The sequence below is a fragment of the Schistocerca gregaria genome, chromosome 5 (genome assembly GCF_023897955.1).
Source record: "Schistocerca gregaria isolate iqSchGreg1 chromosome 5, iqSchGreg1.2, whole genome shotgun sequence".
NCBI lineage: Eukaryota > Metazoa > Arthropoda > Insecta > Orthoptera > Acrididae > Schistocerca > Schistocerca gregaria.
The window spans coordinates 430,977,464-431,049,552 of NC_064924.1; the positions used below are offsets into that span (position 1 = coordinate 430,977,464).

Here is a 72,089-nt window from a genome sequence, read left to right on the forward strand (position 1 = left end):
GTATATTTGTTTCGAATGTTTATATGACAAGTACCGTCCATCTAGTTGTTTGAAGAAAAGTGAGGACACATAACAGTGACTGGAAGAGCCATCGTTAAGTGACCAGGAGTAGCATTTTAGTTGTTGACTATCCCAAGAGGTTTCAAATGGTTCAAATGGCTCTCAGCACTATGGGACTTAACTTCTGAGGTCACCAGTCCGCTAGAACTTAGAACTACTTAAACCTAACTAACCTAAGGACATCACACAGATCCATGCCGAAGGCAGGATTTGAACCAGCGCGGTTCCAGGCTGTAGCGCCTAGAACCGCTCGGCAAGCACTGCCGGCCCAAGAGGTTTGAGAAATTTATTTGCGTACCTTTTCGTCATTCTTTATTGATTTATTTACCTTATTAACCCTCCCAACCCTATTAACTGAGATGTGGAACAATACAAATGAGGAGAATAACATGCACTAGGTTTCTTCAAGTTCGAACCCTGGTCCTCCGCTTGCCAGCCAGTTACCTTTGACCATTGAGCTATCGGCGATCTTGGCTAAGAGCTTTTACCATGTGGGTACATAAGCGGCAGTATCTTAGAGTCATTCGTTCTAGTTCGTACACACTCGACCTGTCAAATTTGAGCCACAACGGTTGGCTGTGTCTGAGGCCTTCCCCTTGTGAGTCCTTTTCCCGTCTATTACCAGGTGTGGGAGTGGGGAAAGGGAAGTCGCCGGGAGAGGTGGAGGGCGGCAGTGAGGGGTGGGTTGGAATTACGTTAGTGGAGGTGGCCCACTTGACCTGTTTTCCCTCCAAAGTTTGAGCTTCCTGACATGATGTCAGTGCAAAATTACCTCATCTATGATCGTCATCCGTGATCCGCCATCTTGAATAAATCTGGCAACAATGCAGAATGGGATGACACTCTCTTTGCCCTGCTACTGTCGCGTTCTGTGGGATTCCATGAACCACTCTGCACCCACGCATTGCACTGCCAAAACACTTCTTTCCACACAAGCAGCAGTTTCCCAGATTGATGCATCACATTCTCTTATACCAACAACGCGTCTTCTTTGAAACTCACTGTTTGACTTTACAGTTCGCGCATATATCTGCGAAGCATCCTGCACGTCTGCTGAAGTCACATGGATCCATTACCTTCGGTTTATAGTGAGAGCCTCAGGCACATTTTACCGGCAGTTGTTGTTGCGCCGCGATATCCATGTTGAACTTGATCGCGTGGACCGACGTGGTCCAAATGCTAATTATTTCTGCGCATTTTACCGGCAGTTGTTGTTGCGCCGCGATATCCATGTTGAACTTGATCGCGCGGACCGACGTGGTCCAAATGCTAATTATTTCTGCAGAACATACCAATCTACATGTACTGTGAATACGAACTTCCTCTCTCTAGACGTTCAAGGTATTCTTTTTCTTTCTGAACATGAGGGTATATGTGGAGTCCTTATGTATATATGAATTCGAAGGTGCGCTGCTAGTAAAAGCTCGGTACAGCTCATACGAAACCATATCACATACCTTCAGGGGACTTAGAGGGTAACAGAGTAAAAGCGACATTGTACTTGCAATATTGTGTGAAAGAAACCTGGAGGCATTAAAATATGCCAGGCTCTTATGGCGACGATACAATATTGTCAACGAACTATCTTGATGTGCTGTTCTAAATGTCTGTTGCGAATGTTAGTGGTTCCATTCCTTGTGGGATATCTGATGCAGCTTTCTTTTCTGTTCAGATCTTGATGCCCATGAATTTATTGGACAAACCCAACACTTCTTTCCAATTCATGAAGGACATCTCGCTCAACATAGACTGCAATAAACTTTCGTTTCCGTTTCTCTTCGTGGGGCGATAGCAATAGCGTACGATAACAACCGAAAACGGTCAACTGCAGGGCTCACGACATTAGCAAGCTAACAGATGACGCAGCTTCACTGTTTCAGATATTCTCATTTCCAGCCGCTGCGCCACAACAATATCCCCTTTGGAAAAATTGACTGTATCAGTGGATTTCTGCATTTGCAGTCCGTATCTCTGCTATAATGATTGCCCATTCATCTCTCTTCCGCTTATATTCTTTCCTTACTGAGTCACATGCCTGCAGTTCCACCAGGAGGCATTCAACATCGCGGTGGGGAGTGGTCAAAATGTTTTGTCTCATCAGTGTGCTTCTACGCACAGTTTTCACAAGCCATCATATAGCACATAATGCAGGATACTTTATACTACTGCCAATCATGCCATTTCCTGTTCCGTTTACGAAAGAAGCAAGGGAGAAATGAATGACTGTATCCCTCCACATGAATCCTGATTTCTCTTATCTTGTCTTCATGATCCTAAGCGAGATATATGTTGGTATTAGCAGGATTGTTCTGCAGTCAGATACAAGTGCCAGTCCTCTAAACTTTGTCAATAGTGTTTTGCTAAATGGATGTCTTCTTCTCTACAAGAACTCCCATTTTGTTTTTTATAATACACACATGTTGACTGAAACTATCAGTAACAAATCTAGCAGCACGACTTTGAATTGCTTCAATATCTTACTTTAATCTGTCCTGCTGAGGAATCCAAACATCAAGCAGTACTCAAGAATGGGCTACACAGTTTTTCTGTATGCATTCTCCGCTGTAAATGAGCTACACTTTCCTAGAATTTTCCCAGTAAACTGAAGTTGACCATTTGTGTTTTCTACAGTTGACCTGATGGGCTCATTCAATTTCATGTTGCTTTGCAATGCTATGCCTAGATATTTAACCAACATTACTGACAAGCAGAACACCACTAACACAAATGACAGTAAGCTTCTGCCAGGCGCACACGGAACGGTACTTTTACTACAATTAGCAGTTAGGTGGGGTGTGGATCCGATATTCATAGAAGCTTCAACCTTCCTTCCCCCCCCCCCCCCCCCCCCCCACTGCCCACCCTCCACCCACTCCCTCCGGATGTTATCTTCCTCATATGGGGATGAATAAATGCATTCGATCATGAAATAATAGCCCATAATATTTTTAATAAGGGATAGTTCAAATTTTACAATTAGTTTTAGAGAACCGGCATTCGAGAAATAGAGGAAGCCTGTGCAGCAATTTTATTAGCACCATCATGTACCTGGAGCGAGGGGTCATGGGAACAATAAAACATAAATTAGGAATGCATACATATAGTTACTTTTTTATTGTTCAGTATTCGAATGGAACAGAAAATCGCCAACGCTGGTAATAATTACCCTCCGCTGCGCACTACAGAATAGTTTACCGTATATAGTATGGTTGTAGATGCTGATGAAACAAGTGACAGATGTCAGCAGCTTATGGGGTGGCATATAGTGAAGGTGACAAGTACTAAGCTCTACGTGTACATGTTTAATGCGCCCCAGAGAGGACTGCGTACATCACCCAGAGGCCAGAGTATAATGGGGCAGTCACGTGGTTTCCGTGCCCCCTCCCAGTCCCATGTCAGAATGGCCGGCGGTGGTGGGGTGGGGGAGCCACACAAATCACCTGTCACAAACAGCAGGCCCGGCGGCAAAGCTGATTAAACGCTTCATTAATTCCTCAGGCCGCTAATTGATTAGGCCCCATACCGGCTCCGGTAACGCACGCCCTAGAAGCGAGCCCATAACTGCTCATTTAATTGAAAAACGAATTGGCGGAAATGTGCCACGAGAGCACTACTTGTGACTACCTGCCGTGAAAGGGAGCCAATTTGGAAAACGGGTGAACCGTCTGCTGGCCTCTCAAAATACTAGGCCCCAGAGGCTGCGAAAACGCTTACGAAGCATTCGACCCCCGAACAAAACATGCGCTACGAATACACAAGCAACGCCACGTAGTAGACACTCTGTCTGCATCAAAACAAAACTCATGTGAACAAGATGTGCGCAGCCTCTGAGCAACAACGCTGTTTGTTTTATGAATTAAAATAACTATTAAAAGTCTTTTACAGCCGATTTTCACTTCCTTATTCTTTTCTGAAAATATTTGTCTGGGGTGTAGCATTACGTAGATCTGAAAGGTGGACAATACACAGTTCAGACAGGAAGATAAAGTTTTGAATTTTGGCGTCGCATGGGAATTTTGAAAGTCAGGTAGGTAGCTCGGGTAATGTATGAAGCGGTATTGAATGGTACTGGGGATAAAAGAATTTTTTGGTGCATCTTGGTTAGTTCGTACGACGTATGCCGAAGGAAATGCGGGTGTAAAAGTGGTAGAGGGAGACAAAGGCTTGAATGAAGCAAGCAGATTCAATTGAATGTAGATTTCAGAAGATGCGCAGAGTTAAAGAAAAATCCAGAGGATGCTCTTGCTTGGAGAGCTGCAGTAAATGACACCTCAGACCGAAAACTGTAGTTAAATTGGCGATTTGTCTGGTAATAAATATGCAACCAATCACGTTTTTACAATTTATTCTACCATGAATCTGTATTCGAGCACTGCACAGTCATCATCAGATGGATATTTTACAAGAACATTATGTTGTGGACCAAGTGTAGCTAGATGTAGTGTTGGTGGTCGTTGCGGAAATTTAGTAAGCGGTTACGAAACCTTTACGGACCCGAAAGTGTTTGATGTTTTAGGTTCTTACAGTGTACTGCCTTCTGGTATCTATATCAGATCTCTTCCCATAAAGTACGTTATTAAGCTATGTACACAAATATACACCGTATTTAGCTGTAATATATGTTTTGCATAAGATGGCAGACTTAAAAATACAGTATGATGTTGGTTGCAAAATTCTACAGAGGCGTGCGTACACTTAGTGACAATCTTATCAAGAAACAATAGAGTGGGATCACCCACAGAAAGCTTAACATATTTTTCTGAGTGCTGGAACTAAACTAGAAAAAGTTCACAAGTCATGTAACCTAGTTCACTCATTGGGCCGAGAGATCCTATTGGAGCATTGTTGAATAGCTCCGGTTTATTCTGCTTACGAGGAAAAACCAATGCAGGTGATATGAAATGTCCAGTGGCATAAAGACAGCATACGGCTTTCACTACTTGACCTCTCTCTGTTGATTTAATTTTCCTTACAGATTTCCGCCCATTTGTTGCCACAACTTTGGAAGACAATCTGTGAAGAAGGAAATGTACGTTTCAAGACATTCTGAAAGTACCATTCTACATGTTCCTTGTCGAACCATATAACTCTTCCTATAGGTGAGTCGGCGTAGGCGTGATAATTACAGTGGGTTGGACAAGATACTTTCGCGGCCTACCTCAACCAATAAAATAGACCGATTTTGCAAACGTCTGTATGGCAGTGCCTTATTGTTGTCGTAGTTCTGTCGACGGCTACTGTTTTCACCTGAGTCGTTGGCACTTCGCAGTTGAAAGCTGCAAGCTTTTAGGGTTCTTACTACGCCGTCTCGACTATAGCCTGCACAGCTCTGGCGTACGTTAAGAGCCAACACAAACATGAAGGAAACGGTACATCCAGCCATTTCCTGCAACTTTCAGTTCATTCTTAAAGCTGTGCTGTAACCCAGTCTGCTCAGCAATTCATATGCCACTTTCTTGAATGTCTTCTGGGTCATTCTGTAATATTTATCCTGGAGATCTTTAATATGTTTGACTAGCAGTGCTCAATGTCCTCTTTGAGCACTACAGTGCCTTCGCAGAAATAAGCTCTGGTGCCCTAAATAAACGATTAATTAATACCACTTAAAAGTAAAATTTTTATATTGGCTATTAAATGTAAATTTAAACAAATTTAACGGCCGGCCGGGGGTGGCCGTGTTGTTCTAGGCGATACAGTCTGGAACCGCGTGACCGCTACGGTCGTAGGTTCGAATCCTGCCTCATGCATGGGCGTGTGTGATGTCCTTAGGTTAGTTAGGTTTAAGTAGCTCTAAGTTCTAGGGGACTGATGACCTTAAAAGTTAAGTCCCATAGTGCTCAGAGCCATTTTGAACCAAAATTAACAGCCACAGCTAACTGAATTAATTGTCACCAATTTGAGTATCTTTATAAGTGTTGCTTCACTGCAAACAATTTCCTTCACAGCAGCCGTCTGCTAAATCATTAACAAGCTACCCCACTTCATCATACTGCCCTTGGATGAGACATGATTTGCCTGTTTTTCTTTTGTACTTTCCCATTTTATTTAAACTGAAAGTACCACGAAACAAGTCCTCTCACTTTTTTTCATAAGGGCCTGAGAGAAGGGTCGGAGGCAAAGAGGGCAGGGGTCGTCTGCCGAGGCCTGGCCTCAATGTCCCGCTCCCGCCCTCTCAGCGCCAAGGAATGGAAAGGGGTATGATTGGATCTAGATAACTTTATTGGATCAAATTCACTTATTTACGTGGAGTCCAAAATTTTAGGGACTGGTGCTGCCATCTGGAAAGTAGGAGTAGTAGATCTTTGCACCGCCAGGTGGCGAGAGCTGCATATCTGAAGAGTCAGTGTGCGGAGTGGCATTCAGCTGGCAGGACGTGTTGCGTGTCCACCGTGACTTTCGTAATACTCTGTGTTTGGTGTGTGGCGATTTTACAATAGAGCCTCGAACGGTGTAGATCGCATCTGATGATCCAAACTTGTTGTCACGGGTTATCACCGGTGGCGAGTGCTGGATTTACGGTTATGACCCAGAGACAAAGCAACAGTCGTCCCAGTGGAAGAGCCCAGGCTCTCCAAGACCCAAGAAAGCTAGACAGGTGAAGAGCAATGTGAAGAGCATGATCATCGTTCTCTCTGATACCAAAGGAACTGTGGACAAAGAATTCGTCCCACCCAACCAAACAGTGATTTCCGCGTATTACTGCGACGTTTTGCGACGGCCCCCTGAAAACGTGCCGCCGGCCGGTGTGGCCGACCGGTTCTAGGCGCTGCAGTCCGGAACCGCGCGACCGCTACGGCCTCGGGCACGGATGTGTGTGATGTCCTTAGGTTAGTTAGGTTTAAGTAGTTCTAAGTTCTAGGGGACTGATGACCTCAAAACATAAGTCCCATAGTGGTCAAAGCCATTTGAACCATTTGAAAACGTGCGGCGACGAAGGCTCGAAATTTGGCTTCAAGGTAACTGGCTGTTGCTTCACGACAACACGCCCTGTCACACGTCCTTGCTTACCAGTACCTTTTTGGCAAAAAACAACATGGCGGTGGTACCGCACCCACCGTACTCGCCAGATTTGGCACCTTGCGACTTCGCGCTATTCCAAAGACTGAAACTCAAGTTGAAAGGCCGTCGGTTCGTCACTCTAGTGAGGATTCAAGAAGTATCGCTGACGGTGATGAACACGCTCAAAGAACAGGTCTTCCAGAAAACGTTTGACCGGTGGCAGAAGCGCTGGGACAGGTGTGTACGTGCGTATCGAAACTATTTCGAGGGTGAAGGTGACCACTAGCCCAAAGGTAAGGTTTTCAACAGGATGGCAGCACAAGTCCCGAAAGTTTGGGATAGCACATAGATACATATTTCCCATGTATTTATTGGATCCTACTACCGCCACCAGAAGCTTCCGAGTCGTCTTCGCGTAATGAATGTAAGGGGGACTCCCTCTAAACCGTTTGCTCTGAGGATCAATTGTGTGCCGTGAATCATTTTTAAGTTGCCTTCTAGTGCTCGGATTGCCCCAATGGGCAGGAGGATCCTCGAATAATTTCCTTAAATAGTTCGGTAGTCGTGTGTCATAGCATGCATGGTAGCGGAACGCCTGATTCGTTGACAGGTGGACCCACAACTCCTGAGAGTTTTCGGAAGCGGCTTACAAAATATAATACACCACCATGCCCTTCAGCCAGTTGACGGCGTTCGTTCTTGTAGTGGGAAAGTAGGTGGTATCTGGGTTTAGGAGTTCGTCCGGTGTGACAGACTATGACTGTCGTCGCAACAGGAGCACCAGCAGACGTTGTACAAGATCCCAGCATCTGCCTGTCACAGCACATGTCAGGCGCTGTGCATCCGAATCGACGACGGCACAGTGCGAACACAAAGGGTCGTCGGTGAGATGGGTAGCATGGAGGCGCTGACGTGTGGCTAATCTGCTGTTAACCACCACATACCACAGGGAACGAGCGTTATGTAAACAGGCAGAAAACTGCACTGGTGTAGGCAAAGCCTGTATAAGACAACAAGTGTCTGGCGCAGTTGTCAGATCGGTTACTGCTGCTACAAAGGCTGGTTATCAATGTTTAAGTGAGTTTGAACGTGGCGTTACAGTAGGTGCACGAGCGATGGGACACAGCACCTCCGAGGCTGCGATGAAGTGGGGAATTTCCCGCACGACAATTTCACGAGTGTACCGTGAATATCATGAATCCGATAAAACATCAAATCGCCGACATCGCTGCGGCCGGAAAAAGATCATGCGAGGACGGGACCAACACAACTGAAGAGAGTCGTTCAACTTGACAGAAGTGCACACCTTCCGCAAATTGATGCAGATTTCAGTGTTGGGCCATCAAAAAGTGTCTGCGTGCGAACCATTCAGCGAAACATAATCGATATGGGCTCTCGGAGCCGGAGGTCCACTCGCGTATCCTTGACGACAGCACGGCACAAAGCTTTACACCTCGCCTGGACCAGTCACACAGACATTGGATTGTTGATGACTGGAGAAATGTTGTCTGGCAGGACGGGTGTCGCTTCAGATTGTATCGAGCGGATTGACATGTACTGGTATGCAAACAATCTCATGAATCCATGGACCCTGCATGTCGGCAGGGGACTGTTCCAGTTGGTGGAGGCTCTGTAATGATATGGGGCGTGTGAAGTTGGAGTGAAATGAGAACCCTGACACGTCTAGATACAAATGTGTCAGCTGATGTAAGCATCCTGTCTGATCACATGCATCCATTCATGTTCATTGTGCATTCCGACGGACTTGGCAATTCCAGCAGGACACTGCGACACCCTACACGTCCAGAATTGCTACAGAGTCGCTCCAGGAACACTCTTCTGAGGTTAAATACTTCCACTGGCCGCCAAACTCTCTAGACACTAATATTATTAAGCATAACTGGGATGCCTTGTAAAAGAGCTGTTCAGATGACATCTCCACACCCTCGTACTTTAACGGATTTATGGATAGCCCTGCAGGATTCATGCTGTCTATTCCCTCAAGCACTACTTCAGACATTAATGGAGTGCATGCCACATGGTGTTGCGGCACTTCTGCGTGTTCGCTGGTTCCCTATGCGATATTGGGCAAGTGTGCCAGTTTCTTTGGCTCTTCAGTGTATATGTGGTGTCTGTCCTTTTAGACTAGTCCAAAAGATCAGACACCCCACACATAATTAAGGCAAGGACAGCCGATGAGCCATTAAGTGCGGATGAAAACCAAGCTCGAACTCTTAAAGGAATGGCTAGCAGCAAATAAAACTGACTCTCAAAAGTCCCTACAAAAGAATGGCCCTGACTAACAATAACCTATACCTTTCATGAATCACTTATCTCACAAAAATCTTCGTTACTCGAACTACTGCAACACAGTGAGCGCCACTACTGCCAGCTAAATAAAAGATTCTAACTATTGAAGGGAGTAACTACTGACAGGCATAGTTAGCAAATGACATATTTTGATAAAGAACAAACAATGTATTTACCTTAATAGTGTTCAAACGTCATTATATATATATATATATATATATATATATATATATATATATATATATATATATATATATCAGTTCATGACATCCAGTCTTACAAATTTACTGTCTCTGATGGACACATGTCCAGATCATCCGCTCTCAAAACTCTGCCGTCTCTCTCCCCACATCCACCACTGCTGACAGCTCACCTCCAACTGCGCAACGCTACGCGCTGTTAACAGCCAACAGCCCAACACTACAATAGCAAATTCCAACAGTCAAACCAGCCACAGACTGCACACAGCACAGTCAGTGATTTTCATATAGAGCGCTATATGGCGTTACCAACATAAAACCTAAACAGGCTACTTACAGCTCTAAATGTCTCCGAGAAGTTTCTGTGTTACAGGATAACCTCAGATACAAATATTAGATACTAATCTCAATCCAAAACTGAATGTAAATGGAGCAGGAAGAGACGAGCAAATGTTTTGTGAAAACGAGAGAGGGTTGTAGTCTAACTCATGAAGTGCAGACGAAATCGGAAGGAATGAAACTCCTCCATACCCGTTACATGTAACGGCTAAAGAGAAAAAAGAATAAGTAAAATTTTGTTTAAATGTACTCTTTCGATCTAGACCAGTTTTTGCTTCTCCTCTGATAAAGTACGGTCACTTAGCGAACTGCCAGAGCGTATAATCTGCGCATAGAATCTCTGCTCGCAGAACGCTGGATAGAATTTACCTGAGCGGTTTTCAAGCTGAGCAGGGGCGCGTGAGAGAGGCAGCAGCGCTCGGCTGGCAGCTGGACGATCCCAATCACTCGCTTCCCTAAGTGGAAAATTACAGCCCGGCCGTGGCTGTATTTCGCGGGGCGAGTACGCGCGCACGTTAATTGGTAGAAAGCAGGCTACGCAGCACTTGCTCTGATATCTGAGCATCACCGAGCTGCCCGCTCCCTAATGAAGAAATACAAGTACGCCATCCGGAACATGTGCGTCTGTGCGCCGTCCATCTGATACGGACGCAACCAATACAACTCGCTTCTCTCCCTCGAGCTGTCTTTCCGATTACGTTCTAATTTTAAGGAACCCGACTTTACATCTTACGATAAAGGAAGTCCACCACTCCGAGAATGCTGAAGGAACCTTTCCCTTGCATCGTCACATTCTCTACAGGACTCTTAAAAAGCATTACCCCACTTTCGGAGTCGCGAATGCTATGTACCTACGTACACTGATCAGTGAGGACATTATGACCACGTACGTAATAACCGGTACGTCCATCTTTGGCAAGATAACAGCAGCGACGTGGCATGGGTTGGGTTTGCTTTAGGGGAAGGAGAACAGACAGCGAGGTCATCGGCCTCATCGGATTAGGGAAGGACGGGGAAGGAAGTCGGCCGTGCCCTTTCAAAGGAACCATCTCGGTATTTGCCTGGAGCTATTTAGGGAAATCACGGTAAACCTAAATCAGGATGGCTGGACGCGGGATTGGCCCATCGTCCTCCCGAATGCGAGTCCAGTGTCTAACCACTATGCCACCTCGCTCAGTGACGTGGCATGGGAGCACTGAGGTATAAGTATGTCACTGGAGGGTGTTGGCACCACATCTGGTCACATAAGACACCTAATTCCCGTAAACTTGCCGGAAGGGAGCGATGAACTCTGACGCCACATTCAGCCACCACTCCATCACATCCCTGGCCTTGTGACATGTCGCATTATCTTGTTGAAAAATGCCACTGGATCCATCGCCACCTTGTCTCCGTCCGGCAAAACAGGTGTCAAGGAGCTGTTTCCCTGGAAGACGACGCATTCGCGCCTTCACATCGGCGTGATGAAGGTATTGGGATTCATCAGGCCATGCAACGCTCTGTCACTGCTCCAACGTCCGGTGCCAACGGTTATGTGCCCATTTCAGTTCGTTCAGGCATTCTTGTTGATCGATGTTGGGTCATTTCTTCTTATTGTCTCATCTTAAGCTGAATCACACGTAGTAATGGGCGATCTGCGTAGGTATGACATGCAACCAGTGACTTTTTGAATTTAGTACGATATGTTATAGCTCTAACTGTTCTTAGAGGCCCTGAAGGTTCATTATCAGATAGAGGTATTACAAGTGCAGCTAGACGTTAGAGTGATGGTGCTCGTGAATAATTCATTTCGGTAGTATACCTTTCTGTCAGCTTACACACACACACACACACACACACAGACAGAATTGAGCTGTTCTTGTTTGTAGTGCAGAAGATCTGGCCTGTGGGAGTGTTGACGTCGGGCTTATTCGACAGTAAGGTATGGTGTAGCTTTTCCGTCGCTTTGCCCCTCACAGTTTTTTTGACATGTTGGCACGGTGTTAGTTAGGTATGTGTCGAGAGAGGTTGGCCATGCGGTCTAACGCACGGCTTTCCGGGCTGGAAGGAGCGCCTGGTCCCCGGCACTAATCCGCCCGGCGGATTTATGTCGAAGTCCGCCGAACCGACCAGTCTGTGGATAGTTTTTAGGCGGTTTTCCATCTGCCTCGGCTATTGCGGGCTGGTTCTCCTTATTCCGCCTCAGTTACACTATGTCGACGATTGCTGCACAAACAGGTTCTCCACGTACGCATACACCACCATTACTCTACCACGCAAACATAGGGGTTACACTCGTCTGGTGTGAGACGTTCCCGGTGGGGTCTGCACAATAACCCTGGGTTCGGTATGGGGCCGCGGAGGGGTGAAATTGGACTGCGGTAGTCGTCGTGGGGTTGTTGACCAATGCGGGTGCGGCGGGGACAAAGTCTCTCCATCGTTTCTATGTACCCGGTTAACATACAAAGAATACATACAATGTGTCGAGAGAGATAAGTAGGCGCATGGACTGACGTCTCTACTCTATATGTATCCGTCACAGTGTACTGTGGAATAGGCTCTTGCACAACGAGTGCTGCACTCTCTCTACATCACACTGAAAGACAAATTCCGTTTCGTTTCTGAGACAGCAAGTTGCTTCAGGCGGTCTCCTCGTACACTACGTGAGCTTGGCGTCTCAGGTGGTGTGGCTCTACGCTACATGATGGTTCAAATGGCTCTGAGCACTATGGAACTTAACTTCTGAGGTCATCGGTCCCCCAGAACTTAGAACTATTTAACCCAACTAACCTAACGACATCACACACATCCATGCCCAAGGCAGGATTCGAACCTGCAACCGTAGCGGCAACACGTTTCCTGGCTGTAGCGCCTAGAACAATTCGGCCACTCTGGCCGGCTCTACGCTGCATGAGCTTGAGTTTCACGTCGAGCGTTGCGTGATTAGCGTACAGAGCGAGCTGGTGCGTGAATATCTCGTCCAATCCGCTCTTTATAGCGTGTACTAAAAGGAACCAAGCATTGAATCTTGAGGAACTCACTCTAGGATACCTGTCTCTGAAGGCCATTCTGTGGCCTGATACGGAAGGGTATTGCCTCCATGTAGGATTGCAGGAGACATGCGTTAGGCGATAGAACCCCCTTACACAAATACATGGTCCAGTCACTTTAGTGTGACCACAGACTACATTTGACCTCAACGTAGAGTAACCAATCACAGACTGCAGAACATGCAGTGGAGGGTGAATAATGCGTGTCGGGGCACACAGAGAACAGTGCAGTCGTTCTCGTAATGCAGAAACAGGGTGATTTATCTGACGTTCAGCAGAGAATGATCATTGGCTTTTGGGACAAAGGTGGAAGCATTTTCGAAACGGCTAACTTCATAAACTGTTGCATTCCGCCGTGGATAAAGTATAACATATGTCACGTATCACATATCATATATATCGTATGCCTATATCATGTATCATATATATCATATCATATATCAACTGGACTTCCACTGAATAGCAAACAGGTGGTCTTTTCAGATGAATCACGTTTTATGCTCCATCGGACAGATGAGCAATGGATCATCCGAAGAGTCCGAGATGGAGGAGGAAGTGTGGCTGTATATAAAATTGGCGCTGAATCAACTGCGACGCACCACAGGCCGTAGATGAAAGGAGTGAATGATAGGTGCGGAGTTGCGCACAGGCAATACACGTGAAATTGTTGAGTAAATGACTGTCCAGATGAACCAAGAAGCTACCAGCAGTATTAAGAGAATGTTGTTACGTATGGACCTCCACAGCAGGCAGTTGGTTCAAGCATCCATGCTGACTACTGTTCATCGAGGATGAAGGCTGAAAGTAACACCCCAAAACAGCAACTCGACTTCCACTGAGTAGCAAACAGGTGGCCTTTTCAGATCAATCACGTTTTATGCTACATCAGACAGATGAGCGTTGGATCATCGGAAAAGTACAAACTGGAGAAGGTAATGTTGCTATCTGGAAGGCACAATGGATCAACACAAGTGTGCATCTGTCTTTGGGTTCCATGTCAACTCCTACACGCTGCTTTTTCTCCTCGCCTTGATACCATCTAACAGCAGGACAAAGCAACACAACACACAGCTCGCAGTGATGTAAGATGGCGTGGTCTCCTGAAAACTCGATAGGGTGGAGTAAATTTTGTATATTTCCATTTAATCGATATGCAAATCTAATAAACAAATCGCAAATGTGTACCGAGATTAAAAAGTCGAGGCTGGCGTACACAAACTTTCAAGACACGACAGCACAGAAGTTTTTGTTTGGTGGAGGCGACCAGCCCGCTGGAAAGTCCGTAGGAGGGTGAGTTAGCACGCAGCTGCGCCGGCCGACCGACCGCCCACAGACCAAAACACTTTTTGCCAGAGGTAAGGGATAATGGCCTGCATGTTCGCCTTAAAAGCAAAACCTGCTGAATTGTTTGGGAGAGCCCCAGCATACGCATTCTTTTGATGGACCTAGTGCGTAGTTTCAGAGTTCTCACAAGTTGACAGTAAACGCCTAATGCAGATGCTACATATTTCCAGACTGGTCCGCTTAGCCATCTCCCGTTTGTAAGAGTAACGCTGATTGGTCGACTATTTCTGATGCAATGAGACAGAGGAGTGAGGAAAAGACAGCGGATGATATACCCTTTAGCTTTTTGCGTGGAGGGAAGTTGTTCTGGCGACGCTCTTGCAGCGGGAACACGTAGCGGGAGCGAGTGCGCTCGTGAGTGTACGCAGAGAGTGAGAAACAAAGTCTCTACACAGTACTGCACTGAGAGAACACCTCTGTCACTAGCGAATCCGAGTGATACTCTATATTGAGTTGCTCGCGATTAAGTGTTTGTTCACTGTATTGGCAACGACACTTAATGTGCGGTGTGAACACAGACAGAATATTAGTTAGCACCTGCGAGTGAACATTGAATGGCATCGTGAAGGTCTAGTTATCTGACCGGTGTTCCACGCCAATAGTTAAGCTAGGGGCAGATAAGAGTCCTTGACTTCATCAAGGCATAGTGTGAGTTCGATTGGCGAAGGTCACTCCAGATAGAAAGAGAGAGTTTTGTTATTTTTTCAGGAGCGAACGACGCACGCAGCAGTCGTCGCAGCTCACGGTACTGTGCGCTACAGCATAGGCGAGCCCCATCTTTTCTCCATTAGAGGTAACATACGTCATGCACGTCACTCCATTACATTTCTCATTTCGATAGCCTCGACCGTACTTAGAAAAATTCAATTGGATAATTATTCAAGTTGAGTACACGCGGCTCTCTGCCGAGTAAATACCATTCTTAAAGGAAAGATATAAAAGAGCTATCCCACACTTTGTATGTAAATGTCATTGACAGGGTTCCTGTCCATAAGAGGCAACCTCCTATTCCAAAAAGAACCCGGAGACTTGTATATCAGTTTATAAATAAAAGTTTCATTTGATTATTCTTAAATTTTGCAATGAATAATATTTTCTGTTCGTTTAATGTTTTTCTTACACTAAGTAGCAATATTTCAGTACCCAAGTCTCCCGCTAGTTAAGTGAGAAAATATAGTATTTCTGTGTCTTTTCCTTACAGTGGACGACTCCAGAAGATATTTATTGCTGAAAATTTTTCAGGCATCTCTTTTTCGTATGTTAGGATCGTCTGTCTGACTTCTGTAGTAGTGTGGGGTGGAAATTGCTTCTTGCAGGAGCCAAAGGGTACTTGATAGATCAATCCATTGCGCAACTCGCCAACATAACACACACACATTGTATGTACATGGTTCAAAGAACACCAGAATAAGCTTGCTGTACTCCCCTGGCAGCCAAACTCTGCAGATTTAAACTCAATCAAGAAGATCACCTCGATCGGGCTGTTGGCGCCATGGATTTCAACCGAGCAACCCAGCGCAGCTGACCACAACACGGGAGCTGGCACGGCTCCACATCCATGTCAGTATCTTCCCGGATCTCATCGGCTCTCTTCCTGCACATCCGTGCAGAAGAGGTTGGTATTCCTGCTTTTAGCAAGTGGTCAGATAAATGTGACTGGATAGTGTGTATTGTATAAAAGAACCACGTGCAGTGCAAAGGGTAGACTGGAATTTTTGGGTCCCTCTTGAGTAACCAATGGCCGTGCCTCTTGTATCACGGTAGTTACGACCGGCAGTGCGTCTTCAGTCTTCCTGCAGCTCTGTTACAGTGTCGTGAATCCAGCCGCGGTCGGTGTGGCGCTTGTGTATTGCGGCAGAGGCCTCCCGCCTGACATGTTTACCGGCGCCAGCGAGCGCCCCACAGCCGTCAGTCGGCAGCTCACGTGCGCGGGTCGCCTCCAGTATCCGGCCAGCGGCAAAATAATCACTGGCGGCTCCGCCGCTTGCCGGCTGCCCTCCAGAACTGCACGTGTCAGGCAATGCGCCTGCTCCTACTGCTACCTCCGGCAGTTGACTGTGGCCGTTGAGCACTGAAGAAGTTTCACAATTGGAATCAGGCCCAGGCGGGAAGACTTCTCCTGACTGATATCTGCTACACTACATGGCATTTCTAATACCAGATCTCTTACATGTTTTCTTATTGTCTAAATAAGTGTTATAAATGATGATTAACTGAAACCCTCAGCTGCCGACAGGTGTTGTTGATATGCCTCGATGTCACGGGAAGCGTGCAAGGGATAAGTCCCTGCAGTCGCGCATTTCATCTGTGTCCTCGGTGGCTCAGATGGATAGAGCGTCTGCCATGTAAGCAGGAGATCCAGGGTTCGAGTCCCGGTCGCGGCACACATTTTCAGCTGTCCACATCGAGGCATATCAACAACACCTGTCGGCAGCTAAGGGTTTCAGTTAGTCATAATTTATTCCAGGGAAAAGCTGCATGGTCATCAACAGTATTCTGTTCTTTCGAGAACAGTTACTGTCTTCATAAGTATATAGTTACAGGGTACCCAGCCATTGACCTTCGTCTGTGCGAATGCGCACAGGTTGCCCAAACTCTTACGGGAATCGCCAAAGTGTGCGCAAGTAATGAGTGGATGGGCAGATGTCTATAAGGTTCATTACATATGTAGAATTGTGGACAGTTGGGAATGTTAGTCTCACGGGAAGCTTGCAAGGGATAACCCCTGCAGTCGCGCTGTTCATCTGTGCCCTCGGTGGCTCACATGGATAGAGCGTCTGCCATGTAAGCAGGAGATCCCGGGTTCGAGTCCCGGTTGGGGCACACATTTTCAGCTGCCTACATCGAGGTATATCAACAACACTTGTCGGCAGCTGAGGGTTTCAGTTAATCATCATTTGTTCCAGGGAAAAGCTGCAGGGTCATCAACAGTATCTCTTCTTTTGAGAACAGTTATTGTCTTCGTATATAAATAACTGTTGTTGCTGTTGTTATCAGTACAAAGGCTTGTCTAATACAGATCACTACAGTATGAAAATCATCCTTTCTAAATTTCAAAGGGTGGACAAAAATATGGAAACACAAAAAAGCACATTACCATACCTAATATGTCGCAGGAAAGCCGGTGTCATTCAAAACAGCTTTCAGTTATCTCAGCATGGATAAATCGGGTACTGGAAGGTTTCTAAGGGACACACAAAATAAAGGCAACTGTAGGCTGCGATGGTGGAGGCTTACAGCGGTCACGCACCCTTCCACCCAAACTAGACGACAAAGGCTTCATAATATTGAGATCAGCTGACTCAGGTGTCCAGAGGAGATGCGACTACACATCTTCACGCTCGCAAAGCCAGTTCTGCACGATGCGAACCGTATAAATATGGGACCTGTCATCTTGGAACAAAGTTTCACCACTGGGAACAATCATTGTATAAAGGGATGGACATGATCATCCAAAATTGTCACATAACCCTTGGCACAAACGAGACTTTGCAGCATGACAGTGGAGCCCATGGAAAGCCGCTATACTTGTGCCCATATGAATTTCTTCCGTTGCTTCATGGTCCAGGTTTTAAGGCTTCAGCACCATGTTTCTCTGTTTATGGGCATTTGCATCACTGAAGAGGAGTATTAGAATTCCAGCTCGCCCTGAAATTTCCAGATCATAGAGTTTGTAAGATGGCAAGAACTATGCCCCTTACATGAAGTCATTAAAGCTCACCTAACTCACGTTGAACGAACAGTAGGGCTGAACAAAAAATGACTGACAAGGCACGATGCATCTTGTAGAGGGTATAGTATGGAATAATTAATGTTGGGTGATGGTTTTAAAGTAACTCACACGACATGAACACTTTGTGGAAACGAGTCGATTTACTAGACACTAGTTTACCCCAGGGAAACGTTTAGAGTTGACCGTGGCCGGCTGGGGAACGGCAAAGGGAAGCAACAATAGGCAGCTTAGGGCGGCTCGAGCTGTGAGAAAGTGGTAACGCGGCGCGGCCTCCAGCCGCCTTAAGGTGAGTGACAGTGAGTGGATGGTTGACCCCGACTCCATGCTGGTTTACCAGGAAACAGACAGAGAACTTGTACGCCTGTTGATAAATGTTCGTTGTAGCGTTTTCTGTTAAACATGCGAGAAAGCCGTGCAAAGCTACAGTGGAGTGGTCAACAGAGGTCAAAATATGCATGCTTGTGACTATAGCAACTTCACGTTGAATTCACGGTCCGCAGAGCCTGAAGTAAAGCAGGTGAAGAGCGACAGCATGAAATACACCGGCCTCCGATGAGAATGTAGGACCAAAGAATTTGAAGTACTCTCCTGGGCGTCAGAATTCCGGAAAACTTGTTGTTTGTGCAGACGGTAACCTTGATGGGTGGCCTGGGGGGAGCTAAATAGAAGACATTGAGAGAAAGGAAATTTTGTGGGAATTTGTTCACTTCCCAGAGCAGGCATTGGTCTGCGCTGGGAAGCGACGCATAATTAATACGACTTACGCTGCAATTGGCGTAAGTGATTTTGCTTGAGGGCAAACCGAGGTGAAGAGCGGACTGTGAGAAGTCTCCGCAGAGATCTTCCATTCCCAGCTGGCCTAGAGTGCGGATGTGGCGTTCTTTACTCAGCTTGCCTGAGAAAGAGTGAGCATCTCTGCAGTTTAGGACTTAGCAAATGGAACGATTGAGCTTGGAGATAGAAAGTTTTGGTTCAGCTATGTACTGAGCAAGATAGTTAGGAGTGAATAGATGAACACAGCCTTGCAGCACCATGAGGTCGGCCAACATCCACACAACGACGCTGCTCTGCCACGCTGTATTCGGTGATATTGCGCCCGCTCCGACCACTGATTAATTTGTTGGATCACGTCGGCAAAGTTACCACGAGGGTTTCATGGGCCGTGTACTGTAGAATTCTTCTCGCACTTCACATTACGTCTGGGTCAGTTGACAGGAATTACTTTTGAGTTATCGAGCTTTACTCCACGCAAACGCAATTTATTACTACTACCTAGTAGGAGAGTCATGTAATGTGATGACTGAATGTCGTGAGTTAAAATAAATTTGTGATAATCGACTGCGCCTGTTTTCAATCAAGTAGCTGATATCCCAAGTCACTTTCTTAATTAATTTTATGTTCAACATTTGCATCTGGTGTTCAATAGCTGAATATAACATCAATGTGCACCCCTTTTACTTAAAAGTGATCAATTCTGAATCAATTAATGTCAACACTGCTACCGCAGTTTAATCAGGAGTCACAGGGCCTTATTAGTTTCTTTGCATTATCCGACATTGCGGCAGTTTAGCACTCTCTGTTGATTTGTTAGTCAGTTACCTGGGGTGAACACACGTGAAAACCAGATAAGTGACAGGTGGGGTGTTACAAGTTCCCTTTGTGCTGTTTTGTCCCTGACAGGGATCGTGAGTGTGACTTTCAGTTCTGGAATGACTTTTTCAGTTGTCGTCCTCTTATGTTTCGTTACAACCCTCTTCAATGCCCGTCTGCCACTATGACTCAACACACACTTTTATCTACGTTGTGACTTAGCGGATGACGTCTTTCCGCTTTCCCTATGCGCGATATAAATCTTCGATATGGTATCTCTTGGAACGCCAAATACTTCGGCTGCCTGTGGTACTGAAGAGCCCATCATACACTATGTGATCAAAAGTATCCGTACACCTCCCAATAACATTTGTTTCTCATATTAGGTGCATTGTGCTGCTACCTACTGGCAGGTACTCCACATCAGCGACGTCAGTACTCATTAGACATCATGAGAGAGCACAATGTGGCGCTCCGCATAACTCAAGGACTTCGAACGTGGTCAGACGATTGGGTGTCACTTGTGTCATACGTCTGTACGCCAGATTTCCACACTCCTAAACATCCCTAGGTGCACTGTGTCAGATTTTGTAGTGATGTGGGAACGTGAAGGGACACATACAGCACAAAAGCGTACAGGTCGACCTCGACTATTGACTGACAGAAACCGTCGACAGTTGAAGAGGGTCGTAATGTGTAATAGCCAGTCATCTATCCATATCCTTACATAAGAATTCCAAAATGCATCAGGATCCCCTCCAAGTACTATGACAGTTAGGCGGGAGGTGAGAAAAATTGGATTTCATGGTCGAGTGGCTGCTTATAAGCCCGACATCACGCCGGTAAATGCCAAACGACGCCTCACTTGGGAGCGTAAACAGTGGACGACTGAAAAGTGGAAAAACGTTGTGTGGAGTGACGAATCACGGAATACAATGTGGCGATCCGATGGCAGGGTGTGGGTACGGCGAATGCTCAGTGAACCTCATCAGCGTGTGTAGTACCAACAGCAAAATTCGGAGGCGGTGGTGTTATGGTGTGGTCGTGTTTCATGCAGGGGGCTTGCACCACACCCCCAAAAACATATGATTTTCATATTAGGTGCATCGTGCTGCCATCTTCTGCCACGTACTCCACATCAGCGACCTCAGTACTCATTACACATCATGAGAGAGCAGAATGGGGCGCTCCGCGGAACTCACGGACTCGGAGGCGGTAGTGTTATGGTGTGGTCATGTTTTTCATGCAGGAGGCTTGCACCCCTTGTTTTTTTTTTTTGCGTGGTAATATCACAGCACAGGCCTACTTTGATGTTTTAATCACCTACTTGCATCCCACTGTTAAAGAGCAGTTCGGGGATAGCGATTGCACCTTTCAACACGATTGAGCACCTGCTCATAATACACTGCCTGTGGCGTAGTGGTTACACGACAATGACATCCCTGTAAGGGACTGGCCTGCACAGCGTCCTGACCTGAATCCTATAGAACACTCTGGGATGTTTTGGAACTCCGACATTGTGCCAGGCCTCACCGACAGACATCAATTCCTCTTCTCAGTGCATCACTCCGTGTATAATGGGCTGCCATTCCCCAAAAAACCTTCCAGCACCTGACGGAACGTATGCCTGCGAGAGTGGAAGCTGTCATCAAGGCTAAGGGTGGGCCAACACCATACTGAATTCTAGCGTTACCGATGGAGGGCGCCACGAACTTTTCAGTCATATTCAGGTAGGTGTCCGGATACTTTTGATCACGTAGTGTAAGAGCAATAACAATTGCCCAATCTTAGGATTCACTTAGCTCCAAAGTAATGCACTCACCACTACATGCAACACTTTCGGACGATGACTGACACTTGCAACGTGTAGAGGACATTGCACTGGTGCTGCTCGTGGTCAGATGCATGAGAGCAACCTGTGGGCTTGGCTAGCATGTGTGTTTATGCACAAGAATGCATTTTTCGCGTTGTTTCCATAATTTTGTCCAACCCCTGTACTGAAACTACATACATGTTTTTTTATGTTGAATAAATTTTACAACCACATTTCAATCCATTTAAAAGTTAACTATTTTATCATTTCTGGTTCTTGCAGGTATGGTTATTGCATTGTCATCCTAACCATTTTACCTGTTGTAGGAGGAAGCTGGCGTCACGGTAAGGTACTGAACGGCGTTGGCGACCGAGGAAAACTACCAAGTGTGGGCTTGCAAACGTCCCTGCAGTTGTGAGAGCTCCCGCTTTTAGCTGATGTGCAAACAGTGGAGCATGACACGTCCTGATTGGCTTCTGTGATACGAATTGCGCGACAAAACTTATGGGTTTAGTATTACGTATAAATTAAACAGTACGCAGAACAGGAATTCTCAAAAGGCTAAAAGGTCTTAGGAAATGGTTATTAAAATAATCTATTATATTTGCAGAATAAGAAACAGGCTTTTGGCTCAGTCGTCACGAAAAATGAACCAGGTAGTGGTGTTTGGTTGTGGGGTATGTGTCTTCCCGCTATTAGTGTGGTTTCGTGTTGGCTCGAATCTGCAAGCAATGTGGGCTAATTTACTCATTGGTCATTGATTTGTTGAGCATTGTGCATGAAAAGTAGTCTCGTACATATATGGATTATCTTAAGTGCGGCTTGTAGATCGTTCATCGCGAGCACACGGCCTTGTAAGTATGGTTTTTGTTATTTTAACCAATGCCAACACTGGGATCCCTTGTGAAATTTGCACTAATCACTTAATAGCCTGTCTAAGTCTGAATATCCGAATCACTTACGGTAGGAATCAATTTTGAACAACAATAGCTGATCAAGAACCGATTACGCATTGCCTGGGACAAATTACTTGGAGTGAAGACGCCAAGTTAGTACAAGTTACAGAGTTCGACGATCTTTTTCTTTACGTTCAAACCTCACGTGGACTACAGCCTTAGTAGAAAAGAGGTCAATTTCGATGACAGAGAGGTAGCATCTGTAAGGGGACGGTTTCTTTGTAGTACATTGACCCGATGTATACTCCTTGTGGCCACAGGATGTCTCCTGTCAAAATTGTTCCTTGGAACGAGATGAGCCGTAAGGCTGGATGTGGTGCAGCACTCCACTCTAATCTATAGTATTAAATTCTCTTTGTCTCTGCTTAAATACTGGAACCTAGACCGTGTAAACGTGGTCCCATTGCACTGACCTCTTCCCCTCCCACCACTCACACTTCCTTACACTACCAAAATAATCGTCCCTCGATGGCTCAGGGGGTATCCCTACTTTCAACCAATAATTTCCATAAGTATTTGCTCGGGATCGGTTCACACCTCTTTCTTCATTGCCCACCCAATTTACACATCAACTGTTCAAAGGTTGTTTTTAGTTTTTTCGCGACATCACAAGTGGAAGTTTACTGTTTAACTCCCATATAATGCAACGCAACAGACAGTTACTTTGGGAAAAACTTCCCAATCCTTGCATTCATATTTGATGTTGACGTACCTCTCTCTCTTCTGGTTTTCCCCAGGATGCCCTTCATACCCTCTATACCTCTGCCGTTGTCAATTACCCAGCTGCCACAGTGATAAAAATCGATTGCCTCTCATTTCTTAATCTCTCAGCATCGCATTATTTACAGAATGAATTTTCACTCTTCCGCGGAATGTTCACTGATTTCAAACTTCCTGGCAAATTAAAACTGTGTGTCGGGCCAGAAATCGATCCACGAACCTTCATTTTAAAATGAGGATTGAAGAGTACTGTTCCAAGACAGCAAATTGACAGCCCCTGCCAGTTTACAAGTTTCTTAGACGTCTCTGAATGACCGGTTTGTGACGTTAGCTATGACTGGACTCTGACTGCTATGACTAACAGGGCAGAAAGTTTGCTGCAATTACGGTGAGCAACAGTCAGATAAAAAGGCTGAAAAACTCTCTGGAAGCCATACTGATAAAGTCACGACAGCACTGAGGACAACGAGGCGAGAGGTAATTCCTATTTTTGTAAACTGACGTTGCGTTGCAGGCGAATTAGGGTTGACGGAATCACTCGTAGTGGTTTTGTAGCAACATTTACTTTTATCGTTTAAAAGCAGCTCGATAAGCTTGCTGCTCTCGGCGGTGACATGGCACCATGAGTCGCACAACGAAACGACTCGCCTCAAACCAGTGTGAAGAAATATTACCGTTCTGTGTTCGGCTGTGAGCGACACTGAGAACAGCTGAATGTTCCTTCTGAGGAATAGAAGCCCGCTTGCCGTAACATTTTGTTAGGTTCCTTCTCTTCGCCAGGTCTCGGAACCGCAGACAGGACAAATCTCGGAGTAACAGCTCAAAAACACTAGTCAACTTCATAAAATTAAACAGACTTATTAGTTGTTTCTTTTCTGTTTTAAACCTGCTACAGTATACGAAACGAGTATCTTTTTTATGAACAAAGCGTTTCCAGTAGTAGTCGGTACTTCTTGTTCATTTTTAAGATATTTAAAAAAAGACTAGTTTACGCTAACCACTACTGATTATGCTTTGTCGATAAAAATGTTACACGTCAGGTGTAACACATTCTCATATTGCAGAAGGCTTAAACCAAAAAAACGTAATAATTGTTGTAAAAGAGCTGCAGCGGAATTTGACCATCTCAAGAACTATATACAAACCAAACAAGTTTTCACGAATATGGTACGATTTACATTGCTTACTGAGAGCGACACCTCATCCACCTACGTACTGTGTCCAGGACCCTATATAAGACTGACACGGCAAGTTAGCGCCCCTCTGGGCTAATCGCTGAGCACTTATTTTACTCTGTGGATGCGGAGTGGAACGTAAGTACACTCCTGGAAATTGAAATAAGAACACCGTGAATTCATTGTCCCAGGAAGGGGAAACTTTATTGACACATTCCTGGGGTCAGATACATCACATGATCACAGTGACAGAACCACAGGCACATAGACACAGGCAACAGAGCATGCACAATGTCGGCACTAGTACAGTGTATATCCACCTTTTGCAGCAATGCAGGCTGCTATTCTCCCATGGAGACGATCGTAGAGATGCTGGATGTAGTCCTGTGGAACGGCTTGCCATGCCATTTCCACCTGGCGCCTCAGTTGGACCAGCGTTCGTGCTGGACGTGCAGACCGCGTGAGACGACGCTTCATCCAGTCCCAAACATGCTCAATGGGGGACAGATCCGGAGATCTTGCTGGCCAGGGTAGTTGACTTACACCTTGTAGAGCACGTTGGGTGGCACGGGATACATGCGGTAGTGCATTGTCCTGTTGGAACAGCAAGTTCCCTTGCCGGTCTAGGAATGGTAGAACGATGGGTTCGATGACGGTTTTGATGCACCGTGCACTATTCAGTGTCCCCTCGACGATCACCAGAGGTGTACGGCCAGTGTAGGAGATCGCTCCCCACACCATGATGCCGGGTGTTGGCCCTGTGTGCCTCGATCGTATGCAGTCCTGATTGTGGCGCTCACCTGCACGGCGCCAAACACGCATACGACCATCATTGGCACCAAGGCAAAAGCGACTCTCATCGCTGAAGACGACACGTCTCCATTTGTCCCTCCATTCACGCCTGTCGCGACACCACTGGAGGCGGGCTGCACGATGTTGGGGCGTGAGCGGAACACGGCCTAACGGTGTGCGGGACCGTAGCCAAGCTTCATGGAGACGGTTGCGAACGGTCCTCGCCGATACCCCAGGAGCAACAGTGTCCCTAATTTGCTGGGAAGTGGCGGTGCGGTCCCTTACGGCACTACGTAGGATCCTACGGTCTTGGCGTGCATCCGTGCGTCGCTGCGGTCCGGTTCCAGGTCGACGGGCACGTGCACCTTCCGCCGACCACTGGCGACAACATCGATGTACTGTGGAGACCTCACGCCCCACGTGTTGAGCAATTCGGCGGTACGTCCACCCGGCCTCCCGCATGCCTACTATACGCCCTCGCTCAAAGTCCGTCAACTGCACATACGGTTCACGTCCACGCTGTCGCGTCATGCCACCAGTGTTAAAGACTGCGATGGAGCTCCGTATGCCACGGCAAACTGGCTGACACTGACGGCGGCGGTGCACAAATGCTGCGCAGCTAGCGCCATTCGACGGCCAACACCGCGGTTCCTGGTGTGTCAGCTGTGCCGTGCGTGTGATCATTGCTTGTACAGCACTCTCGCAGTGTCCGGAACAAGTATGGTGGGTCTGACATACCAGTGTCAATGTGTTCTTTTTTCCATTTCCAGGAGTGTATAATTACATGCTATTCCTTCGTACTTGAAACGTATCTCCCTGTGAATATTTGCTATAGTGTTAAAAAAAGAGAAAAACAGCTTACAATTATTTGAAGATGGTAACTGTTCTTTCGGACATGTCCGAAAGAACATGTACCATCTTCATATAGTAAAGGGTAACTGGCCATTGACCTTCTTCTAGTGTGCAGATGCACACGTATTGCCCAAGCTCGTACGGGACTCGGTAAGATTGTCTGCCGCGAGTAATGCGTGTAATGGGCAGGGGCACTACGAATGTAGTGTGTGGACATTAAGTTGGGAATGTGGGTCTCACGGGGAGCGTGCAAGGGATAAGTCCCTGCAGTCGCACTATCCTCTGTGCCCTCGGTGGCTCAGAAGTTTTAAGTTTTGCCGGCACGGTAGCTCAGCGTGTTTGGTCAGACAGCTGGTTGGCCTCCATAATAAAAAAACGGAGTGGAAGGATCAGGAAACGAACTTTAACGGATGTCATGTGACGTCCACAACGACCAAACACAACGATCAACAACGAACAAAATGTAAAACAAAAACGAAGAAACAACAAAAAAAATTGATAGAGCGTCTGTCATGTAATCAGGAGATTCCGGGTTCGAGTCCGGGTCGTGGCAAACGTTTTCCGCTGTCCCCGTTGATGTATATCAACGCCTGTCGGCAGCGTAGTGTCTTGATTTAATTATCACTACAATTATTTTCTCTCTTTATATATCGCAAAGCGGCCACAACTGTTTTCCACCACCTGCGAGGCGAATTTACTAATGCCTAATGATACTCTGTACGTAAAGCAATGAGTTCAATATATTGATGCTCATCAGACTCGGAAAAGAATGGTTAGCTGAAGTATAAAACGGAGAAAGGCTGACGCCACTTAAATCACTTTTTATGTTTTTCGAATTATCCTTTTCGATATTTGTTTCAGGCCATCTTCAGACCCTCCCAAAAGAAGAAACTGGTTTATGTCATTGCAGAGCTTATCATAAACTTGTTCCTTTTATTGTGCCTTTGTCCCACATCTGTGCAGGGTCGCATGGTTATTTATGGATTTGATATGGTTAATTGAACACTTCACTTGCCAATGTTGCTCTTAAGCAACATCAAAATTGCACACTGTTTCCTGCTACATGTTTCAAGTTTCCTCGTTGAATGGTCAATAGCTCTTTCAAGCAACATTTAAACTCTCATATACAGCACTATTCTGCTGTCTCCGCTGAAACGTTTCTGAGCAGTGTGCATCTTTAGCAGACACCGTGTAATGTTACGTGAGCGTCAGCTATCGTTGTAGCAATAGTGCAGTTTTTCTTGTGCTATGAAAACTGCTTAAAAACGTGAAGAGGACGTGTTGAAGATTGTGTCTTCTCATAACAAGCAGTCGTAGGCAATTACTGCTAATTGAAGTTTGTCAGTCGAATGGAGAACCAGTTAAAGCTAGAGAAGTAGGCAAACTGAGGAACAATGAAGGTCAGGCACACCGTCACGAGGCTGAAACCACACTCCAGCTCCCCTATATATGTTGTATGCATGCAGACTAAAGAGACGAATGAAAATTAATACCGAGGCCGGGATTAGAACCCGGGTGTCCTGCTTACTTGGCATACGAGCTGACTACTGCGCCACTCTGGTACAGCAGCTTTGCACAACTGCACGGGCTAGCCTAACATGTCTCCCTCTTCAAGACAAAGCCCAATTCACGCCTCTACCCACTTGGTATCCTTCCCTAAACTTGAACAGTATTGCAGAAGTTCTCCAAATGTACTGGAATAGCACCTCAGCATGGCAAAAATGGGAATCTGTTTTGAAAAGGGAGGTGCGTATGGTAGTCCACACACTTATTCAAAGCCACTGTAGCAGAGTGCTAAGCGCATCTGTCTAGTGGGCAGAAGACATGGGCTCGAATGCCAGTTTGACACACATTTTCACTTGTTGCCTCAGTCAGTATGTATACATCACATACGTTTGAGACTTGAAAAGATCTCCGGTATCATACAGTTTCATCCGTACCTAGGTTTCAGGCAGAATCCCATGTTTTGTTAGATGCTGAGGTGCTACTCCAATACATCTGGAAAGCCTCTGCGTTGCTGTTCGAGTTTAGGGGGAATACCATGTGTTCTGAGGCGTGAATGGGAATTCGTATAAAGGAGGGAAACATACTAGGGGAGCCTGTGCGGTTTTGAAAAGCCATTGTGTCAGGGTATCGTAGTGGTCAGCACATTTGCGTATTAAGCAAGAGATCAGGGTTCGAACACCGACCTTGGTGCAATCGCTATAGTCGTATGTGTTTGAGACTCTCTGGAACCATATATTTTGATTTGATTAAACCACCTGCATTTCTACTTTTCCTTTATTGATTTTCGATTTCCCCCCCCCCCCCCTCCAAAGGGGGCGGTCTGGCAGCAGCTTAGACGCCGCTCATCAGCCTACAGAATTGGTAAAACATAAGAAGAAAGTAATAAACAATAAAAATAGGCGATGAAACGGCGGAAAATGTGTAAAGTTAAAACATAAAAAAAGGGGTTGGCGATGCTACTAAAATAAACAGCTAGCAAACAGGTAAAATAGTAGAGAAACAATGAAAAAAAACATGGCGACAGTCTGGTGTCTGTTCGGAAGAGAGATAAAAAGCACTCCCAGCGACGGTATGAATTCCATTCGGAACACTTCGGGAAAGGTGCACAACACTTAACACTCACGGGAAACACTGCACTAAAAATTCGGCACGAAGATGACACACCACAGCCAAGGGCAGATGGGGGTAGGGGGGGGGGCGGGGACCTGGACTTATGAGGGGAGAAAAATAGGGGGGAGTAGAGGAAAAACGAAGTGATGGTGGAGGGGGACCAAGGGAGTGAGAAGACTCAGAAGGGGGCAGGACAGATGTAAAAGGGCTTGGGGAAGAGAGAGATGGTAGGTGGGGAAGAAACAGGATGGAAGGGGGTAGAAAGAGCCTGGGAAAAGGACAGAGGGAAGGAGGGGGAGGTGAGGATCAGAATTGATAGGAGGCATAAATGGAGGGATGAGGGCACCATCTGGGAGGGGGAGTCGACGGAAGCCACCTCGGAAAAGGAGATGAAGGGTATAGAAGTGGAGAGTAGGGGAGACACAACAGTGATGGCGCGGTAGAGGGCGTGGGTTGGAGAGGAGAGGAGCAGCCAGGGGATGAGTGGGGTTAAGGCGGCGGGCGGTCTGCAGTATGCGTATATGTTCGAGGAATAGGAGCAGATGGGGGAAATGAAGCAGGTCGTAAAGGATCCGTGTGGGGGACAGGAGGCATGTACGGAAGGCGAGGCAGAGTGCATGCCGCTCGAGGATCTGGACGGACTTATAGAATTTGGTGAGGGGGGGAATGGTACCGTCTGCGTAATTTATAGATAACATAAATTGCAGTCCCTCACCACGTTCCTCTGTCTATACGATTTGTGATAAAATTTTCACTAGTAGATTAGACTGATTCACGAGAAACTTTTGTATATAAAGTTTATAAATATAATAATGATGAGTGTGTAGTAAATATATTGCTCTATGTTCATTATTTTGTTTGGAGAAACATGAGATGGTCAGCTACACAATGGGTCGTATCTGGCAGAAAAATTAGTATAGTAAACAGCCGCCACACCTCTATAGAAGAGAAAAGTTTGATAAGAATCTCAGAATATTCACATATCAGGATCGTTCAGTATGTAACGCAACACTCTTTTTTCTCGGTCAGCTGAAAAAATACAAAATTTGTTGTAGCATATGGTGAAATATTCCCGCGTCAGCCTCTATAATTCCATGAAGTTCTGATAGGTTGCGGCGCTACACGCGATCTTGTCGCCTGAAACGGAATTGCGGCACACAGATTTCATTGAGTTTCTTTTGGCGGAAAACCAAGGCATTGTGGGTATTCATAGACTCTTGCAGGACGTCAGCGAAGACCAGGCAGTGAACAAAAGCACGGGGAGTCATTGGGCAAGGCGTCTATCTTCATCGCAACATAGTCGTGCAAACCTGTCCGATCTCCCAGGTAGCGGCCGGCTGCACACAACTATGACTCCTGCAATATTGGAACCTGCAGGCACTCTCGAGGGAATTGATCGACAGATGACAATCACACACCTCGCTGCTGAATTAGACGTCTGCGTTGCAAGTGCTGACACACTCGTCCACCAGTTGGGGCACTCAAATGGCTAACAGGAGACCAATGGCAAATGGCAAAGAGAAGGAGGCACTCCGCGAGAAGCAGTACGCGGATGATTTGTAGGTTTCTAATGCAGCAAGACGTTGGCTCCGATGTCGAGCAGTTGTACCGTGCGGGCATACAAACCTTCCCGTAAGGTACTGCAAGGCCGCCGCATTGAATGGAGATTATGTTGAAAAATAGGGTTTTACAGCCAAAAGTTATGGGGTATTGAAATCTTGAATAAAACCAACCAAAAATATGTTTCAATACTTTCTGAACACCCCTCATATTAGAAATAAAATCGACGACAGAGTTTTTCTGTCTGTATGTGAAAGATAATCACATGAAGTCTTGTACCAATTTTGGTACGGTTTCCACTAACACATCAGCTGATTCACGACGGAGGTTTGTGTGTGTAATTTAGTATAGTGACACGTTGAAAAGTCTAAGGATTTAGTGCGCACGAAAGATTGGTATATCATAGTTTTGAATTGTGTGGCGTCACTTTAGCACAACAATAAGATGTAGCTCATAACTCATTGTTTGGGAAGAACACCTTGGTGATATAGAGGTTATTATATTACAGGAAATGCTTTTCCCTTCCCATTCTCAGAGATCAGACACAAACCCATTCATTGGTCAGGTTATAGAACAAACCTTAACCACGAATACATAGACTGAATTATTCTTTATACCCATGAACTCTATGAAAAGTGATAACGATTTGACGTGGCCCAAAAGTTTTCAAAGTCGCCCAGCAAAGGATAGCCTAACCTATAGGGTATTACGGTGACAGTGCCTTTGTTCCCTAATAAACCATTGCACCAACCAACTGATAAGTTTATTTTCACAAGCAGCTTCAAGCGGACATGGTACGAAGCATACACATCTCCCAACTGGAAGTAGGTTGGTTTTATTCAGGATCCAGTACAGCTTATTATTCCGCACTCTTTTTTCTACCAAAGCCTATTTTTCAACATAATCTGCGTTCCATTTTACGGTCTTACACCATCTTATTGGGAGGGACCATATGGACGCGTGGTACCAGTCAACTAGTCGACTTTAGAGTCAACGTCTTGCTGCATCACTGACTTCCACGATCACTCTCGTAACGAGCAAGCAATCTCACACAGATGAACCTTCGTTGCACTTTATGGTCTTCTGTTAGGCGGCGAGGATTCTAATGGGCACACACTTTTGAGCACCCCAACTGGTGGAAGAGTGTGTTAGCACTTGCAACGCAGACGTCAAGTTCAGCAGCGAGGTGTTCGGTTCTGATCCGTCGATCACCTCGAATGAAAGTGTCTGCACGTGTCGACATTGCAAAAGTCACATGTGTGTGCGACCGGCCGATCGAGGGAAAGCGGACAGGTTTGAGTGACATGGTTGGGATGATCACAGAAGTCTCGCCCAACGACTCACCATGCTTTGGTGCACTGCCTGGTCTCTATATACATTCTGCAGGCGCCTATGAACGTCTGCGATGGTTTGTCCCCAAAATAAGCTCAATTACGGCTCTCTACTTGGAATCCACCTCCATTACATCCACAATTTTGACTAGTACGTATAGCGTCGCCATCTATTGGAACTTCCTGAAACTATGGAAGCTTAAGAGGAAATATCCCGCTATGTCCCACAACAAACTACGATTTTTTTTCCAACCGAAAGTGGCGGAGGAAAATGTGTTTCATTAGTTATTGACCTTTTTTTGTATTGTGCTGCTCTAATGATTCTTCAGTCAGTAACTTTGACGACCAATCAATTTTGTATATTAGGTGCGACAATTAAGCCCGATATCATTAAATTTTGAGAACGTTTGTCATGCAGAATAATGGTTTTTCTTAGTACTTTAAAATGAAGAAAACAGTCTCGACCGCAAGAAACCTATATTTTTGTGGTTACAAATTTCAGTCATTTATTGACCATCTTCAGACCTCATACCATGTTCGTAAGTGGTGGCTGTAAACGGAGAATGTGCTACGAGCTCCACGAACTACTCAATTGCAGAAGGCTTCCAGCATGGGAAGTAACTCTCATTCTACCAAAGGCCATGTCAGAGAGGGTGAAGGAGTGGACAGGGGTTCAGAGTACTCTCTTGTCCTTGGGGTGGGAAACTGCCCCCTAAAGGAGAAATAATCAGCAATGATGGTTCAAATGGCTATGAGCACTGTGGGACTCAACATCTGAGGTCATCAGTCCCCTAAAACTTAGAACTACTTAAACCTAACTAACCTAAGGACATCACACACATCCATACCCGAGGCAGGATTCGAACCTGTAGCGCCTAGAACCGCACGGCCACTCCGGCCGGCAGTCAGCAATGATCATCGGCCTGAGAATACAAAAGGACACATAACAATTATCCACAGTACATGTGGCTTGTAATTAGAAAAAGAAGTGTCATTATGATCTCTCCATTGGCAGAAGGTTCCGGAGTAGTCCTCCATTTGGATCTCCGGGAGGAGACTGCCAAGACCGAGGTTACCATGAGAAAAATCTAGAATAACCAGCAAAAGGATAACGATCTACGATTCGGGGCTTGGAATGTCAGAAGATTTAACGTGGTAGGGAAGCTAGAAGGGAAATGCGAAGGCTAAATCTAGATGGTGAAATGGAAAGAAGATAAGGATTTTGGTCAGTTGAATATAAGATAATATCAACAGTAGTAGAAAATGATATAACGGGAGTAGGATTCGTTATGAATAGGAAGGCAGGGCAGAGAGCCTGTTACTGAGAACAGCTCAGTGATATGGTTGTTCTTATCAGAATCGACAGCAAACCAACAACGACAACGACAGTTCAAGTATACATGCCGACGTCGCAAGCAGAAGATGAGATAGAGAAAGTATATGAGGATATTGAAAGGGTAATACAGTACGTAAACGGAGATGAAAATCTAATAGTCATAGGGGACTGGAATTCAGTTGTAGGGAAGGGAGCAGAAAAAATACATACAGGAGGGTGTGGGCTTGTGGCAAGGGATGATAGAGGATAAAGACTAATTGAGTTCTCCAATAAATTTCAGCTATTGATAGCGAATACGTTCTACAAGAACCACAAAAGGAGGAAGAATACTTGGAAAATCTCGAGTGAATCGCGATGATTTCTGTTAGATTACATCATGGTCAGACATAGATTCTGAAACCAGATACTGGGTTGTAAGATGTATCCAGGAGCAGATACAGACTCAGACCACACTACAGTAGTGATGAAGAGTGAGCTGAAGTTTAAGAGATTAGTCAGGAAGAATAAGTACGATAAAAAGTGGGATATAGAACTAGCAAGGAATGACGAGATACGCTTGAACTTCTCGAAGGCTATAGGTACAACAATAAGGAATAGCTCACTAGGCAGTACAATTGAAGAGGAATATACATTTCTAAAAAGGACAATCACAGAAGCGGGAAAAAGCAAATATAAGTACACAGAAAGTAATAGCAAAGAAACCATGGATAAGAGAAGAAACACTTCAGTTCATCTATTAAAGGCGGAAGTACAAAAACGTTCAAGGAAATTCAGGAAACAGAAATACAAGTCACTGAAGAATGAAATAAATAGGAATTTCAGGGAAGCTAAGACGATATGGCTGCGGGAAAAATATGAAGAAATCGAAGAAGAAATGATTGTCGGAAGGACTGACTCAGCATATAGGAAATTCAAAAGAACATTCAATGAAATGAAAAGCAAGGGTGGTAACATTAATAATTCTACTGTTAACTGCTGAGGAGAGAGCGGATAAGTGGAAAGAGTACACTGAAGGCCTCTATGATGGGAAAGAGTTGTCTGATGGGATAGAAGAAGAAATAGGAGCCGATTTAGAAGAGATGGTGGTCCAATGTTAGGGCAGTGGGGAAACATAACATTCCACGAGAATTTCTAAAATCATGTGGGGAAGTGGCAACAAAACTACTATTCACGTTTGTGTGTAGGTAGTATGAGTCTCGTCACATAGCACCTGACTTTCGGAAAAATATCATCCACACAATTCCAAAGAATGCAAGAGCTGACAAGTGCGAGAATCATCGTACAATTAGATTAACAGTTCATGCATTCAGGATCTTCCAACCAATCTGTCTGGCATCCGATCTGCCTTGCCAGCGATTACCTTTATGTTGGCGTTGCACATTATATCGCTTTACAAGAATACTCCTACATTTTTTATGGATGTGGCAGCTTCCAGTGAGTGTTCTGCAATCGTATAGTCATAGAATAATGTGTCTTTCCACCTACTTACACGTAGCACTTTACGTTTGTTAATGCTGAGGTCAATTGGCACTCCATGAACCAAGCGTCGACCATCTTTAAGTCTGCGTTTCGCTAGAATGTTCTGCCCTTACGACTTCTGCGTATAAAACAGCACAATATGCAAGAAGCCTCGTAGAACTCCCATCATAATCCACTAGGTCGTTTACACGTTTTTCGAAAAAAAAGTCCTTTACCTTTCCCTTGCGGTGCACTCAAAATTACATTTACGTCTGAAGATGTCTATCAGTTAAGAATGACATGCTGTGTTTTGGTTGCTATTAATTCACACAGTTAAGCTGAAAACCCACAGTCTTTAGCTGAGCGTTAGGTGACAGCGCGGAACTGTTTCGAACAACTTCTGAAGGTCAAGGAACACATCGACCTTGACGCCGGTAATTATTGCTCTCTGAGTCTCGTGGAAACAGAGGGAGCTTGGTTTCACAAGAGGGTTGTTTTGAGAATCCATGTTGATCCTTATAAAGAGCTTCATCTCTTGTTTAACAATTCTGAAACACACTTACGTCAGAGATACAACCCGACAGAATTGTGCAAGGAAATGAAATGATCGTATGGTATTTATAGGTCGGTACATCCCCTTCGGAGTGCGGCCGTGAATTGCAAGTCTTTTTACTTGACGCCACTTTGGCGACTTGCCTGTGAATGATGATGAAAATGAAGACGAAGGACACGCAACACCCACTCCTGTGCCGGGAATCCAACCCGGGCCCCCTTGCATCCTTGCATGGTAGGCGGTAACACTACTGCTGCGATTTTTTTTTTTTTTTGTAGTAGCGGACGTCACATAACATCCGTTCAAGTTGGTTGTTGATCCTTTCACTCAGTTTCTTTATTACAGAGGCCAATCAGCTCTCTGACCGAACACGCTGAGCTATCGTGCCGGCTTGCTACGAAGGCGGACAAGTAATGTGTATCTGTTCACCGACACTTCTCGAAAACTGGAATGATCCCCGATCTTTTTTTCCTGTCACCAGCAACGCTTCGCTTCTCTAGTGAGCTTCGGTACACTGCTGCCAGAGCAGGGACAAGTTCATTCGCATACTCTGAGTATTGGCATCCCATCAGAACCAGTGGCCGGTCGGTAAACACGCTAATCAACCTTAAGAAGGTGAAAGTGCAAATCATGATAAATGTGTGAATCGTGGGCTGTTGTGAGTTCGCTAGCAAGAGGAGGAACGATATTACCTGGACATGTTCATGTCATGGCCTTTGACGGTCTTCGTGCTGTCTTTCGTATCACCGCTTCCAGTGAGTACTGATAGCGATTCAGAGATGCTGTGTGTGGCTGTAAGAGGCGGAACTGACGTGTTACGCGGGCCAAGCTTGCTGTACGGATACAGGCGGACCGGGCGGCCAGTAAATACTTTTTTTCGCTGTATGAAGTGTTCAGCATCTCGTTTTGTAGGCGCTTCAGTCGGTGTCCTACATCTACATCTTCATCCATACTCCGCAGGCCACCTGACGGTGTGTGGCGGAGGGTACCCTGAGTACCTCTATCGGTTCTCCCTTCTATTCCAGTCTCGTATTGTTCGTGGAAAGAAGGATTGTCGGTATGCTTCTGTGTGGGCTCTAATCTCTATGATTTTATCCTCATGGTCTCTTCGCGAGATATACGTAGGAGGGAGCAATACACTGCCTGACTCTTCGGTGAAGGTATGTTCTCGAAACTTTAATAAAAGCCCGTACCGAGCTACTGAGCGTCTCTCCTGCAGAGTCTTCCACTGGAGTTTATCTATCATCTCCGTAACGCTTTCGCGATTACTAAATGATCCTGTAACGAAGCGCGCTGCTCTCCGTTGGATCTTCTCTATCTCTTCTATCAACCCTATCTGGTGCGGACCCCACACTGCTGAGCAGTATTCAAGCAGTGGGCGAACAAGCGTGCTGTAACCTGTTTCCTTTGTTGTCGGATTGCATTTCCTTAGGATTCTACCAATGAATCCCAGTCTGGCATCTGCTTTACCGACGATCAACTTTATACGATCATTCCATTTTAAATCACTCCTAATGCGTACTCCCAGATAATTTATGGAATTAACTGCTTCCAGTTGCTGACCTGCTATTTTGTAGCTAAATGATAAGGGACCTATCTTTCTATGTATTCTACATTGAGATTCAATTGCCATTCCGTGCACCATGCGTCAATTCGCTGCAGATCCTCCTGCATTTCAGTACAATTTTCCATTGTTGCAACCTCTCGATACACCACAGCATCATCTGTAAAAAGCCTCAGTGAACTTCCGATGTCATCCACCAGGTCATTTATGTATATTGTGAATAGCAACGGTCCTATGACACTCCCCTGCGGCACACCGGAAATCACTCTTACTTCGGAAGACTTCTCTCCATTGAGAATGTGAAACGTCCCCTTAGAACAATTATACAAAACTGTGCTTAAACTGACACACAATATTTTTAGCGCAACGCAATCTGACTTTCAATAATCCCTACAAAAGAATGGCCCTGACTAACATTAACCTATACCTTTCACAAATCACTTACCTCACAAAAAATCTTCGTTACTCGAACTACTGCAATACAGCGAGCACCACTACTGCCAGCTAAATAAAAGAGTCTAACTACGGAAGGCACTAACTACTGATAGGTATAGTTAGCAAATGAAAGATTTTAATAGAGAACAAACAGTGTATTTACCTTAATAGTCAAAATATATATGATAGTTCATGACATCCAGTCTTACAACTTACAAAACTCCGCCATCTCTCTCCTCACGTCCACCACTGCTGGCGGCTCACCTCCAACTGCGCAACGCTACGCGCTGTTAGCATCCAGCTGCCGCTGCCCAACACTACAATGGCAGACAACAATGCAAACTAAACATAGACTGCGCACGGCACAGCCAGTGATATTTATACAGAGCGCTACGTGGCGGCGGTGTTACAAAAAAAAAAAAAAAAAAAAAAAAAAAAAAAAAAAAAAAAAAAAAAAAAAAAAGAACAGCTTACTTACAAATGACATGCTGCGTTTTGTTATCTAGGAACTCCTCAATCCAATCATACAATTGATCTGATAGTCCGTATGCTCTTACTTTGTTCATTAAACGACTGTGGGGAACTGTGTCAAACGCCTTGCGGAAGTCAAGAAACACGGCATCTACCTGTGAACCCGTGTCTAAGGCCCTCTGAGTCTCGTGGACGAATAGCGCGAGCTGGGTTTCACACGACCGTCTTTTTCGAAACCCATGCTGATTCCTACAGAGTTGATTTCTAGTCTCCAGAAAAGACATTATACTCGAACATAATACGTGTTCCAAAATTCTACAACTGATCGACGTTAGAGATATAGGTCTATAGTTCAGCACATCTGTTCGACGTCCCTTCTTGAAAACGGGGATGACCTGTGCCCTTTTCCAATCCTTTGGAACGCTTCGCTCTTCTAGAGACCTACGGTACACCGCTGCAAGAAGGGGGGCAAGTTCCTTCGCGTACTCTGTGTAAAATCGAACTGGTATCCCATCAGGACCAGCGGCCTTTCCTCTTTTGAGCGATTTTAATTGTTTCTCTATCCCTCTGTCGTCTATTTCGATATCTACCATTTTGTCAACTGTGCGACAATCTAGAGAAGGAAGCACAGTGCAGTCTTCCTCTGTGAAACAGCTTTGGAAGAAGACATTTAGTATTTCGGCCTTTAGTGTGTCATCCTCTGTTTCAGTACCATTTTGGTCACAGAGTGTCTGGACATTTTGTTTTGATGCACCTACCGCTTTGACATAGGACCAAAATTTCTTAGGATCTTCTGCCAAGGCAGTACGTAGAACTTTACTTTCGAATTCATTGAAAGCCTCTCGCATTGCCCTCCTCACACTACATTTCGCTTCGCGTAATTTTTGATTGTCTGCTAGGCTTTGGCTATGTTTATTTTGCTGTGAAGTTCCCTTTGCTTCCGCAGCAGTTTCCTGACTCGGTTGTTGTACCACGGTGGCTCTTTCCCATCTCTTACGATCTTGCTTGGCACATACTCATCTAACGCATATTGTACGATGGTTTTGAACTTTGTCCACTGGTCCTCAACACTATCTGTACTTGAGACAAAACTTTTGTGTTGAGCTTTCAGGTACTCTGTAATCTGCTTTTTGTCACTTTTGCTAAACAGAAAAATCTTCCTACATTTTTTAATATTTCTATTTACGGCTGAAATCATCGATGCAGTAACCGCTTTATGATCGCTGATTCCCTGTTCTGCATTAACTGATTCAAATAGTTCGGGTCTGTTTGTCACCAGAAGGTCTAATATGTTATCGCCACGAGTCGGTTCTCTGTTTAACTGCTCAAGGTAGTTTTCAGATAAAGCACTTAAAAATATTTCACTGGATTCTTTGTCCCTGCCACCCGTTATGAACGTTTGAGTCTCCCAGTCTATATCCGGCAAATTAAAATCTCCACCCAGAACTATAACATGGTGGGGAAATCTACTCGAAATATTTTCCAAATTATTCTTCAGATGCTGAGCCACAACAGCTGCTGAGCCCGGGGGCCTATAGAGACATCCAATTACCATGTCTGAGCCTGCTTAGAACTACGGTTATCCCAAGCATCAGCAGTAAACCATGTCAGTATCTTCCGTAAAATTTTCCGGAGATAAAATAGTCCCCCAATCGGATCTCCGGGTGGGGACTGCAAAAGATATAGACAACGTGAAGGAAATGAATCCCAATTTTAACATAGCCACTTGGAATGTGAGAACACTGCTTCAGTGTAGCAAGCTAGAAAATGTAAAACTTGAAATGGAGCGACTGGAAATCGATATCCTGGGCATATCGGAGATGAGATGGCCCCAACCAGGTGATTTCTGGTCTGGAGAATACAGAGTCATTCACACCGGAACTGACCAAGATAGACCGGGAATGGGAGGAGTTGGAATAATTTTGAGGAAAAACTATGGCTCACGTGTCAAGGGATATGTGCAATATAGCTCTCGAATAATACTAGTCAAACTTGAAACTAAACCAAAGGACACTGTGATAATACAAATATACATGCCAACATCCAAAGAAGAAGATGCAGTCATTGACGAAATATACGAAGAAATAAGTGATGCGATGAGAAATGTTAAGGGAGATGAAAACCTGATTGCCATGGGGGACTGGAACGCGATTGTGGGTGAAGACCCAGAGGAAGGAATTGTTGGCAAATATGGACTTGGAAGAAGAAATGAAAGAGGTGATCGACTGATCGAGTTCTGCTCAAAGCACCAATTAGTTGTTGCAAACACTCTTTTCCAACACCACAAACGAAGAAGATATACATGGAAGGCCCCTGGAGACCTGAGGAGACAACAGATTGACTACATTCTAGTGAAAGCACGTTTTAGGAACCAGATAAAAGGTTGCCGGAGCTATCCATCTGCAGACATAGGCAGTGATCATAACCTGGTCATGATGAAAAGTTCACTGAGATTCAAACGTTTGAAGAAGAAGCCAGTAAAACTTAAATGGGAACTAGAAAAACTGAAAACTGAGGGACTGGCAAAGCACTATGCTCATGAAACAGACAACCTAATTAAAAATTTTCAACATGGTGGAGTAAATGAAGACTGGAATCAGATTAAATCTGGTATATACAAAGCAGCAGAAAAGATAGTTGGAAGAACTGAACCCAAAAACAAGAGGAAATGGATTACAGCAGATATTATTGAGCTTATAGAAAACAGAAGATTATACAAAAATGCAACTGAGGAACAAGGAAAAGCTGAATACAGAAGACTAAGGAATTTAGTTAATAGAGAAGCTAGGAAAGCAAAAGAAAATTTTCTTGGAGAAATGTGCAGGAAAGTAGAAGAAAATATGCAAAACGGAAGAACTGATTTAGCCTACAGAACAGCAAATCAATTTTTTTTAACAAACGTAAAATAGTACTCTCAGGCACAATGAAAATAGAGATGGGAAAATGCTGTTTGGTGAAGACGTGCTGAAGAGATGGAAAGAATACATAGAGGAGTTGTATGCTGGAACACCTCTTTCGGAGGAAGTAATAGGAAGAGAAGAGGAAGTAGACGAAGATGACAAGGGAGATGACATTCTGCAAGAAGAATTTGACAGAGCTCTAAAAGAACTACAGGACAACAAAGCAACGGGTATTGATGACATCCCTGCAGAACTAATAAAGAATGCTGGTGACGGCATGAAAATGATGCTGCTTAAACTTATTAGGTCCATCTATAACACAGGAGAGATACAGACTTCCAGAAATGTATCATTGTTCCTATACCAAAGAAGGCAGCAGCTACAAAATGTGAACAGCACCGAACTCTTAGCCTAATATCACATGCATCAAAAATTCTCATAAAAATAGTTCTGAAGAGAGTTGAAGAGAAGGTGGAGGATATGCTGAGTGAAGATCAGTTTGGTTTCAGAAGGGGATTGGGAACAAGAGAGGCGATTCTGGCACTAAGACTCATTATCGAAAAGCAATTACAGAAAAATAAACCAACTTATATTGTCTTTATAGACATGGAAAAGGCATTTGATAACGTTATCTGGCAAGAGATGTTCAGAGTGCTGAGGAAAATTGGAATAAAGTACAAAGACATCCGCGTGATACTCAGTTTCTATAAGAATGAGGTGGCAGTGATTAGGAACTGTCACCAGGAACAACAAGCAAATATTAGAAAAGGGGTAAGACAAGGATGTGCTCTCTCTCCTCTTATATTCAATGCTTACATCCAGGAAGCTATAGACCAAGTTCCAGAAACTACTGAGGTGGGGATCAAAATTAATGGGCAGAAGATAGACATGGTACGTTATGCAGATGATATTGCTATAGTCACGGAGACAGAAGAAGATCTAGAGGAAGTCCTCAGAACAACGGAAAAAATTCTATACAATCAGTATGGAATGAGAATAAACAAGAAAAAGACTAAAGTGATGGTATGCAGTACAGGAGCAGAATATGAACCTCCGAGAATTAGAATTGGAAGAGAGGAGCTGGAAGTGATACAGGAATTTACTTACCTGGGAAGCAAAATCACAAGGGATGGTAGAAGCCGGAAAGAAATTGCGACCAGAATACAAAAGGCCAAAATTGCATTTAATCGGAGAAGGAACTTACTCACCAGCAACAACATCAGTCTGAAAATAAGGAAACGCATCATGAAAGGTTTCGTTTGGAGTGTGGCCCTATATGGATGTGAAACTTGGACAGTTGGAAGAGCAGAGAGAAGACGGCTAGAGGCCCTGGAGATGTGGTGCTATAGAAGGATGATGAACATCAGCTGGACAGACAAAGTAACAAATGAAGAGGTGCTTAGAAGAGTACAGGAAACCAGATCTCTGTGGAGGCACGTCCAAACAAGAAGAGACAAACTTGTAGGGCATATCCTACGACACAACAATATCATTGGAACAATAGCAGAAGGAGTTATTGAGGGAAGGAATCGGCGGGGGCGACCAAGGATATCATACATGCAACAGATCATGAATGACGTTGGATGTAACACATATGTGGAAATGAAGAGGAAAGCAGACAGAAGAGAGGAATGGCGCTCTGCTGCAAACCAACCTCAGGGTTGAACACTAAAAGAAGAAGAAGAGCCTGCTTTAACCGTGACCTTCACCCAAATCATTTCACAATTCGAATCTCCGTCAATTTCCTTCTTATCGCTATAAACACGCCTCCCCCTTCACTGTCCAGCCTGACTCTGCGGTATACATTCCAATCTGAGTTTAGGATTTCATTACTGTTTACATGTGGTTTCAGCCAACTTTCTGTCCCTAGTACTGTATGGGCGTTGTGACCGTTTATAAATGAGAGCAGTTTTGGGACTTTTCTATAGACGCTCCTGCAGTTTACTATTAGCACATTAATATTGTTATTCCCTGTTGCATTTTGCCTACTCCTGCCTTGCCGCGTCTCAGGAGGCGTCTTGTCGGGCCTAGGGAGGGATTTCTCTAACCTAAAAAAAACCATGTGCACTCCACACGTACTCCGCTACCCTCGTAGCCGCTTCCAGCGTGTAGTGCACGCCTGACCTATTCAGGGGGGCCCTACATTTCTCCACCCGATACCGGATGTCGAGAAATTTGCACCCCAGCTCTCCGCAGAATCGTCTGAGCCTCTGGTTTAAGCCTTCCACTCGGCTCCAAACCAGAGGACCGCGATCGGTTCTGGGAACGATACTACAAATAGTTAGCTCTGATTCCACCCCGCGAGCGAGGCTTTCCGCCTTCACCAACTCCTCCAACCGCCTGTACGAACTGAGGATGACCTCTGAACCCAGACGGCAGGAGTCATTGGTGCCGACATGAGCAACAATTTGCAATCGGGTGCACCCAGTGCTCTCTATCGCCGCCGGTAGGGCCTCCTCCACATATCGGATGAGACCCCCCGGCAAGCAGACAGAGTGAACACTGGCCTTATTCCCCGACCTTTCAGCTATTTCCCTAAGGGGCTCCATCACCCACCTAACGTTGGAGCTCCCAATAACTAATAAACCCCTGGTTCTGCTCAAACTCGCTGGCAGAATTTGGAGGTTCAAAATGGCTCTGAGCACTATGGGACTCAACTGCTGTGGTCATAAGTCCCCTAGAACTTAGAACTACTTAAACCTAACTAACCTAAGGACATCACACACATCCATGCTCGAAGCAGGATTCGAGCCTGTGACCGTAGCGGTCGCGCGTTTCCAGACTGTAGCGCCCAGAACCGCCGGCGAATTTGGAGGCTCAACACTTTATAGCCAATGCCGTGTTTATCGTAGATGATACTGTTACGGTGTCCGTACGTCACTATATCGGGATCAGTGCTACGGAGTTGTTCATGCATGACGGATCACAATCAGCAACGTCACCTACACAGTTTTCTCCGTGTAATGTCGCCGTAATACGAGAGATACAATTGTAATAGGACGACTATCTATTTTCAATTGATAGAAAATAGATGTATGTTTCAAAGTGTTACTATTCTTTAAGTATTTCTAAGTTCTAGGGGACTGATGACCACAGATGTTAAGTCCCATAGTGCTCAGAGCCATTTGAACAGCATAATCAGTGGCCAGTGTGACGTACCAAGTACTGTAAACGGTGAAATACGAAAATTACAGATCCATAGTAAGTGATTGATATTTTTTACCAGTATGATTCTACGTTTCTGAATTTTGATTATTTTACATGCAAACCTTGGAAATGAAATGTGTTATAGATATGTTAAGAGAGGCAGGAACTGAGGAGCAACAACTGAACGCCAAACTCTCACCTGAAATGGCAAAGCTGGCCGCCCGGAAATGCAGCTACAATCACCTACAAAAACTAACTGTTGTTGCAAGTACTAAAAACACCGTTGTGTTGCGGATGATAAACGGTTCCATAGATTTATCACATAAGACTGCCGGCATTGAAGCTGTGCTCTTGGTACTATAACGGTCATATTTAAATTGGCCATTACAAATAGAAGCTAAAGATGAGTCACTGATGAGGATTCCCTTATATGAGATCCTACAGGCGAATTTGTAATCCTAGCTATGATTTTGAGGAACCATCAACTGTCAGAAAATAACGGATGCAGTAGCATCACGAGAAAACTCGACAAAGTTACCATAAGATCGTTTTTTTTTTCAATTAGTAATAGGATCTTGTAACAAACAGTTTTAAATAAGACCCACTTTATTGGGAAATAGTTTTTTCTTACCTTCACGGGAAAGACAAGTTAATATAAACGATAATACAAACAAAAAAGAGGAAGCGTAGAGAGATAAATCAACCCATAACGGGAATTCCTTTTGAGAGAGAAAACGAAAGCGCTGTAATAAAGATTAAAGAAACCTTGAGAAAGCGAGGAAAATAGAACCGAATATTTCATACGGTATTTTCGATTGGTGGAATGTGACCGTGTGTTAAACAGTGGAATCTCTGATTGAAGCATTGTTAGATTTTTGTACTTTTCCTGTGTGTTTAGGAAGAAAAGAATAAGATTTACCTGAAGTTTTTAAGTGATGTATTACATGAAATCAAATATTTCATTCCAAACAAAGTATTATCATAATTGACGAGTATTTTACCATCAGAAAAGTGCGAGATTACATGTGATCGTTTGACGATTTATTATATAGCCTGGATTGCTTAAATGGTACCGTGGAACGTCAGCAAAATATTCACGTAAATCAAAGGCTCAACATAAAGCTTGCCGATTTGTATACTGAACATTGCTTTGGAATATTGGTGTACAGAAATTACCAATTAAACATCAAACGGTCCTTTCTGGTACGAGATTTTGTAGCTGATATCTCTAATTAGTCATGGGCTTGGCGTATAGGGGCAAGTTGGTAGTTCCACCAGCGATATGGTAGTCTTAACACCCATCTAACAGGCCATTAAGGTCCAAAGGTACTGACCGGCGGCCGTGTCATTCTCAGACCACAGGCGTCACTGCATGCGGATATGGAGGGGCATGTGGTCAGCACACCGCTCTCACGGCCATACGTCAGTGTCCGAGACTGGAGCCGCTACTTCTCAACCAAGTATCTCTGTTTGCCTCACAAGGGCTGAGCGCGACCCGCTTGCCAACAGCGCTTGGCAGACCGGATGGTCACCCATCCAAGTGCTAGCCCAGCCCGACTGTGGATAACTTCGGTGTTCTGATGGGAACCGGTGTTGCCACTGCGGCAAGGCCGTTGGCGATGTGGCAGTTGTAGTATACATTTAACAGAGGCGGTTGTGTAGATCGTTCGAACCGAGCGGTCTAGTTGCCCGACGAAACTCTGTAGTAGTTCCGAATGGAATGTCACGTGTGCTTCCTGAAAGTAGAAGGTACTTAAGACTGGAGAGTATGGTAGATGTTACAGTATTTCCTGGTCCCATCGATCTAACAAATTACTCAGAGCCTCCGTTCTATGCATCTGTACATTGTCATTTGAAATAATAGGTCGGTTCTAAGGAATCTGTCGACTCTTCTCCCTCGAACGAACAGCAATACAGTGAACTGACGGTCTGCCATTGTGGAACGGTATACGTTCGGACAGAACTTTCACAGTCGTACGCAGGAATCGTCATAATTTTCATGTTTCTGGATTTCTAGAGGACTTTAGATCTGCTTGGTGACCCATAATGATATCATTCGTGCAAATGACTTTTCACATTATAACATCACAGCTTCCTCACCAAATTATGAAATCCCAGCTTCCTCAACCAAATTATAACATTTCAGCTCCTCAACACCAAATTAAAACGTTGCATTAGAGAGGTGTCTGCTTCGTGCAAAAGGTCTTGAGTTCATATTGACGACAAGTAATTCTTCATTACAGACGTTTATTTACAAACAGAACTGACAGACTTCACAGACTCAACAACTGACTCTCCGAGCTAACCGCACTGCATATCCGAACTGAACTGGCAACTCCTAGGTGTATTAATATCTTTCCAAACAATGAGAGTCTTTAACAATGTTTTGTTTACAATACGATAGCAATTCACGACCCAAAACTAAATTAGACATTACAGAATTTTAGTACAGATTAAAGTAAGTAAAAGGATCAGTACATATAAATTCTTACAAGCATAATTTCCAAATAGATTTTATAACATTTTTCTACCAGCTTCTGGATAACCTTCACCAGACTTGCACCGACGTTTCCAGAAATATCTTGACATTTGATTCTGGATATTTCTTGAGTGATTTAGAACAACTATTTATGTGTAAAATGATTTAAATCGTGTTTCAAAACGTAAATAAATCTTTTTAGCAATATTTCTTGATACAAATCGTCTTTCGAAATTAGGTTATGAAACAGTTTTCACAAGTTTTCGTATTTTTGCGATCATAATATAGAACTTCTCCATAGAAAGTTCCAGAAGTGTGCATTAAACGCTCATTCACAGACTTTCTCTTTAGCTGGTGAGCTTTTAAAAGTATCCTGTCCATATTATACGAAATAATTTAGCTCAAAACTGATAATTTATACAATTAATCAGAGCTACAGCAAACAGTGAGTCTTTCTTTTACAAAATGAAATATAATTACAAAATTGAATGAAAATAGGTTACTAACACTAATATATATTTACATTAATTCTATTTTTGTTCTTTCTGTGCAAAATGTCCTAATATTGACACAGTACAATACTTAAACGTCACCAAAGTTTCCCTTTACATTTTGCATATCTGTATCGACATGCCCTAAAAGTCTACAGTATCGAATACTTCAGTATGTCCCAATATGTCCTGTAATGTTACACAACCCCCCCATCAGCACTTCCACGTGAAACACGGAAGGGTTGATGTCCTTACATTACAAAACAGAAAAGTTTTACACATATCTTTGGTGTCTTCTTTCTTGAAGACCGGTGATCTTCTTTCTTGAAGGTCGGTGATCTTCTTCCTTAAAGGTCGGTATACCTCAATGCCACACACTGTATTTTAGTCTCATCTTCACAGTTCGTATGGTTTCCATATACACTGCAGGCTATCACAGGCTGCAATAGCACAGTCCGCTATGAATATACAGCATACAGTGGTCAAACCCAGTTAAACATTAGCAAAAGCATTTAATAGTCGGTGGACCGGTTTTTAAGGACACAGAAATTTGAATTCTCTAAAGTCTAATTACTCAAGAAAATTTACTCTAAATAATTTCTTAAAGCTAAGAGAGGATAGACTGACAGATGGAGAAAATTGATTATACAGGATCACAGAATAAGTGTAAGATGCAATGCCAGAATACGAAAACGAAATATGACAATTGCATAGCTAGGGGACCTAGTGCTCGCCAAACACTTAGCCCACAAAGAATGTATGCTCCCCTGAGGAATCAGATAAATACAACATAACAAAGTATACAGAAATATCCTGGTAAGATTACATATAAAAGTCTATAAACATCTATTATCTAAAATACTTTTTTACATTTTTTTTATACAATTTTAGTTCGGTCACGTTTCGTAGGCCAAAGAGTCTGCCAGAATTTGGGTAGACTAGACGGTAAGCATTCGGATGAGGATTGTCCTGAATCTTGAAAGGTCCAATGTATATGTCAAAAAACTTTTTTAATTCACCACTGATGGCTTTAGACTTCTCTTGTGTTTTAACAAGGACCAAGTCTTCAATTTTAAATTGAGTAGGCTTCAATCTTCTGTCATGTCTACATTTACTCTTATCACCTTGAGATTTCATGGTCTTTCTCACTATTTCCTCTCTCTCTTCAGTACTTAATGGTTTTCAGACTGGAAAATGAATGAAATCACTAATTGGATGTGATGGTTTTTTATTATACTGTATTTCATAAGGCGAAAACCCTGTTGAGGAATGCTGTAGGCTGTTCACAACATCTTCGAATTTCTCAACATAGTCAATCCAACTAGCGTGATCAGTATTGCAGTAGGTTCTAAAGAATCGCCCAATTTCCCTCATGTATCTCTCTGAAGGGTTTCCTGATGGATGATAAGCTGAAATAAGAATGTGACTTATATTTTCATCTTCAACAAAAGCTTTCCATACTCCAGAAGTAAATTGAGTCCCATTGTCTGATAAGATTTTCTGAGGTTTTCCAACCCTGCCAAAATAGTCTCCTCTGATTTTTGAAATAATGCTGTTACTGTTTGCCTTGCGAAGAGGGTATAACTTAATGAATTTTGAAAAAACATCAACCATAACAAAAATGTAGCAATAGCCTCCTCTGGTCTTCGGTAATGGTCCATATAAGTCGACAGCGACTAACTCGTGTTGTTCTTTTGGTAAGATGTTTTGCATCAATCCTCGACAAGTTTGGTTGGATACTTTTACTCTTTGGCACCTGTCACAACCCGTCAAAATTTTTCTAACCCTCCTGGCTGTTGTTAAAGTACACATTTTCTTGGATTTTCTGGATACACTTTTGAATCCCACAATGACCTAAACTTTCATGAATGTACTTGATGAGTACATTGATGTACTGTTCAGGCCAACATAATTTCCATACGTCGCTATCTACACTGTTTCTCTTGAATAGAATCCCCTTGTAGATTTTGTAATAATCTCCCACTTTTTCATGTCCCTTTTTCCCTAAATAACTTTTGACCAGTTTACAGTTCTCATAGCGGTTCTGATTCCGTCGGATGTCATTACAAATGTCTCTGATTTCTTGTTCATTGTCCACCCCTCTTAATTACATAATTTTGAATTATTTTTCACATTCCCCACTGTCATCTTCAAAGTCACCCCTCACAGGTAGTCTAGATAAAGCATCAGCAACTACATTATCGGGTCCTCTAAGATATTTTATTGAGTAATTAAATTGTTGTAACAAGAGTGCCCACCTGGTAATCCTTCCATGATGCAACCTACATTCTTGAATATAAATTAATGCCTTATGGTCTGTGTAGACAACTACCTGGTTTCCCAATAAATAATTTCTGAATTTAGAAAATGCCCAGTAAATTGCCAAAAGCTCTTTCTCGGTAACAGTGTATTGCCTCTCATAATTTTTCAAGGTTCGACTAGCAAAAGCAATAGACCTGTGTTCTATTTTCCCATTTACATTTACTTCTTGGAAAAGGTGAGCACCTAGGCCATAATCACTACTATCTGCCATAATGCAAAAAGGTAATCTTAAATCAGGACGGTACAAAATTTTACTGTTACATAACTGTGTTTTTATTTCTTCAAAAGCAGCTTCACATTCCTGATCCCAAACCCACAATGCGTTTTTCTTCAGCAATCTGTTAAGACTTGGAGCATTTAGAGCTTGGGTACTAATGAACATTCTGTAGTAACCGCACATCCCGAAAAATGACTTTAGTTGTTTCTTGGTTTTTGGAATTGGGAATTTTGCAATTGCCTCAAGTTTTTCAGGATCTGGAAAAATACCTTCCTCAGAAATACTGTGCCCCAGAAACTTCAATTTTTTCATACCAAACTTACATTTAGATAATTTAAGTGACATTCCCCCTTTCCTTAATCTATTGCAAACCTACCTCAAAGTATTAACATGTTCTTCCCAAGTTTCTCCAGTGATAAAAATGTCATCTACATACACAGTTAATTTTGATAAAAGGTCTTTTCCCAAAACAAAGTCAAGTGCTCTAATGAATTCAGCTACTGAGACATTCAGCCCAAATGGTACCACACAATACTGGTGATATCTTCCCCCATTCAAAAAGTCAGTATACTTTCTGGAATCATTTTCTAATTCTACTTGGTGAAATCCTGATGTGAGATCTAAACTGGTCATGTATTTCATTTTTTCAAATTTATGAAGTAATTCGTCTATATTCTCGGGATGATCGGCCTCTCTTTCCAGATACTTATTTAGGTGTCTTGAATCTAGTACAAGCCTGACACTGCCATCACGTTTTGCAACCACTACCAAAGGATTATTGTATTGGCTCTTACTTCTCTCAATGATGCCCCACTCTTCCATCTTTTGAAGTTCCTTTTCTACATCTTTTCTCTTTGCAATGGGTACACTATAAGGTTTTATAAAGAATGGCTCATGTGGTTGTAATCTGAGTTTACATTGATAATTCTTTACTCTGCCAGGTCTATCATCAAAAACATCACAGTAATTCCACAATAATCTTTCTAACTCTACCTTCTGTTCTTGGTTCAAATTATCTGATTCCCGTAATTTTTCTTGAACTATATCCCCATATTCTCCATCATCATAATCCTCAGTAATTTCCTCTACACAATAACCACTGTCTTTAGAAAATGTAACATCCCTAATTTCAATTCCCTTATCAGCACAGTTTTGAACCGACATGTCAGTACTGGAACATACTCTCGTCTTAGGATCAATAAAGGTAAACAAACTCTTTTCCCAATCAAATGCTGCATTAGCTTTTAATATCCAGTCCATACCCAATAGTACATTCTCATTTAGGTCGCTTATTACAAGACATCCTTGAGTAAACTGTACATCATTTATACTGAAGGACAACAACACCTGTCTATTAACAATTTTGCTCAGTTTGCCAGTAATGCCTCTAATTTTTATTCCAACAACTGGTAATTCAACAAAGTCAGGATCATGCTTAATTATATCTCTTAATTTGCTTGAAATGGCACTAATTGGACTCCCTGTGTCAAACAATACCCTTCCCAACCTGCAGTTTAATTTTTATGTATGGACTACCAATAGTGGTGTTTTCCCTTTCTTCCTGTTCTTCATACAAAAGATCTTCTGCTATCTCATCAAATTTACTGGAATGTCTGGATTACTATTTACCTCACACACATCCTGACTAGTACCCCGTTTGATGATTTCATTAGGCTTAAAAGCAGAAACTGATTCACAAATTTCCCTTAATTTGATCTTAACATCATTGTCATCAGTGTAATCTTTAAATTTGTCCCAAACAGATTTCAAAATAATCTCAGATGCATCAGCACAATGAACCCCCCTGTCTCCTGATGTATTACTAAGCTGAACTGGCAGAATCTGATTCTCATGTGGAATGTAGTTAGAGTTCCTGGCACAACTATTCTCAGCACTATTGCTTATAACATCCTCCTTAACTTCAACATAAACTATTCCATCCAATTCACCATCAAAATCTTCTAGTACATAATCACCATTAGCCTTAACATCAACATTATCATCATCATTGCCTGAGCTTACACTACAAACACTACTAGTATCACCAACATTACTCACAACACCATCTTCACTGCCCACATCCACATGAATATCAGACTTTCCAGAAACTTCAGTACGAACATCATTATGACAACTTACATCTAAAACATCACCACACATAAGTTTGTACAATGCAAAATTATCAAAGTTATCCTTACCTTTCATTTCAGCATTAGGTGCTTCTTCTTGATTATATAAATTTGCAATTATATCATCTTCTAAGCCTTCTTCATCAAAGGTAGCCTGGTTCCTATTACAGTTGTTTCTAGTATTTTCTCTGATGACATTCCAAAATTTCCTGTCAAATTTAATTTTTTCATTACCTCTATCTACAGATCGATCATAAGCATACTGTCTATACTGGTTAGGTCTCTGATTATAGTGCTGTCTGTTCCGGGTGAAATTAGCCTGATTTTGAAAATTCCTTGCCCCAAACTGACAGACTCCCAGTGAAGCATTTAGTCGTTTAAAGGCCTATGTCTGTCGTTTCCCTGCCTCGGGTTACCTTCTCTCATGTCATTACCCCAGGACCTGTTTCGATTTTCCCGATCTCTGTTTGAATTAAAGTGCTGATCATTCCTACCAAAATTTCTTCTGTCATTGCTATTATAATTATCCCTGTTGTTGTTAAAGTTTCTTTGTTCACTATTATTTTTATTATTTCCACGGTTTGGCTCCCACCCTCTGTGTGACGAACCTACAAAGTCGTTAAATCTGTTGTTTTGTTCAAAGGCTCTATCAAGTTTGTCCACATATTTCAAGAATTGTTCTATGGACTCATCTGGACCATATACTAAACTCCATTGTACTCTTTTCGGAAGTCTCCGTTTTAGTGCATCAATTTGAGTTAGCTCATCAAATGGCTTATCCAGATGCACTAATTTTTGCAACTGTTTCTCACAATAGGCTTTCATTGACCCATCAGATTCTCTGTAACTAGGACCATTCAAGAATTCACTTTTAATTCGAGCTTGCTCAGTTTCAGACCAAAATTTGGTTAGAAAACATTTTTCGATATCTTCAAAGGACATTTCCGCGGAACAATTCTGATTGGCCCACGAAAGCGCCTCACCATCAAGTAATTTCTTTACAAATTTTATCTTAACACTATCTGTCATTATGGACGTGAACTGCTCCTTGCAGAATTGCATGAAGTCTTTTGGGTGTATATTCTTGTCACTTGGATACGTTTTAATGGGAAAATTTCCCCATACCCCATTACAACTATTACTAAAACGTTTTTGCAACATAGTTTCTTGTATTTCTACAAATTTTCTGTCTACAGTTTTTTCGACATTACCTACTCTACTACAAATTTCTGTGACCTTTTTGTCAGAATCGGATTGCAAAGATTCAATTTCGCTTTCAAAAAATCTTTTTGTCTGGTCAAATTCATTTCTCAATTGAGAATTTTCCTCATTTACAAAATCAACAACTTTTTTAAGTTTTGACTGGTTATTTGAAATTTCGTTACTTAAATCAGTTTCAAGGACAGAAATTTTGCTCTCAACCGTGTCCGCACAACAACTAAGTTCTTTTTGGTTTGACTCAAAAGTAATTCGCCATTCTTCGAGAACCTGATTAGTGTGAGCAATCTGTTCTGTATTTGAATTTATTGCTGATTTGAAATCACACACAGCCTTCGAAATCGACCTGTCCATCTGTTGTTGTGTCTGTTCAATTTGTTGACGTAATTCGGCACGAGAATCGTCCATCTTCGAGTTTAACTCTGAAAACATTTGTTTTAACATTTCCAACATTCCTACACTGTCAGAAGCACTTTCCCTAATAGGTGTACTTGCTACACCGCTGTCAATACTGAAATCTGCGTCTTTTTCCATTATTTTAGAAAGCAGGTACTTATCTTAGTGTCCGTCGGCGGTCGTTGGTGTCCGTGTTTTGCGAAATTTCTTCAATTCCAGGATGGTTTCGCTCGGTTGATTCACTCCTCTTCTTGTGACCCCAGAATCGACGTATTTACTTCTGAAGAATGACTGGTCCGTCGTATATCCTCTTCTTGTAGTCCCAAAACAGACGTATTTTCTTCTTGTGATCCCAGAAGAGACGTATTTTATTTTGAAGAATCACTGGGTGGTCGTCAGATCCTCTGCTTCCTCCACCAAATTATAACATCACAGCTTCCTCACCAAATTATGAAATCCCAGCTTCCTCAACCAAATTATAACATTTCAGCTCCTCAACACCAAATTAAAACGTTGCATTAGAGAGGTGTCTGCTTCGTGCAAAAGGTCTTGAGTTCATATTGACGACAAGTAATTCTTCATTACAGACGTTTATTTACAAACAGAACTGACAGACTTCACAGACTCAACAACTGACTCTCCGAGCTAACCGCACTGCATATCCGAACTGAACTGACAACTCCTAGGTGTATTAATATCTTTCCAAACAATGAGAGTCTTTAACAATGTTTTGTTTACAATACGATAGCAATTCACGACCCAAAACTAAATTAGACATTACAGAAGTTTAGTACAGATTAAAGTAAGTAAAAGGATCAGTGCATATAAATTCTTACAAGCATAATTTCCAAATAGATTTTATAACATTTTTCTACCAGCTTCTGGATAACCTTCACCAGACTTGCACCGACGTTTCCAGAAATATCTTGACATTTGATTCTGGATATTTCTTGAGTGATTTAGAACAACTATTTATGTGTAAAATGATTTAAATCGTGTTTCAAAACGTAAATAAATCTTTTTAGCAATATTTCTTGATACAAATCGTCTTTCGAAATTAGGTTATGAAACAGTTTTCACAAGTTTTCGTATTTTTGCGATCATAATATAGAACTTCTCCATAGAAAGTTCCAGAAGTGTGCATTAAACGCTCATTCACAGACTTTCTCTTTAGCTGGTGAGCTCTTAAAAGTATCCTGTCCATATTATACGAAATAATTTAGCTCAAAACTGATAATTTATACAATTAATCAGAGCTACAGCAAACAGTGAGTCTTTCTTTTACAAAATGAAATATAATTACAAAATTGAATGAAAATAGGTTACTAACACTAATATATATTTAAATTAATTCTATTTTTGTTCTTTCTGTGCAAAATGTCCTAATATTGACACAGTACAATATTTAAACATCACTAAAGTTTCCCTTTACATTTTGCATATCTGTATCGACATGCCCTAAAAGTCTACAGTATCGAATACTTCAATATGTCCCAATATGTCCTGTAATGTTACAACATGTAGCTCTTATAACTCCCCCGTAGTCTCATCCATTGTAATAATACGGCGTAATAAAACCTATCCTTCGCGTTCATAAAATTTCAAGTGGGTACTAGCGGTATCATATCTAGCCATTTCTATATTTTCGTTAAATCATGCGGAACTCATCGTGATACAACTTTCATCACACTCAGATCTCCTTCCAGAAAGTGAATCACAGTCGTATGCACTAATTCTGTCTCATGGTCTAGCTCACGAATCGTTTGGCGTCGATCACTGTTCATTAGCAGTCACTTCTTCTTCATTGATATGGGGATGACCTGACGACGAATGTCTGCCACATTTTGGTGCTTCCCGTTGAAAGATTTTACTCACCTTACCACTGTTCAGTGAGGCAATGGAGATTCCCCGTGAGACTGTTGACGAATCTGATAACACTGTCGTGGAGTCAGTTCTCAGGCGAAAGCAGCTTTTATCCAATTCCGTTGTTCTTGTTTCAAAAATATCGAGACAGCGATGCATTATTTGGCTGCATGAGGCTCTGTTCTCCTCGTAACTGTGCATGCGCGTGATGAGGGAAAATACATTTCCGCTGCGATAATACTGGTTTCCCTAACAATTACAGAAATACTATCCCCCATCCGTGTAGCTCCAACTACCATTTTGCGTTAACAGTCTAATGACTCCCGCCGTGCGGCCATAATTTTGTCAGTAACCTTTTCATACGAATCACCTGAGTATAAATGACAGCTCCGCGTACCTTGTGAACGTGAATTACCGCCATTTGTATACTTACATCACCTGATTGTATTTATGGCTGGTCGTACAATGGCTTAGCTTATCTTGTTCGTCCTTCTATCTCCACATTACTTATTCACCCTCCTGTTATACACTGATGAGCCAATAAAACTGGTACATCAGTCTAATTTCGTGCAGGGGCACCGCGAGCACACAGAAGTGACACAATACGACGCGGCATCGACTCTATTAATGTCCGAAGTAGTGTTGGAGGGAACTGACATGATGAATCCTGCTGGGATGTCCATAAATCCTTGAGAGTACGAGGGGTGAAGATATCTTCAGAACAGCACTTTGCAAGGCATCCCAGACATGCTCAGTAATGTTCATGTCTGGGGAATTTGGTGGCCAGCGGGACTGATAAACTCATAAGTGTGATACTGGAGCCACTCTGTAGCAATTATGGATGTGTGGGGTGTCGCATTGCCCTGTTGGAATTTCCCTAGTCCGTAGCAATGCACAATGGACGTGAATGGATGCAGGAGATCAGCCAGGATGCTTCGTATTTGTCACCTGCCAGAGTCGAATCTAGACGTATCAGGGGTCCCATGTCATTCCAACTGCACAGGCCCCACATCATTACAGGGCCTCCACCAGCTTGAACAGTCCCCTGCTGACGTGCAGGGTTCATGGATTCATTAGGTTGTCTTCATACCCAGACACGTACATTCGCTTTATACAATTTGAAACCTGGCTTCGTCCGACCAGGCAACATGTTTCCAGTCATCAACAGTCCAATGTCGGTGTTGACGGGTCCAGGCGTTGCATAAAAATTTATGTCATGCAGTCATAAAGGGTATGCATTAATGGAATATTACAAATTACTCAAACTCTTGACACGGACTGAAATACTTCTCAATTAAATACTTAGTGAAACTATTCCCTGAAAATTACAAAAGAAATCAATGACAAAAATCAATACTTAATCTATTCGCCTAACAATGGTTTCCCTTGAGAATTCAACTCCTAACGATTATCAGAATTACCGTCTGCTGCTACACACATACACAAACCCTTTTGTTTAAATTAATAAGCGCGCTGCAAATTATAAAAAAAATATCAACTCAATACCAAATCCTGTGTCACTGAAACCTTCCCATCTAATATTGGATGAACGTTTGCTTGCTGACTGAACGCTGCGTCTCTTAAAATCTTTTAACTGCTGCTCTGTCAAGACTACCTGCTGATTATTACGACGAAACATAAAATGTGTTGTCGCCGTGGCCCTCAGTCGTTACCTGAAATTATTAAGACTGATTCTTACCTTTAATTATTTATACTGGATCGCCATCTGACTGCTACAGCAAACTGTGGAATGAATATACTTACTTCTCTTTAACATAATTATAAGCTGCTGGTGGAGTTTCATAATACTTTGTGACTGGAATTCTTTAAGTTGAAGTTAATTTAGATTTGATAAAAGCTGAAGCTCAGTTTAGACTTTTCTTTTAAGATAACAATAAATTCCGTAAAGCATTTACGTGAATGATTTTGGGATAGAAAATTCTTAATGCATTTAATCTGGTAGAAGTTAACTATATTCTGAGAACGATCTTGTCAAACAATTACAAGGGGTATAGTTCTTTACAAAAATTCTTAAAAACTAGCATTGCGCTACATATAGCGAGTGGCTGGCGAGCACACCGCTTCTTTCAAAGTGTTAATTCATACCTCGCTTACAGCGACCTCCTCTCATGTCTCGCTAGCTACGACTGCCTCGTCTCACATCTTACTCGCAACTGCTCGCTTCCAACGCTCAATGCTACAAAAGTGCGGTCTCGCCGCCAACAATGGTTTTTGGTGCAGACAATCCCTGCTACCATTACAGATGTATTACTGCGCGCTGTTTCCCGCTCTTTCTCAAAATGTATCTATGCGCGGTTTCCCGCTCTTTCTCAATAATACACAATGCAATTGAATTAACAAAACAATTTAAATAAGAAACAGTTCAGATAATTACATGCTAAAACAGTTTAAATACGCCTATTACATAATTACATATGCCGCTACTCGGCTTTCTTAAAATTTTACTACGTTGTTGAGTCATATGGACTCAACATAAGTATAAAATTTGATTATAGAAAATAGTTTGAACAAAGTGTATACACAAATGCTGTCATACGAAATGATTTGTCTATCTCTAATAAAGAGAATATGTAAATAGAAAGGGTTTTAGTAGGAATTGTACATCAAGTAAAATTTGGTTCCCTTAAATTTAACAACAAGAATAAGAGTAAATGTGAAAATCAATATACAGATCATATGAAGCAATTGAAAGTTTACATTATGAAACATTTAATTCAAATTGGCATCTCTTAGTACCACAATTAAGGAAGGTACAAAAGGAATTGGATAGCATGGTCAAAGCACTGGCAACTGTCTGTGAATGCACTCAAAAGTCTGTTCCTTTCCCTCACATAGCACAACACCAGGTTTCGCCATGTGATTCCATCATCGCCTTGCTCCATAGTTTTAGTGTACCCAAACACTAAGTACGTCGTCGAATAGCCTGAGTTGCCGCAGCCACATCAGGATTAAGTTCCATCTCCAATGGTCCATTAAGGTTGTTGGTGTGCATCTAGGTATGCAAACACCTATTGTCGTACATCATACTGTGGTGTGTATCTAGGTATGCAGGCACCAATTGACATACATCGGGCTGTGGTGTGCATCTAGGTATGCAAACACCTCGTCGAGAACATCATTGGTTGAAGTCACGTGTTTCACAATTCACTGATTCTGTGCTCAATAACCATGGGGATGCTCAGGAATTAAGGTACGGGTAAAATTGTTTTGGCAATGGGTTCACGGACATTGTTGGTACCATAATTTGACTACCAAATAATTTTCCCTATGACAAAATATGTTGTGTCGTAATTTGTAACAATATGTAGTTTTAATTTAAGAATTCTTCCAGAAAATTATTCCCATATATAAAAGACATAAAAGTTCCTACTTATTCAGTATTTGATAGTATACAGATTTGTTATAGACAAGTACATTATTACTTATTCTGTATTTACATATCTTAGTTTCTTACATCATTAATTATAAATTTTGTTGACAATGCATTTCTTGACTTACTGTCCTAAAATTTTATCTTCCATTCAGGGGTGTAGTCGTCAGTTATGAGTCGTCAAATGTCAGGTCATAATATACAATAAAATTACTGTCATAAAATTATTTAAAGTATTCTTTTGCAGCTGAAAATTAAGGTAAACATTATTCTGGTTAGACATTGTAATGTGTGGTCCCCATCCATAGTGTTGCAATGTGTCACATGCTAGCAAAATTATTTCTTAACATTATACATTTCTTATATACTAACATAACATACACATTCTTCTTCTGCATCTGTGTCAACTCTCTGCATAACCTGTTATAAACATTCAGCATTAATTAACGTCAGCGCACGGCATGACTTATTATAAAACATTCAGTATTAATTATCGTCAGTGCACGGCATGACTTCAATAAACATCTTCTGGTACTTCTCGTCCGCTCCTGGCATGACCTATAAAACACTTTATCATAATATTAACTGCTGCAAAATCACGTCAGTTCCCGGCATGACCTATAAAATTTCTGTAATGACAATTAGCGTCAGCTATCTGCGTGACCTAAAGATTCACATCCTTATTCTAACTAAAACTACGTTTCATTTTGATGACGTGTGACAACAATGCTGCATTCTGGAATAAAGAGTACATGTTAATGTTACCACTAAAATAATTGATTAATGAACGATCTATATTATCAGTTTAGCTATTGCAAAAAAATCGACATTTTCTTAAGTAATTATGTCACGTTATAAAAAAAAATTTCTTTCATTTATGAGCTCTCAGTGCACAAATTCATACGTCGTGTCGTTGTCTGCATGTTCTCTTTAAGTTAGGAAATGTTTCTCGTGTTTTTATTTGTCTTGGCTGGCGTAGCATCATTAAGTACTGCTGTGTTCTTTAAGGTACGGTGAAATATTAGCGGCCCGCTGCGTGTCGCGGCTTTGTTTGTTACTGAAGCGCGCTGAAACTACCATTGTTGCATACTTACGTGTCACGCCGTCCTTTCGTCAGCTGAAATGCAAAAATTTAAGTCAAGAAATGTTTCACGTTGGATACATGATGATTCCCTAATGATTTCTTCTTACGTAGCGTTTCCACATGCACTACATTAGCGTGTGGAATATTACGAACTCTGTAAGGGCCTGCATACAGAAGTTCGAATTTACGGCATCTGTGCTTACCTTTGTTGGAAAGAAAATGAGTGCGAATCAGTACTTTGTCGCCAGCTCGTACTTCTGTAGTCGACTTACGTGCTTCTGTTGTTTCTTCCGCCGATCTGCAGCTCTTTTAGTGTTTGCTAATGCTGTGTCTATTATTTCACAATGTCGAAGCCTACGCGTCTTAGGAAAAGTAATTAGTTCGGTAATTTTGTTCGGTGGGTCTTTATTTGTCAGTATTACGGTTGGTGATAGCATCGTAGATTCATTGGGTATTGCATTTATCACTTCTTGAAATTGTAAAATATATTTATCCCATGTTGTACGTCTTTTATGACAATAAATTCTGCATAACTTCCCGATCTCTTTCATTATTCTTTCTGATGGGTTGGAAGAACTGTGATATCTTGATATGTAAATAGGTGTTATGTTCTTACTTTCTAACATTTTCTTCCATACGTCTGACCTAAACTGCGGACCGTTATCCGAAATAACCTTCTGTACACGTCCTACTACTGATAGAAAATCTCTTACAAACGCTCTTGATACTGTTCTTGCTGTTGCTTTCCTTAGTGGAGAAAATGTTACAAATTTGGATGTTAGTTCTACAGCTACAAATATATAACTATAACCATTATTTGTTCTGGGGATTGGACCGAAAAGATCCACTGCTGCCATGTGTCTTAACTTAACCGGTATGATGGGATACAATTGTGGAATGTGTGACACTGTTGATGATTTAGCTTTTTGACATATCTTGCATGATGCTATTACTTTTCTTATGTGTTTTTCCATGTTATTAAAGTGGCAATTTTGTCGCAGAATCAGAAAGCATTTCCTCGCTCCGTAGTGTCCATAACTTAGATGTGTATACCATATCAGTTTATTTACGATCCCTTCCGGAATGCATAAAAGCCAATTATTACCGTCTCGGTATGATCGAATAAAGAGTATATTTTGATGTACAGTGTAATGAAGTCTGACTTTAGCGTTACTTCTGTCTTTCAAAAGCGTTACAATCTCTTTCAGTGTTTCATCTTTCTGCTGTTCTCTCTCTATATCCTGTAATGCTGCTGATATAAAGTTTTCGAAAGCTACTTGTTTAATATACATAATAATATGGTTGTTGTAGCAAAAGGTATTTTCTTTCTCCATGCGTTTATTGTGAATGGACCTCGACAATGCGTCGGCAACAGTATTCTGCGTGCCTGGAATGTGTATAATGGTAAAATCAAACTCTTGTAAGTATAATTTCCAGCGGCTTAATCTATCGTGCGTAAGTTTTGCTAACAATAAAAACTGGATTGCTCGGTGATCGGTATATATTGTTGTATGTCGGCCATATAGAAAATGACGGAATCGCTTAAAAGCGTAAATTACACATAGTGTCTCTAATTCTGTTACAGAATAATTGCGCTCTGCTGGAGAAAGTATCCTGCTTGCAAAAGCAATGTGTTTCACGACTGTCTTATCTTCTTCCTTTATTTCTTGGAAAATATGTACTCCTAGTGCTGTGGTTGAACTATCTGTTGCAACGGAAAAGTTTTGTGTTGGGTCAGGGTGTGATAACAAAGGTGCTTTTAATAATGCTTCTTTCAAGTTCTCGAATTCAGCTTCAACGTCTTCATTCCATGAACAAAGTGTGTTTTTACTTGTAAGCTGGTATAGCAAGGGCGTGTCTAATGCTTTGTAGTGGATAAATTTTCTAAAATAATTGATAAGACCTAAAAAGCTCCGAAGTTCCTTTTTGTTTGTTGGCACGTCGATGTCTTTCAGTGCTTGCAATTTGTCCGGGTCTGGTGCGATACCTGTTTGTGAGATAATGTGCCCTAGAAATTTTATTGACGCTTTACCAAATTCAGATTTACGCAAGTTTATAGTTATACCATTCTGCTCGAATGTATTCAGTAATTGTTGAAGAGTATGATTGTGTTGTTCCCAGTTTTCTGCTGCAATTAAAATGTCATCGACATATGTAGTAATTTTGTTTTTCAGATCTTGTGGTAGAATAGTATTCATGCCTCGTATAAAGGCGGCAGACGAAATCGTTAGTCCAAACGGAAGTTTACAAAATTGATAGCATTCCCCAAAGCAAAGGAATGCCGTATATTTTCGGCAATTTGGGTGTAGTTGGATTTGCCAAAACCCTGATTTGAGGTCGAGTGTAGTATAAATGGAGGTGCCATGAAATTTTTGCAGTAACTCTTCTAACGTCTGTGGTCGGTCGGTTTCTGTAATGATTATTTTATTAACTTGACGTGAATCTAAAACTAAACGTAGTGATCCATCCTTCTTTTCAACAATGTGTAGTGGATTTATATATTGGCTGGCTGCTGGTTCTATTATTCCTTGATCGATCATTGCTCGTAATTCTTTCTTAACTGCTTCTGTGTGTATGTGTGGGATTGGATAATGCTTTGCTTTGAAAGTCTCGTGTGGTTTCACCTGAAATTCGTACATAAATCCTGTCATTGTTCCTGGAACATTGGCAAAAACTGCTTTGTGTTGTACCAGAATATTTTCAAGTTTTGTGCGTTCTGCGTCGCATTTTGCTACACTATTGTCTACCTTGCGTGTAATTGTCTCGAACATATTGTACTCCTGTTCCTCTACCAAGTCATTATTAAGTGTGTTCGTGTATAGTGCGATATAACAATTGTTATCTTGAGAATCAGTAATAATCTCGATCCTGTGCATATTTTGTTCTTCGGAGGATACTGTGTTTTGAAATCTTACGATCACTTCCCTGTTTTCCTTTTGTAGTGTGAGGTATGACGATTTGAAGTCAATCTTCGCATCGTACTGAACAAGAAAATTTATTCCTAATATCATGTCTGTTGTTAAATTCGGAACTATCCAACAATCACTGTGGAACGTTTCCCCTGCAAAAACAAATGTTAATTGTGTCTGTCTTTTAACTTCAATGCCTTTTCCTGCAAAAGCTCCCTTGACCTTCGTTCTGTTTAAAGGAAATACTGGGTAATCATTATTGCTATTGCATCTGTTAAATGTGTCTTCGTTAATTACGCACATAGGTGAACCTGAATCAATTATCGCTAAAATATTGTAAGACTGTAAATTTATCTCTATTATTGGGTGATATATTGTTTTCTGTAGGATTGGTTTTTCCTGTAACAATGTGTCTCTCACGTCGTCAAATGTAATGGCATTTTCGGTCGTTATGTTTTCTCTGTGTGATTTCATAGTATCGACATTAAGAGATTCATTGCAGGTTTCCTCTAGTCATAATTCTTCCGATATGTGATTTTCAGCTTGGGAGTTTGGTATGTGTTCTATCAACTGTACAGTTCTGCCGTTTTGATTATTAGCAGTGTCTGGTGGATGAAATCTGGTGTCTGGTACATTCATACGGTAACGCAGCTGTTGGGCCCTGTTGTAGTTTCCGTTAAAATTGTCATTGTGGAACGTCCTCGGCGGTCTGTGTTCGTTTTCTTTTCTCCTGTCGTTATAACTGTGACTGTACGGCAGCCCACCTGCACCCCGTAGAAACGTTTGTTTTTGTTCATTTTGCGGTCGACCCGCGTAATGGCCTTCCCCGGTCGCATTATCTGAGCGATGATTCATATGGAAATTTGACCTATTCGGTTGCGTGCTAAGTCTCGGATTCTGTTGCTGTCCTGAATATAAATTTACCGTGTCAGTATAATGTTTTTCATTACTCCTGTTTTCGTTGTCATTTTCGATGCGAAAGCGTTTACTCGGATTGTTATTACCAAATCGTGTTTGTTCAAAAGTAGCTGAGTTTGTTTGTTTTCCGTTCTGTCGTGAAAAATTTTTGTTAACAAATGCGTAGTCTGCTTGGTGTGCTTTTAATAGTTGTAAGATGTCTCTAAAAGCGGATACATTGTCCTTTTGTTGCCCTGTCAGTAATGACACTTTCAAAGCCCTGGGCAGTTTTGAAATGCAAAGCTGTATTAATGCCGATTGACTGTATGGCTCGTTGAGGTACTGGTTCTGTTCCACCATGTACTCGAAAAATTGTGTGATTGTTGGAAAGGTAGAATTTTCAAAGTTTGGCAAACAAAGTAGCCGATCTTTGATGCTGTTTTGTGTAGTGTCAGACCAATATGCTTATAAAAATGCTTCCTCAAATGCTTCTACGGAAAAACATTGTCTAGCAATTGGTCGCATTCGTCGTGCTGGTTCTCCTTCAAGAAAACTGACAATAAATTCTAACTTATGTTGTACTGGCCATGATGGTGGAAGTACTCCCCTGAACTGTTGGATAAAATCCAACGGATGTATTTGCGCCCTGTCGTTTTTAAATGTTTTAAACTTTCTAACTGAAAGAAAATGTTTGTGATCAAAACTGTCATGTCTGTGTGTGTAAGTGTTGTCGTATTGTCTTGAATATGGATTCGGGTGTCTTTCTTCCTGGGTAAAATCTCTTACTCTCTGAAGTCTACCAACATTATATGTATTATGGATCTGAGGCATTTCGTAACGGTGTGTGTTCTGTTGAAAATGATTATGTGCGGCGGTTTCTTGTGCGTCCGCTATCTCTTGCTCTAGAGAATTCATTTGCTGATGCAATGAATCATTACGCGATTTTAGATCTGTGATAGTTTGTTGTATATTTGTCAATGGCGTGTTATTACTATTAGAGTTCTGTTGCACTGGGACTGGTGCAGTGTCGTCTGATCTCTCGTCATTGTTAGTATCTAAAAGATCTATTCTTGTAGTGAGTTCATTGATCTTTTCTGTCAGTTCGTTTCGTAATTTACGGTTGCTTTTGGTGACTTTCTTAAATTCTGCCTTTAAATTTTCTGTGTCATGGTTAATTTCTATGTGTTCTATTTTGTCAGTTAGTGTCTGAACGTCCTCTGTTAATTTATCTTTAACATTCTGGATTTCAGTGTCTGCAGAAGTTTTCACATCGATTGTCTGTGTTTGGATTTCTGTAAGCCTGTCTTGTATTTGATTATTTGTTTCTTTGACCGTTTCGATTTCTTCCAAGATCGACTGTATGTGATTGTCTACATATGTTTTGCCCTGGGCAAACACTTTCTTTTTATCGTCCTGACGCTGTTTAGTGATTGTTTGTAGTAATTCTTTTCGTTCTTTATCCTGCGATCGCACCAGTTTACGGTGACGTATCAAACAGTTTTCTGTGTGATTGTTAAAACGTTCATCAATCTGAGCGTTTTGTTTAGCAAAGTTTTCTGTCATTGTTTCCCGTATACTAACTGCAAATGTTGCTTGGTTATCGGATATTTCTTGAATTTTGTCGCGTAATTCTTGTGTTGATTGTGAACATTTTTCAGCGACTGTTTGAATTTCTACTTTGATTTCGTGTTTTAGATTTTGGTACATGTTGTCTAATTTCTGATCTGTGTGTGCGTGTTCTGCCTTAATTTCGTTTTTTAGATCTTGTGACCTTTTTTCTAATTCTTGTGACCCTCTGTTAAAGTTTTGATTCATGTCTTGTCTCATTTGTAGCAAAAATGCCATTATTGGATCCGTTTCGGATTGACTTCTGTGTGTATTTGTATTCGTTGTTAAAGGCTGTAGATCTGTGTTCATTTGAACATCCTCAGATGATTGTGACTGCGTCACGTTTTCCGTAATTTCGGAATTTTGGTCATGAGAACTGTTGGATCTGCTACACAGGTTGTGTAGCTGTGTACCGTTTGAATCTAAATCAGTGCTTAATGGAGTCTCTCTGTCTGACTGCATTGTAGTGGTTTCGTTACTGAAACTGTTATGTCTACTATGCGGAATTTGTGACTGTGTACCGTCTGTTCCATTTAATGCCAAATTATTTTGCACTACCGTTTCATTGTCTGTGGGCATTTCTGAAGTTACTTGTTCGTTAAACGCTTCCATATTGTTACAGTTATTAAATGTCTGTTCACCTAACGTTTCAGAATCAGGGTTTTCACACGTATTATTACTGCCTATTCCAGAAAAGAATCTCTCGTCAGTATTTTGTACAGTTTTATCAGTTTGAGAACGAGTAATTATTCTGCGGGACATTGTCTATAATCATCACACGCAACAAAATATATCACTGTTCAAAGCGGATTCAACACTGAACAAACACTTTTCCACGCCGAATCAATAAAGCAAACAGAATTGCCGATGACCTGTGAATAAAAGTTATACACTTTAGTATATGCGTTGCGCCACTTAACAGTAACTTATTCACACTATTATCAAAGTCAGTATATTCATATCCACAGTAGATTCACTAAAATGTCGTACTGAATGGATATCGCCAAGTGAAACCTTCCCATCTAATATTGGATGAACGTTTGCTTGCTGACTGAACGCTGCGTCTCTTAAAATCTTTTAACTGCTGCTCTGTCAAGACTACCTGCTGATTATTACGACGAAACATAAAATGTGTTGTCGCCGTGGCCCTCAGTCGTTACCTGAAATTATTAAGACTGATTCTTACCTTTAATTATTTATACTGGATCGCCATCTGACTGCTACAGCAAACTGTGGAATGAATATACTTACTTCTCTTTTACATAATTATAAGCTGCTGGTGGAGTTTCATAATACTTTGTGACTGGAATTCTTTAAGTTGAAGTTAATTTAGATTTGATAAAAGCTGAAGCTCAGTTTAGACTTTTCTTTTAAGATAACAATAAATTCCGTAAAGCATTTACGTGAATGATTTTGGGATAGAAAATTCTTAATGCATTTAATCTGGTAGAAGTTAACTATATTCTGAGAACGATCTTGTCAAACAATTACAAGGGGTATAGTTCTTTACAAAAATTCTTAAAAACTAGCATTGCGCTACATATAGCGAGTGGCTGGCGAGCACACCGCTTCTTTCAAAGTGTTAATTCATACCTCGCTTACAGCGACCTCCTCTCATGTCTCGCTAGCTACGACTGCCTCGTCTCACATCTTACTCGCAACTGCTCGCTTCCAACGCTCAATGCTACAAAAGTGCGGTCTCGCCGCCAACAATGGTTTTTGGTGCAGACAATCCCTGCTACCATTACAGATGTATTACTGCGCGCTGTTTCCCGCTCTTTCTCAAAATGTATCTATGCGCGGTTTCCCGCTCTTTCTCAATAATACACAATGCAATTGAATTAACAAAACAATTTAAATAAGAAACAGTTCAGATAATTACATGCTAAAACAGTTTAAATACGCCTATTACATAATTACATCACTGCTGGCGGACACGGCAATACGGCAGCTCGGCGACGACCCCTCGCCCAACACACGTGCTCACAACAGCAGGCGGGCTCATACACTGGCTTCCAAACTGCCACTAATTAATCCGTGTGCTGCGAAGCACGACAACAATATCTTAGATTCCACAACTTGTGTATGCGCGCTGTAGCCAACCTTTAAATCCTAAGAGAGTATTGCCAACTCTCATCTTATACAGGGTGTTACAAAAAGGTACGGCCAAACTTTCAGGAAACATTCCTCACACGCAAATAAAGAAAAGACGTTAAGTGGACATGTGTCCGGAAACGCTTAATTTCCATGTTAGAGCTCATTTTAGTTTCGTCAGTAAGTACTCTACTTCCTCGATTCACCGCCAGTTGGCCCAATTGAAGGAAGGTAGCGTTGACTTCGGTGCTTATGTTGACATGCGACTCATTGCTCTACAGTACTAGGATCAAGCACATCAGTACGTAGCATCAACAGGTTAGTGTTCATCACGAACGTAGTTTTGCAGTCAGTGCAATGTTTACAAATGCGGAGTTGGCAGATGCCCATTTGATGTATGGATTATCACGGGGCAGTAGCCGTAGCGCGGTACGTTTGTATCGAGACAGATTTCCAGAACGAAGGTGTCCCGACAGGAAGACGTTTGAAGCAATTGATCGGCGTCTTAGGGAGCACGGAACATTCCAGCCTATGACTCGCGACTGGAGAAGACCTAGAACGACGAGGACACCTGCAATGGACAATTCTTCGTGCAGTTGACAATAACCCTAATGTCAGCGTCAGAGAAGTTGCTGCTGTACAAGCTAACGTTGACCACGTCACTGTATGGAGAGTGCTACGGGAGAACCAGTTGTTTCCGTACCATGTGCAGCGTGTGCAGGGACTATCAGCAGCTGATTGGCCTCCACCTGTACACTACTGCGAATGGCTCATCCAACAATGTGTCAGTCCTCATTTCAGTGCAAATGTTCTCTTTACGGATGAAGCTTCATTCTAACGTGATCAAATTGTAACTTTTCACAATCAACATGTGTGGGCTGACGAGAATCCGCACGCAATTGTGCAAACACGTCATCAACACAAATTTTCTGTGAACGTTTGGGCAGGCATTGTTGGTGATGTCTTGATTGGGCCCCATGTTCTTCCACCTACGCTCAATGGAGCACGTTATCATGATTTCATACGGGATACTCTACCTGTGCTGCTAGAATATGTGCCTTTACAAGTACGACACAACATGTGGTTCATGCACGATGGAGCTCCTGCACATTTCAGTTGAAGTGTTCGTACGTTTCTCAACAACAGATTCGGTGACCGATGGATTGGTAGAGGCGGACCAATTCCATGGCCTCCACGTTCTCCTGACCTCAACCCTCTTGACTTTCATTTATGAGGGCATTTGAAAGCTCTTGTCTACGCAACCGCGGTACCAAATGTAGAGACTCTTCGTGCTCGTATTGTGGACGGCTGTGATCCAATACGCCATTCTCCAGGGCTGCATCAGCGCATCAGGGATTCCATGCGACGGAGGGTAGATGGATGTATCCTCGCTAAAGGACGACATTTTGAACATTTCCTGTAACAAAGTGTTTGAAGTCACATAGGTACGTTCTGTTGCTGTGTGTTTCCACCCTGTATAGGTGTGGCGACCAGAGCACCGTATTGTTCCTATTGACATATCTCTCTATTTAAATATGCATCCTTGTACCCAACGACCTACATAAACAACATAGACTGGTCGTGGCACCGCCATCTTTGAAGCAACTTGAAAACTGAGCTGCCATGTCTTGCAATGTCAAGGTGCAGCCTACACGTCGTATGCTAATACTGAATGTTGTTATTGTTTACTACGCATGGCGTTAAAGAAAGCCAATCTGCACTGACAATCTGATTTGTCTACTGTAAAATATATAGTGAGAAGGCTAAAAGAAATGAAACGCACTTCTGACAACGATTAATTGAAAAGTTTGCTACTAAATGTTGCAGTTCATTTCGCTGCAATGCCATATAAATTAGGTGAAAAAGAATTTTAAATAGTTCAGTAGGTCCAAAAACGATCTATTGACAGCGCAGGACCTTTCATTGTCCCTTAAACAGTATAAGTTTGTATATATTTGCCGAATATGTTTCCCTCTTTCTTCCATTGGCCTGGTTTTTGCACAAATGTTGTAACCTACAATTAAAATACACTCCTGGAAATTGAAATAAGAACACCGTGAATTCATTGTCCCAGGAAGGGGAAACTTTATTGACACATTCCTGGGGTGAGATACATCACATGATCACACTGACAGAACCACAGGCACATAGACATAGGCAACAGAGCATGCACAATGTCGGCACTAGTACAGTGTATATCCACATTTCGCAGCAATGCAGACTGCTATTCTCCCATGGAGACGATCGTAGAGATGCTGGATGTAGTCCTGTGGAACGGCTTGCCATGCCATTTCCACCTGGCGCCTCAGCTGGACCAGCGTTCGTGCTGGACGTGCAGACCGCGTGAGACGACACTTCATCCAGTCCCAAACATGCTCAATGGGGGACAGATCCAGAGATCTTGCTGGCCAGGGTAGTTGACTTACACCTTTTAGAGCACGTTGGGTGGCACGGGATACATGCGGACGTGCATTGTCCTGTTGGACCTTGCCGGTCTAGGAATGGTAGAACGATGGGTTCGATGACGGTTTGGATGTACCGTGCACTATTCAGTGCCCCTCGACGATCACCAGAGGTGTACGGCCAGTGTAGGAGATCGCTCCCCACACCATGATGCCGGGTGTTGGCCCTGTGTGCCTGGTCGTATGCAGTCCTGATTGTGGCGCTCACCTGTACGGCACCAAACACGCATACGACCATCATTGGCACCAAGGCAGAAGCGACTCTCATCGCTGAAGACGACACGTCTCCATTTGTCCCTCCATTCACGCCTGTCGCGGCACCACTGGAGGCGGGCTGCACGATGTTGGGGCGTGAGCGGAAGACGGCCTAACGGTGTGCGGGACCGTAGCCCAGCTTCATGGAGACGGTTGCGAATGGTCCTCGCCGATACCCCAAGAGCAACAGTGTCCCTAATTTGCTGGGAAGTGGCGGTGCGGTCCCCTACGGCACTGCGTAGGATCTTACGGCCTTGGCGTGCATCCGTGCATCGCTGCGGTCCGGTCCCAGGTAGACGGGCACGTGCACCTTCCGCCGACCACTGGCGACAACATCGATGTACTGTGGAGACCTCACGCCCCACGTGTTGAGCAATTCGGCGGTACGTCCACCCGGCCTCCCGCATGCCCACTATACGCCATCGCTCAAAGTCCGTCAACTGCACATACGGTTCACGTCCACGCTGTCGCGGCATGCTACCAGTGTTAAAGACTGTGATGGAGCTCCGTATGCCACGGCAAACTGGCTGACACTGACGGCGGCGGTGCACAAATGCTGCGCAGCTAGCGCCATTCGACGGCCAACCCCGCGGTTCCTGGTGTGTCCGCTGTGCCGTGCGTGTGATCATTGCTTGTACAACCCTCTCGCAGTGTCCGGAGCAAGTATGGTGGGTCTGACACACCGGTGTCAATGTGTTCTTTTTTCCATTTCCAGGAGTGTACGATTTTAACAACATCCTGACTAGAAAAGAGTAATGTGACTCTTCTCCAAATTCAGCTGGCACCATTATATGGTCAAAATCGAGTAAATAAATTCGGCCTGTCATCCAACATTCTGAACAATTCCACACACAACTACAGAAGGAAGTTCTTCTTCCATATTAAGGTTTGACAGTCCCTGAAAACCATTTCTGCCACTGTTAAAAATTTGAATACATCCTTTGAAGCAGTTTAAAAACTATTTTTGATACACTTTATTGCAATGAAACCTGTTTTCCATCAGTTTCCTCCAATTTACAGAGGTACTGCTGCAGTAAATTACGTTGCACACTTCCTGTTAAACTATCAAGAAAACAATAGCCAACAGGAATTTTCCAACTCTTATTAATCCCAGTGACCCTAAAAACTAGTGCCACTTTTGCTATTTGGGTATCATCACTTTCCTCACATCCTTGCCCTAAGTCAACATAACCTCAGACCTTATTACCATCTCATATGAAGTCCTTTCTAAAAGCCACCTCATCGAATATAAGTGCAGCTAAAATAGGTCCTGAACTTCGTTGAACCTCATCTGCTAATTTTTTAAGCTTTCTTCTGTAAATCTAGGACTGCCATTTACTGTATTTGCCCTACTGCGGAGTGTTCGAGGATGGAGTAATTTGACAAACTTCCTCAAATAATTATAAGATTTGGAGGAGTAAAAATTGAGTGTAAGGGCAAACTGTCTTATTTCTTTAGGATATTCAGGAGTAGAACATCTGTTTTGCATTACAAAAGTTGCTTCCGAATATCAGTATTTTTGTCACATCCTATCAGTTCAGAAGCACGGCCTACAACCACTGTTTTTTATGTCACAATTTGTTTCTTCTTTCTTGAAACACTTTGGCTTGCATGTTTCGCTTGCTTCGTCAGCTTCTCGGTCCTTTTCTGTAGTGCCCAATAATTCTGTTTCAATCTTTTGGGCTAGGCAAACAATAAGAACGATCTGTATGATCATTCTGATTCACTCTTTCACCTACAAAAATGAAGTTTTATCATTAAGCTTTATTTTTCCTTTAAACATACATAGATTAATAGTAAAATTCACACATAACCCATATAGCAAATAAATAACAGCAAACTATTTTACCTGATTCATTTGATAAGGAAGATGACTCTTCACTGACAGGCGTTTCCTTGGTTGTCTCTATACTATAGTTGTTTTCTGCAGATGGTCAAGAAACGTAAATATTATCGGTAATGCGATTGCCGGAAGTCGCCTTTTCTCGTTTGTACTATACATGTATCTATCTTCAAAGTAAAACGAGCATATGTAGCTATTTTGAGTTGGCTACCTATCGACTTAACAGCTCTTTCTTTTTCAGAGGAAATCTAAAAGTAAAGAGACGTGTATACAGTAGCTTATTGACAATTTGTATGTAGCTTAAACACGAAAATGATGCACAAGACGCTAAGTACAACACGCATTTAGATACTCACCTGAAATATGATATTCCAGTTGTTGTATCACTTCTATTAGCGCAACTGTTCACTGCACACGATTCGCGATCGGTCAATAAGACTTTTAAAACAAATTACAACAGGAAAACAGTGATTTCCTAACGCCAGTACTATACACCAAATGTAAATACACTGAAATTTACACGTTTCAAAAAATGGCGGCCGGTGTTGCTTTTTGCTGCCGCTGAGAGCGCTGTTACCTCACAGATAACCATTCTATGTAGTTTATATACCTCCTTGCCTGTACCAGTATCTTTGGTGCTTGAGTGTATATTGTCCCAGGTACTGAAATCCGTCCACCTTTTGCCTTTTGCCTTTTGGTTTTTTTCCATTCTGAAATATTTAGGCGATCTGCCATCCTTACCGACACTTTGACTGCGTCACTATACTTGTTTCACAGGTCAGTTAACCCTAGGAAGGGAGGGAGTATTCTGTGACCGCCCCCGCTACGGTCAGGTTCCGCGACAGCGGCCTCGCAGCAGCCGGCCCGCCAGCGAGCGACGCGAATTAATTCCGGGCCGGCGGCCGGTGCGGGGCGGCGTCGTAATTGGCGACCGTAACGAGCAGAACAGGGCCGAACAGAGGCGAGGCGAGCCCGGCCGGGGCGGCGCGGGCCGCCCGGGGACCGGCGGGATTTAGCGGCGGCCGGCTACCGCGAATCGCCGCCCGCCACTGTGCGCTGCGCGTCGCCGCAGGATAAGCCACCGGGTAATTGGCAGGCGGCGGCAGTGGGCACGCGAGCCCAATTACTGCCGCGGATTCCGGCGAGCG

General features: G+C 42.8%; 1 non-coding gene and 1 pseudogene across 1 annotated transcript; one reads left to right on the top strand and one right to left on the bottom strand.

The window, feature by feature from the left end:
* The first annotated feature begins 17,029 nt into the window (after positions 1-17,029).
* Positions 17,030-17,104, top strand: Trnat-ugu (transfer RNA threonine (anticodon UGU)). Its single transcript has one exon. It is a non-coding gene; the product is annotated as a tRNA-Thr (tRNA).
* Positions 17,105-44,783: 27,679 nt separating this feature from the next.
* On the bottom strand, positions 44,784-44,901 carry LOC126274408 (5S ribosomal RNA; annotated as a pseudogene).
* Between the last annotated feature and the right edge of the window lie 27,188 nt (positions 44,902-72,089).